This window comes from Hyaena hyaena, unplaced genomic scaffold (assembly GCF_003009895.1).
Source record: "Hyaena hyaena isolate Hyena2069 unplaced genomic scaffold, ASM300989v1 scaffold_171, whole genome shotgun sequence".
NCBI lineage: Eukaryota > Metazoa > Chordata > Mammalia > Carnivora > Hyaenidae > Hyaena > Hyaena hyaena.
Genome location: NW_024080803.1, coordinates 2,473,218 through 2,545,306, shown reverse-complemented (window position 1 = coordinate 2,545,306; position 72,089 = coordinate 2,473,218). Strand labels below are relative to the sequence as shown.

General features: G+C 45.7%; 1 protein-coding gene across 1 annotated transcript; it reads right to left on the bottom strand.

Moving 5' to 3' along the window:
* Positions 1-27,567: 27,567 nt before the first annotated feature.
* On the bottom strand, positions 27,568-54,585 carry ADAMTS15 (ADAM metallopeptidase with thrombospondin type 1 motif 15). Its single transcript, XM_039240269.1, has 8 exons — positions 53,410-54,585; positions 41,363-41,495; positions 40,692-40,859; positions 40,177-40,460; positions 34,487-34,664; positions 33,318-33,499; positions 33,037-33,212; positions 27,568-31,114 (listed from the first exon to the last, which is right to left on the bottom strand). Exons 1-8 carry the CDS (start codon positions 54,364-54,366, stop codon positions 30,340-30,342), a joined length of 2,853 nt encoding a protein of 950 aa, XP_039096200.1. The 5' UTR covers positions 54,367-54,585; the 3' UTR covers positions 27,568-30,339.
* Between the last annotated feature and the right edge of the window lie 17,504 nt (positions 54,586-72,089).

The following is a 72,089-nucleotide window of genomic DNA, read 5'->3' as shown; positions in this document are numbered from 1 at the left end:
GGCTGAGGAACAGGAGGCAAGATAAAAATGAGAGCGGATTTCTCACCAGAGACTATAAATGCCATGAGGAAGCGCCACAATATATTTCAAGTCTGAAAGAAAAGAATTGTCAACCCAGAATTCTCTATCTAGCAAATATACCCTTCTGAAATGAAGAGATATACCATGCTCATGATTAGAAGACTCAACACAGTGAACCTGTCAATTCTCCTCAAACTTACATATAGATTTAACATAATTCTTATCAAAATTCAATCAAGGATTTTTGTAGCTACAGACAAAATTATTTATAAAATTTATATGGAAAAACAAAAGAACTAGAATAGTTAGAAACAACTTTTGCAAAAGAAGAATCAGTAAGTGGATGACATTATAGATACAGCAATAAAGACTTGTATATTGGCAGAGGGGAAAATATATAGATGAGTGGAACAGAACAGAGAACCCAGCTCCACATAAGTATGTCCAACTAATTATTGACAAAGGTGCAAAAACAATTCATGGAGAAAAAGATAACCTTTTCAGCAAAATGGTCCTGGAATAACTGGACACCCAGAGGCAACAAAATGAACTTCAATCCAAGTCTCACACCTTATAAAAATTCACTTAGAATGGATCATAGACTTAAAATATAAAACTATAAACAGCCAAATGTTGCATGGTGACAGGTGGTAACCACATTTATCGTGGTGAGCACTTTATAATGTATAAAATTGCTGAATGTTATGAACATAATATTGATTGCCAGTTAAATATCAATTTAAAAATAAACAAATGAGTGAATGAATGAATATAAGAACTTTTGTTAAATTGAAACCAATTTGCTCAGAATGAATCACGAATTTAAATATTAAAAAAACTATAAAATTTTTTTTTTTAAATAAGAGATGTATCTTTGAGATCTAGGACCAGACAAAGAGTTCCCAAACTTGACTCCAAAATTACAATCCACAAAAGGAAAATAATAAATTAGATTTCATCAAAATTAAAAACATTTGCTCTGCAGAAGACCTTATCAAGAGGTTACAGACTGGGAGAAAATACTTTCAAACCACATATCTGGCAAAGGACTAGTAACTAAAATATAAAAAGAACATTCAAAACTCAATCAAAATATAAACAATCTAATTTTAAAAAGGGCAAAAGATATAAAGAGACATACACAAAGAGGACATAAGGGTGACAAATGAGCACATGAAAAAATGTTCAACATTATTAATCATTATGGAAATGCAAATTAAAACCACATGAGATATCACTATATACCTAGCAAAATGGCTGAAATTTTAAAAAGTGCTGGGAGAAACAAAAGCACTCACACATTACTAGTGAGAATATAAAATGGTACAGCCGCTCTGGATATCAGCTTAGTTGTTTCATAAAAAACTAACTACATAACTACCATGTGATCCAGCAATTGTACTCTTGGGCATTTACCCCAGAGAAATCAAGACATTTTCACACAAAAACCTAAACATGAATTTTCTCGTAGCTTTTTTCATTATAGCCAAAAACTTGAAACAGCCTAGATATTTTTCAATGGATGAATGGTTAAATAAATGTGGCATATCCACCCATGGAATACTATTCAGAAATGAAGAATAACAAACCATGCACACACACAACACCCTAGATGAATCCCCAGGGAATTATACAGCCTGTAAAAAGCCACGCCTGACTTCTGGTTTCCAGCCTGGCATGTAAGGAGCTTAGAAGTCATCGCTGTGTCCTAATAACAAGGAAGAATCAACAACTCTTCTTAGATTCATCAGAGAAATGAGGTCACAGCATACACTGCTGTGTCCAAAATTGGAGGAACAGACAGACAATACTGAGAATTATAACCTGCCAGAGCATAAACCCACAAGCAAAACCTTTGTGGGAACCAGTACTAGGTCAGGAAAATCCAAACTGCAATCGCAAATTTCTAGAAGTTCTGTGTGAACAAGTCTAAGAGCCAACAACTGCAAGACAACTCCCACACTCTTGTGAGTTTTACCCCCCAGGTTCTCACAGTGAATGATAAAGGAAAATCCCTTTGTGCTTCCAGCAGAGGGAGGAGAAAATGAACCATTTTGAAATTCACCAGAGGCCTGTACTCAAGTGAAACTATTTTACTAGAGCCTAAACTACTGATGTTTTTTTCTGAGCCTAACCTACCTGCAGAAAGGAAAATAGTCAACTCCAGATCACTCTAGTCTTCCATGTGGGAAAAGGGAAACACCTAACCCGCGTCCTTTCTAGCTATCTTACCACCTAAGGGAGTGAAAACACAAAACTGAGAAGCATGTGAAAGTTCACATTCCAGAAGCACAGACTCACCAGAAGACTTAAGATCTAATCGTGTGACTATAGAAAGCTTCCCTCCCCTGACACTTTACCACATTAGTAAAGGCCTATTTACTACAGTTCCTTTTACCCAGTACATTATGTTCAGGTATCAAGAAAAATTATAAGGCACACTAAAAGTCAAAAAACACAGTATGAAGAAACAAAACAAGCATCAGAACCGGACTCAAATGTGACAAGGATATTGCAATTATCAGGAATTTAAAACAATCTCCAGTGGTCCCCCTTATCCATGGGGTATACATTCCAAAATCCCCAGTGGATTCCTGAAATCATAGACAGTATTAAATGCTACATACGGTATATTTTTCTTATACATACATACCTATGATAAAGTTTAATTTACAAATTAGGTACAATAAGAGATTAACAGTAACTAATAATAAAATAGAACAATTATAAAAATATACTGTAATAAAAGTTATATGAATGTGCTTTCTCTCTCTCTTAACATATCTTACTGTACTATAACTCATCCTTCTTCTTGTGATAATGTGAGGTGGTAAAATGCCTGTGAAATGACAAGAGGTGAGATCAATGACACTGGCATTATAACATAGTGTTAGGCTACTATTGACCTTCTGACAATGAATCAGAAGGAGAGGCCTCTGTTTCCAGACCACAGTTGACCACAGGTAACTGAAATCACAAAAAGCAAAACCACAGATAAGGTTGGGATAGGGAACTACTGTGTGATTAATATGCTAAGATTGCTAGTGGATAAAGTAGACAGCATGCATGGACAGATAAGCAATGTAAGCGGAGAGACAAAAATTCTAAGGAAGAACAAAAAGTAATGCTAAAAATCAAAAACACTGTAACAGAAATAATTTCTTCAGTGAACTCAGCAGTAGACTAGACTTGGCTAAAGGAAAAAATGTCTGAGCTTGAGAATATCTCAATAGAAACTTCTCAAACTATAAACAAAAAAGAAAAAAAAGACTGAAAAAAAACCCCCCAACAGAACAGAATATCCAAGAACTATAGGACGACTACAAAAGGTGTAACATACATGCTACATGGAAATATCAAAAGAAAAAGAAAAAGAAAGAAAGGAACAGAAGCAACAATGACTCAAAATTTCCCCCCAAATTAATGACACCAAACCATAGCACCATACAGCTCAGAGAGCACCAACCAGGATAATTGCGAAAACAAACAAAAAGACACCTAGGCCCATCTCAAGTGCAGAAGAAGTGCCTGCGTGACTCAGCTGGTTAAGTGTCTGACTCTTGATTTTAGCTCAGATCGCTATCTCATGGTTTTGTGGGATTGAGCCCTGGGTCAGGCTCTGAGCTAATGGCATGGAGCCTGCTTGGGATTCTCTTTCCCTCTCTCTCTGCTCCTCCCCTGCTTGTGTTCTCTCTCTTGCTCTCTTACTCTCCCTCTCAAATAAACTTAAAAAAAAAACAAAGTGCAGAATTTTTTAAAAAAATTAAATAAATAATAAAATTAAATAATAAAAATAAACAAAATTAAAATAAAATAATGATAAAAATGTTGAAAGAAGCCAGTGTTTAAAAATACCTTACCTTTAGGGGAACAAAGATAAGAATTATATCTGACTTCTCCTCAGAAACCATGCAGATGCAGGCAGGAAGAGAATGGAGTGACATATTTAAAGTGTTGAAGGGAAAAAACACCAACCCAGAATTCTGTACCCTTTGAACTTATCCTTCACAAGTGAGGAGGAAATAAAGACTTCCTTAAACAAACAAAAACTGAAGTAATTTGTTGCTTAGAGCTGTCTTAAAAGATTTGTTGAAATAAGGTCTTCAAAGAGAAGCAAAATGATATAGGTCAGAAACTTGGATCCACAAAAGAGGAAGAGCATTGAAGAAGAAATTAGTGAAAGTAAAATTAAAACTTTAATTTTTCTTATATTTACTTGGTCTCACAGATAATAATTTGTTCAAAATAATAATAGCAACCATGAATTTAATTATGTATGCTTATGTGTGTGTGTATATATATGCAGCACATATATATTAATGTATGTTTATCTATAAGTAAAATGAATAGCAGCAATAATATAAGGGACAAGAGAAGAATTAGGATTATTTTCATTATTATAAAGTACTTGCAGTACCCACAAAGTAATATAGTGTTATTTGAAAGTGGACTTGAAATAGTTGTAAATGTATATTGCAAACCATAGGTCGACTACTAAAAGAAGTAAAAAAAAAAAAAATTATCACTGATATGGTAAGAAAGGAGAGAAAACAGAATCATAAAGTACTCAATTAATATTGTGACAGAAAAGGAATGGAAGAAAAAAATAGGAACAAAGTCAAAATCAACATATAGAAAATGTAACAAATATTGTAGATATTAATCCAACTATGTCAATAATCACTTTAAATGTCAATGGTCCAAATATATCAATTAAAAGATTGTTACAATAAATCAAGAAACAAAATCCACCTATTGTTTACAAGAAACCCACTTTAAATATAAAGACACATAAATTTAAAGTAAGCAAATAAAAAAACATGCTAATTAATAAAAAAAAAGTGGGTGTAGCTATATTAATTTCAGACAAGGTAAGTAATCAAGGATTAATATATAGGGCTCACTTCTCCAAGAAGACATAATAATATTTATTTATTTATTTATTTATTTATTTACTTACTATTGGTTAGCTAACATACCATGAAATATTGGTGGATTCTGGATTTTCTACCAAAGGAAAAAATTATATAAATTCTCTGCAATCTCTTCCAAAAGACAGAACCAGAGGTAGTACCTCTTAACTCATTCTATGACACTAGCGATTCCCTTAACACCAAAACCAGACAGACATATAGGAAAACTACAAATCAATATCTCTCATTAACTTAGAAGCAAAAATCCTCAAAAATTGTTAGCAAATATAATCCAATAATGTATAAGAAGACATAGAACCACAATTAAGTAGAATTTATCCCAGATATTCAAGGCTGGTTCAACACTTGAAAATCAAGTAAAATATATCAACAGATATATCTGATAAACGACTAATACACAAAGTATGCAAATAACCCTTAAAACTCAACAATAATAAATTGAACAACCTGATTTAAAAATGTACAAAATGGGGCGCCTGGGTGGCTTAGTCGGTTAAGCATCCGACTTTCGCTTGGGTCATGATCTTGCGGTTTGTCGGTTCGAGCCCCGCGTCGGGCTCTGTGCTGACTGCCAGCTCAGAGCCTGGAGCCTATTTCAGAGTCTGTGTCTCCCTCTGTCTCTGACCCTCCCCTGCTCACGCTGTTTCTCTCTCTCTCTTAGAAATAAATAAAAATATTAAAAATAAATAAATAAATAAAATAAAATAAAATGAAAATGTACAAAAGACTTGAACAGACACCTCACCAAAGGAGATACACAGGTGGAAAACAAACAAATGAAAAGATACTCCACATCACATATCATTAGGGAAATGTAAATTAAACTATGACATAACAAGGCACGTGGGTGTCTCAGTCGGTTAAACTCCTGACTCTTGACCTCAGCTCAGGTCATGATCTCCTGTTTCTCACTGACAACACAGAGTCTGCTTGGGATTCTCTCTCTCTCTCTGCCCTCCACTACTTGTGCACATGCATGTACTCTCAGAATAAATAAATAAGCAGTAAAAAAACAAAAAACAAAACAAAAAAAAACACCACATACCACTACACACCTATTTGAATGACCAAAATCCAAAACACTGACAACATTAAATGCAGGTGAAAATGTGGAGCAACAGGAGCTCTCTCATTCATCGCTGGTGGGAATGCAAAACGTATAGCCACTTTGAAAGACAATTTGGCATTTCTTACAAAACTGAATATACTTTACCATATGAACCAGCATTATACTCCTTGGTATTTACCAAATAAGTTGAAAACCACACAAAAGTTAAGGCCCACACAAAGCTGCACATGGATGTTTATAGCAGCTTTAGCCATATTTGCTGAAGCTTGGGAGCAACTAAGATGTCCTTCAGTAGGTGAATGGATACATAAACTGTGGTACATCCAGACACTGGATATTATTCAGCAACAAAAACAATGAACTATCAAGCCATGAAAACATATAAAGGAAACTTAAGTGCATATTACTAAGTGAAAAAAGCCAATCTGAAAATACTACATATTGTAAGATAATGGAAAAGGCAAAACCTTAGAGACTATAAAAATATCAGTTGTCAGGAGCTAGGGGAAAGGGAGGGAAGGATTGGATTAACAGGTGGAGCCCAGAAGATTTTTAAAGCAGTGAAACTATCCTGTGTGATACTGTTATAATGGTGCATCCATGTCATTATATGTGTGTCAAAACCCATAGAATACACAACACCCTAATGTAAACCATGGATTTTAGAAGAGAATGATGCATCAATTTGGATTCATTGATCGGAACAAAGGTACCCCTCTTGTGTAGACTTTTGATGATGGAGGAGGCTGGTAGAGTCAAGGGTATATGGGAAATCTCTGCACTGTCTACTCAATTTTCCTATAAGCCTAATACTGCTCTTAAAAAAAAGTCTTTTAAAAAAACACATTCTCCAATTTATCATAAATACAACTCTAACGTGTTGCAAAACTATTAATAGCAAAACAAAATTGTTGGTTTGATTTTGTGGGTTTTTTTTTTCCTTTTTAAAGTATATTTATTTTGAGAGAGAGAGAGAGAGAAAGGGAGTGAGCAGGGGAGGGGCAGAGAGAGAGAGGGAACAAGACCCCAAGCAGGCTCCACAGTCTCAGTGCAGAGCCCAATGCAAGGCCCCATCTCACTAACTGCGAGATCATGACCTGAGCCAAAACAACAGAGTCAGACTCTTAACAGAATGAGCCACCTAGACACCCCTGATTTTCTTTTTTTTTCAAATTGAAGTATAGTTGACACACAAAAAGTCTATTTTTAAGTGTATCTAAATATATTTTAAATGCAACTACCAGACAGCTTAGCAGTTACACTTCTTAGCATTTATCCCAGAGAAATAAAGACAGGTCACACAAAAATCTGTACACAAATGTTTATTGCAGTGTTTTTCATTTTAACCAAATACTTGAAACAGCCCAGATGCCCTTTAGCAGATGAAGGTTAAACCACAGCCCAGCCATACCGGGGGACTGCTACTCAGAAAGGAAAAGTAACAAGCTATTGATAGCTTGATATTGATATGCAACAAGGAAACCCAAAACTCTACATATTATGTGATTCCACCTATATACAGAAATGGGAAAGATATTAGTTGCCAGTGGTAAAGGAGGCGGTAGCAGCAAAGGGGAAGTCACTAAAAAGGGGCAACATGGCAAGGTGTCTTGGTGCAGTCAGTTAACCATCTGACTTTCTCTCAGGTCATGGTCTCATGTTTCATGAGCTAGATCCCCACTCTGGGTGAGCTCAGGCCCCACTTCTCTTTCTCTCTCTCTCTGCCCCTCACTCACTTGTGCCCTCTCTCTCTTTAAAAAAAAAGAGGGGGGTGCATAACATGACTCAAAAAGGGCAACATGAAGATAGTGACGACGGAAATGTTCTGTGCTACCATCAGTATCCTGGTTGTGACATTATTCTATAGTTTTGCAACATGTCACCTGAGTAAACCTGAGGAAAGACTATGTGCACACTCTCTGAATGGTTTCTTATAATTACATGTAAATCTATAGTCATTTCAAGTTTCAAACTTTAATTTAAAAAAATAACAAAAGGAGTGGAGGAAGGGGGCAAGATGGCGGAGAAGTAAGGAGCTCCGTACTTGCACTCGCGCCCGTACATCACACAGAAAAGATCTGAAGCCATTGGAAACCTTACAAAACCTGAGAGATTGGGAGAAAAAGGACGCAGAATCCACTGAGAGAGCCTTCTAACGTGAGTGCGAACCGGGGAAGATAAAATCGGGCCGGGATCGGAGACTCCAGGGTGGGAGGCGATCCCCCTCTACCCTCTACGGGGAGTGAGAGGGGAAAAGGAGAGAGTCCGAAACAGAAAAACCTCCGCACGGGGGAGAAAAACCTCCGTTGGAAAGACCGTACTTGCCAAATACCTGCACACCAGGTCCCCTCGCGCCAACTGGTCCTGGAGGGGGCTGAGCACACAAACTGCTTCTTTGTGCTGCTCCTGGAGGCTAGACTTCAGAGTGGTGGCGCGCCTGCCGCCATTGTAGCTCCCGGGCGGCTGGGGCCCCTGGAAGAGCCGCGCAGACACCGGGCGTCCGCGCCCCTGGCTGGCTGGGACTCGAGAGGGAAGGCAAGGAACTAAAAACTGGGAAATTAGCCTGTGAGTTCGTGTTTCGGGTGACGAGCCATAGAGGGACCCGGTTTTCCCCACTCCAGCGGACTCCGGCTCAGAACACCCTGCGGGCAAGCCCCCGCCCATGCGCGCCAGCCCGACCCAGAGAAGGAAGCAGCGATTCTGACTCCGCTCCCAGAGCTCGGCAGGGAGCCTGGAATTGCCCGAGGGGGTTGCCTGGGAAGCTGTGTCTAAGGCAACTTCAGCGGGGCGCGCGGACGGGGATTTGGAGATTGGAACTGCCCTGGGTTGAAGAGTGCAACCAACTTCGGCTGCGCCCCTGGTACGGGGAGTTTACACCCCCAAAAGAGTGAGGAGCAGCGCTTGCTTCGAGAAGGGACTGGAGCACCGTCACTCTCCTCCCCACAACCGCCGAGGCAGAGCTCCCGCCTGAGGCATTGGATCACGCCACGCCCATCCCTGCCTGAGAGGTGCTCTCCTCCCTTTTTTTTTTTTTTTTTCTTCCCTTTTTTTTTTCCTTTTTTTTTCTTTCTTTTTTTTTCTTTTTTTTTTCTTTTTTACTCTTTCTTTTTTTCGTCTTTTTCTCTTTTCTCTCTTTTTTCCCCAGAACACTGACCTGATTAACTCTGGTCGCCAGCTTGCTTAAACGTTCACGAGTCCATTGTGTAAATGTAAATTCTACACCTACTGACATTTTCAGCTATTTCTCTCAGGAGTAATTAGACTATATAGTTTCTCTGGATAATTCCAGCACCCTTCTCTCACCTATCCAACCATATTCTACCCTTTACCTCTTTGAAAAAAGCTTCTTATCCCTTCTGCCTGTTCATTCTATTTCCAATTGTGTCTCATCCCGCCCTGCTTTCTCTCTGTTTCTCTATGCTCCTCAACCAGCACTGCATACACACGGCTATTTAACTGTAGCTGGGAAATCTGGTTATATCCTTTAAACCGTTCTTTGTCCATCGGTTTTCTTCTTTTTTCCTTTTCCTTTCCCCTTTTTGACCCTTTTATGTATTTTATATTCCCTATTATTCGCCCTCCCTCCTCCATCTTTTCTCTTAACTTTTTCGTTTTCCCTCCCGCTTTGCATGTTAGTTGAATTAGCCTGTGCGTTTGTGTGCTCCTGCTCCCTGTGTGTTTGTCTGTCTGTTTTCTTTTCCAGGGCTACCTCAAGAAACAAGCTAGAGTGCACAAGGTGGAGAGTCCCAAATATCACTACGAATAGGAAAATAAAATAACCAAGGTCCCAACAAGAGAGACCAGGGGATACCATTCAAAAAACACTCTCTGAAAGGATAGGCCCTAGAAAGTCAAAGAGCCTTCTTGGATATAGCAGTGCTCATAGAAACAGAGAGCATAACAGGTCTTTAAAACCAACAAGAGCCGGAAAGCTAACTAAAATGACGAAACGAAAGACCTCTCCTCCAAAGAAACTCCAAGAAGAAACGACAGCTAATGAACTGCTCAAAACAGATATCAGCAGCATCACTGAACAAGATTTTAGAATAATAATGGTAAAATTAACAGCTGGGCTTGAAAAAAACATAGGGGACATCAAAGAAACTATGGCTACAGACAGAATGGAAAATAAAAAAATAACAAAAGGAGAGCTGGACAGATCCGGAAATGGAACAAACATACAGCATCCCAAAGTCATGGTGGCAGGGAAATGCAAAATGCCTTGCAGAGGTGTTGACAAGGTCACCTTCCCTCCCCCTTTCCAAAGAACCATGAGAAGCCAGTTCTCTCTCAAGACTGTAGGAAGCTCTGGGGTAGGATGGGCGGTGGGGAGTGGGATGTACATACAATTGCTTTCGAAGGAGGCAGACAAAGAATAAGTTCTACATCAGTTCAGAAGGAGGGCAGACATCTGTGAGCTACAGGCACCTACATGCCAAAGTTTCTAATTCGAAGTCAGCCTTGAAAAATTGGCAACAGCTATGAGGGTGGAGAGAGTGGCAAATGAAGTTGATGCCCTAGTAGAACCACAGACCACAGACACAAAGCATGCCACTGTCTCTGAGCCCCAGTTGCTTCTTCATCCCATCCTTAAATTGTCTGTGATACTTCAGTGGCTTCCCTGAATTCCCACTTTTTACCTGAAGCTAGCTTAAAATAATGTTTTGTCCCTTGCAAATAAAAAAAGTACTGCCCCAAATACCAAGGCTCAGGCTCTGGCATGTGAATACCATTAATTCAATGGTTGTCACCTAAGAACAAATTTAATCCAGACTTCAGTTACCCTTAAGCCACAGGACCAGCTTCAACACAGAGAGGCAGTAGGATGCTTATGACAGTAGTAACATCTGTGTGATGCCAGGAAATCACCTTCCTCTTTCTGAATTGATTTCATTTTCTGTAAAATAGGGGTAGTAGCAAGTATATGGTTCATATATCGGTGCCCATACGTTCTCTCTCCTTCAAGAAGCAACTTGAATGCCCACTACACAGCCTCCTCTCACTTCCTATAGCTTCTCCCTCCCCTCAAGTCCTATAAACTTTATCTAAAACACTCCCAAACTTTTCATTTTGGGTTTTAATTACATGAACATTCTGAGATTCCCCTATTTTGCTGTAAATCCCTAAGGACAATGTTTGTGTTATCTCTGTTTGTCTATCTATGGTGCCTAATATGATACAAATAAAGCCAGTGAGTATTTGTTGAAAGAATAAATCAAGGACGAATTGAGACAATTTGCTCGATATGAGTAAGCCCTTTTAGAAGTACAAACCATAAATTACAAAGTGTAAATGCACTGCACATATATATAAAGTCTTGTTATGCCTCCTTGCCACTTACTGAATGTGTGGCTGGACCTAGTACCTTAACCTCCTGGGGCTTCTCGCAAACAAGGGCTCTACAGAGAAAGCTCAATGGGGAAGGTGCAGTTGCGTTCTGTTTGCTTTTGTTTCTAATTACTACCACTCCTAATTTCAAAGTAACAAAAATGAAATTTGGATACAATAAAACCCCTGTGCCCTAGGCATATAAAGATAAAAGTGTGAAATAGGAAATCATATAGAGGAAATGGAGGGGAGATAAGTTAACTGGAATGACAGGTGACCACAGGTCACTGTAATTAGGGCTAAGCTTCCTGGTAGCCAAGGCAAAAAGCAAAACACAAAAGTGTTCTCTTTTTTTTTTCTTTTTACACTGTCAGGGAAAAAAATTCATACCAGATATCAGGAATGGCAAACCCTTTCCCGGAGGTGCCTTTTGCAAGAGTTATGGTGTAATTCCTTTAAAAACTCTGATGAATAACTTTGTGGGTAACATCTTCAGCTGCCCCCTCCCTGAACCACAAGGCTACAAAGAGAGCCACTAATCCAGAAAGGCCCTGATTCTGGGAGAGGTCCAGAAAGGGCTCCAGTAAAGAGCCAGCCCCCAACTGACCCCCCAGCCCAAAGCAGCTGTGTAAATTGGCCAGTCACATCATTATTTAATGCTGTGTGATTGGGTGTAAGAAAATGCCTGCCTAAAACAACTATTTTCCATTTGGCATGACTGTTCTCTCTGACAGTCTTTTGCCATTGGATTAGCTCTCTAGTAAAACAGATTGTGTCTCCTGAGTGTAAAGCATAAGCCATTGTAATAAACCATGAAAACAGCATCAGTTTCCTGTTTACTGTGGCAAAAAGGCATGTGCCTAATTCACCTAAAAAGTCATCAATTGCTTGCAAGTTAAAGAGAAGTATGTTGCAAAGAGAGAGCTAGTGAAGCAAGAGGCTGAGGACATAACTACACAAAAGTCAGGACTTTTTGAATCTTAGTGATGGGGTACACCCATTTTCTTCTTTAAAAAAAAATTTAAGCTGGGGCACCTGGGTGGCTCAGTTGGTTAAGGGTCCGACTTCAGCTCAGGTCATGATCTCACGGTTCGTGGGTTCGAGCACTGTGTCGGGTTCTGTGCTGACAGCCAGCTCAGAGCCTGGAGCCTGTTTCAGAGTCTGTGTCTCCCTCTCTCTCTGACCCTCCCCTCCTCACGCTCTCTCTCTCTCTCTCTCTCTCAGAAATAAATAAAACATTAAAAAAAATGTAAGCCAAAGAGCACTGTCATTTATACTGCAAGACACTGGCTATGAAAAGTGATTTGAACGGGGTAGTAAAGCAGGACCCAGGGAGTAACAACGATTCACTGCTGCTGCTTTGACTCAACAGCTCTAGGAGGCCCCCGATGGCTTTCTCCAGTTCACACACTGGCCTTGTCCTGATCCTGGCTGAGGGCACTCCAGGGACCCAGTGGACTGTGAGTACTTCTAGAAGCATCTCACACAATGAGCTGTTTGTTCCCATCAGTGGCCGGGCCTTGGAGAGCGAGTCTCAGCTCCCTCAATGCCAGCAACAAGAAACTTTGACCCTCCATGAAGGCTGGGGGAGAAGAGGGGCTCTTTCCTTTCCTGGAGTGGGAGGAGGGAGGATGTGGTACTTGGCCCTAGGGACTGGTGAATGTGAGGTAAGAAGAAGGAAAAGAAAAAGCAGAAACATGAGGAGGGGAGGGATAACATCCTTGTGATGACCTCTCCACCTGCAGATGTATTGAGGCGGCAGTACTACAGAGCCTACAGGAATGGCCCAGCAGTAAGGAGCCCAGAGCAGCAGAGCCCTATATGGAGGGGAGGCTTCAGCAGTGCTGACAGTGAATGGTTGTGACCTGGGAATGAGAAGGTCCATAGAGGTCAGTGAACTTTGGGCAGCTTCCTCGCACAGCCTGATGCAGAACCCTGAGTCTGCGTACCATGATACAAGCTGATGCTTGCAGATTAACCTGAAAAGGGGTAGGCCCGTGACCAGAAGGCAAGAGACTAAGAGGGAAGCTCTGATCTGACCCCTCTGAACTTGGCAACCCCTGCTCCCGAGAGGCAGCCAGCTTTGCTCTTCCTCCCTTTGAAGAAAGCAGAAGAAGAAAGTGCTTTGATTTTCATAAAACAAACACTAAGCGGAGTAAAGAGATAAGCCCAGCCTTGTGCTGGCTTGGGCTCCCCTATGCAAGGGAAGTCACACTTCATATTTCCAACATGAAAGCCCAAAAAGGGCTGGGATTTGTGCAGGCCGAAGGCTGGAGAGGCTGCTGGACATGCTTTTCTCCTTCACAGAGAAACCTATCAAGCCGAGAAGAGGAGTGGGGGGGAGGGGGTCTGCTGTGATCCGGCAATGGTGGTAACTGAGGGCAAATTTCTCTAGCAGCTGGGCCTGAATATCCAGAGCCAGTAAGATCCAACAAGGAAAGAGCCAGATCTGCACAAAAGGGTCCTTGGTGGCTGATGGTCAAGGAGGTGCCACCTCTCAACTCTGGGAAGTTGGAAAAGTGACCTTGTTGGCAAAGGGACATTTTCCACAGAGAATTTGCCTGAATAACACCAGATGGGAGAGGCAGGAATCCGCGTGTGCGACTTGAGGCAGTAGGAGGATTCCCTCTCCTCTCATACGCAATTGCTCCTAACTGCTCTCTGCATTCACATCTCCGTGCCTTCTTGGGGTGATCATAAGAACAGCCAGGCACTCAGGGTTCTAAGTGCTTTTCATGTGTTATCTCACTGAGTCTGCTCAGCAAACCTACCAGGCAGGTACTATTATCATCTCTATTTATAGATAAGCACACCAGAGCACAGGGAGGAGCAACAAATGCCAAGGTCACACATAGTTCATAAGGAGTAGACTGGGGTGTATACGCACATATACGTTACATGCATACTTTGTTTTCAAAATGGAATAATACTCATTATACTGATCTTCAATTTATTATTTTTAACAATACTAGGCACTTTTCCATATGAGTATATGTACTCATTCATGTGTTAAAGCCCTAACCCCCTGGACTTTGGAATGTGACTGCACTTAGAGACAGGAGTGATTAAGTGAAAATGTGGTCACTAGGGTCCCTAATCCACTATGGCAGGTGTCCTTATGAAAAGAAGAGAATAGGACACAGGCATGTACAGAGGGAAGACCCTGAGAAGACACACAGAGAAAACAGCTACAAGCCATGGAGAGATGCCTTGGAAGAAATCAGATCTGATGACTCCTTCGTCTTGAACTTCTGGCTTCCAAAATTGTGAGAAAATTGGTTAAGACACCTAGTTATGGCAGCCCTAATAAACTAATACCTAGTTTTACCACATACAATTCACATACAATTTTATAAATGTACCATAATTAATTTAAATAGTTCCCTTTTTGATAGGAATCTAAGGACAGCCTTCCTTCCTTTCTTCCTTCTTTCCTCCCTCCCTCCTTCTTTATCTTCTTTCCTTTTCAATTATAAACAGTGCTGTAATTAACATTCTTATGTATACTCTTGTACATTTATAAATATGTGTTTCTATAGGTTAGATTCATCAAAGAATTGTTCCCATATCAAGTAAGAAGCATATTTTATAAGTCAGTACATATTGCCTGGAAGCTTTAAGTTTTGCATGCACATAGTTTGTTAAATAATTCATTTTTTTTTTCTGTACCAAACTGGCTTCCTGCTCTCCCTTCTATGCTGCCTGTTTCATTTTTTGAGTTTTTGACCTTTATCATAGAGAGGGAGCTAAAAAAGAAAAGGAAAAAACAGTCACATGCTTAGCTTCAGAAAACGACCAAACCGCTCACCATAACTTATAGAAGTCAAACAGCCCGTTCTGTCTCTAGCTTCTATTTGGGGCTCTTCATCTCTTGAGTTTCCTAAGCAATTCCTTAAACTTACTGAGACCACAGTAAATTATCTGTGCACCACGTGACCCTAACAGCCAATATGGTTGTCCTTGCTAAATCTCTCCAGGAATAGTCGTGAGTGGAGAAAGGCAGCAGTGGTGTTAGAGAATTCTCCAGAGTTGGTTCCTAACGAGTTAAATACATTAACACAGAGACTCATTTCTGGCACAAAGTGCGTGAGTCCTCTTCTGTGCTCTCTTCATTCCTCTTATTTAAAAAAATGTCAATGCCATATGATTTCCGAATGCTCTTCCCCTGTCTAGAAACCAGACACATCATTGCTATGGCTTAGCCCCAAGCCCCAACTTTCTGCGCAGTAATTCATGTCTCCATGGTCTAGTCGTATCTGTTCTTATCTGCCACAGCTTTCCGTCACAGTGCCTCTTCACGTGCCTCCGTCACGAAGCCACAGCTTCGTCACCACTCCGCAGGGACCAGAGCTGTCCCTGCCACTGCCTATACTCGGGTTAATTCTACAGTCTCTCCATTAGTCTGTGAGCCCTCTGAGTGCATATCCTGTCTCGTATTCCATATTCCACTTCATATTCCATATGGATATTCTACATTCAGTACGCCTAGATTCAATTGAGAAATGATGCATATTGAAAAGGGGGGAGGAGGAGAAAAAGAGTAGGAAGGACACAGTGTCTGCCCCAAGGAGACCCCCTTCCAATCCACCCACACTCACCATCTCCCATCTGTCTCCAGCCTGCACATTTGACCTGTACCTTCTTCATCCATCTCACCTCCCCCTCTTCTACAAAACTTTCTGGACTGCTCTGCACTATTTATTTACTTCCTAAATAACTCCCCTGAACTGGCTGGTAGGTCTGTTAATGGTAAAGACTGTTCCTCGGGCTTCTTTCTTATGCTCCACAGCTCCAAGCACACACTGCAATAGAAAGTTGTTGGACAGAACCGAAAACACTGTCTAACAATTAGTTGATTCTCTTTGTATGCTTAGGAGAGCAGCTGAGACAGGAACATAGTTTTTGAGAATTTCTGTGTGATCAGAGGCCCAGGAAGAACCGTTCTCACTGTTTCTAGCCCTAAAACCTACCAAGCTAGTTGTCACTCATCAATGTTGGTTTCCTAATCTGCAAAATGGGAATAATAGTGGATCCTATTTCATCCAGCAGCTCTGAAAACAGACAACATGTAACATATAAATACTTATAACCTATAAACACATATAACATACACAACATATAAGGACTTAACAGTATCAGGGCTGGATGTAGAAAACCCTCCATTATTAGCTGCAGCTGCTTCATTATTACCCTACCTTCCAAAAGGTATTTAGATTTCCTTGCCCAAGGCCTAGTACAAAGAGAATGCAGTGATGAGACCTACCCACTGGGCGGCAGTGCAGAGTTCAAAACGGATTTTGGCGTCTAGGCATGGCAAGAGAAATGCAGAGAAAAAATAGTATTTCGGTATCACTTTCCTGCTCTCTGACACCCAAAACTACTTTAAAAGTCAAGAAGGACTAAGGAAACCACACAGGCAATAGCAAGCCTGTATGCTGAGATTTCTCAAATGTGTATTGTCCTTCTAAGGGCTGCCTACAGATAGAAGAGCAAGTAGGCATGTTTTGGGTGAGAAAAGTCCAAAAGGAGTGAAGCATCATGGAAATTTCCAAATAAGGCCAGAAGATATACTTCCTTTTGTTTCCAAAGAAATGACAGACAAAAGCATTTGAAAATTCCCTTGGATCTGGGTTTTTCTGTTTATGGAATTGATGAGTCTTAAAGCATGAAAGAACCATGTCATTAATGATCAAGTCCAGCACCTCATCTAACAAGTGAAAAACATGGGACACCAAGAGAAGACAAGTCACTTGCAAAAGGTCACTGAGCCCAATGGTAGCAGAGTCAAGACAGAAGTTTGGGTCTCCTGACTCCCAGAGCCATGACTTTCCATGTAATAATAAAGAGGTGCTTTTAGAAGAAATAAGAACAAAGTGACTTACCAAGACAGAATGCCCTGGACTCATGGAATAGGACAGACTTTCCCATTAAGCAATTAGGTATCTATCTAATTGTCTCAAAGGCAATCTATATGTGTCAAATTTTCCCAGGATGGTGAGGAGAAAATAGCAGTGGCCTAACCCAGTGGAATCTCCATTTCAATTAGAGATTGGGTAACAAGGAGATTTACCCAGGTTGCTTTAAGAATGTTTTCATACCCAGATACAGTATATAAACCTTCTCATTCAGAAAAGTCCACATTTTTCTCAGTCTGACTCCAATCCATTTGCCAATCCAAAACAGAGTGTGTTACACATTAAAGCCACGGGATTCTTTATGGGCAACATATGGAGTCATAATATCTCGTAACCCAATGGAATTGTCCCTAGAGTTAACAAAACTCCGTTAACATATGTTTCTGCTATTCGCATCCTGAGATACGTGTATTAAAATATATTATGCACAATGTATGGTTAGTTGAAAGATACAGGGGGTATATTAAAAAATAAAACTGTTTATATGACCTATGCTGCAATACATTTGAAATACCATACAGTTGCTTTCACACTAATGTATGTGGACTCTCTGTCTTTTCCTCTGATCACTCTGTCCTTTTCCTTTCAATCTCTTATAGCTCCTTGTATGTTTTCTTGGTACCAAGCTAACCACAAAATAGTAGGATTAGAGGTAGGGAGATGTGAGTCCAGAAAGTAAGGCAATCAGTATGGAAGTGTGGTAGGAAGTGAGAAGTAATAGGAAAAAGAAAAGTATTAGTCATCCATCCCCTCAAATCTTGGCAGTACTAAATTTTAGAAACATAATCCAGAGAGGAGATCAAGAATATCTAATTTCCTCTCCCTCTGTTCCATGGTCATATCCATGTGTCAAGAGATGGCCTAATTTTATACTTCCTTTTAAAGTGAGGAAATCATGGACAGAGAAAATATTAACCTGCAGTTTCCTTTGACAATTCATTCACTGTCATGCCCTGTACACAGTTAGTTATCAAGACTGGCTCACACTTGACCCTACATATTTCTGGAATTTATGGCATCCTTTCCAATTCATTTTGACACTAGTCCAGCCTATCAAGGACTTAAATCAGTATTATTGCAGGGACGTCTTACTTGGTTTTTCTAATAACAGTCTTTTCCTATCCCAATCCATGCTTACTGCAAACTCACCAGAGTTGTGAGCTATTAAAAGATAATATGATTTAAAAATCTATTTTAAAATCCTTTGATGGCTTCCATTGCCCACCAAACAAAGCACAAACTCCTTACTGTGGCATAGAAGGTCCTTCATGATGAGACCCCAGCCCAACCTTGAAGACTCATCACCGTCATTCTGTCCTTGCATTCTGTAGTTCAGCCATGCCATACCATACAATGTCCGTTCCTAAAGATCCCACCCCTCCAAACATGCTGACCCCACTATGAGGAATGCCTTCCCTCCTGTCTAGTAACAAATTCTATTCATTCTTCAAGACCCAACCCCAACATTATTTCCTCTGTGAGGTCTTCCTAGATCCACTGAAAGGTATTACAGTGATTGCTTCTTCTGTAATCCCATAGATCAATATGCATGCCTCCATTATAGCCTTCCCCACACTCATCAGAATCATTTGCTCATGCCTGCCCCATCCCCAATAAAAAGGTGAGTTTCTTGAGAACTAGGACAGGTGCTTCATTCTCTAATTCATTTGATAAACATGAAGTTTAGAGTCCTGACTCTGTCACTTATAAATTGAGAGAACAAATGCTAGATCTTTAACATCTTTGGCCCTCAGCTTCTTCATACACAGAAGGGTGCCATAATTTAATACAATTCATAATGCTGTTGTGAAGAATAAATACAATGGCACAAGTAAAGTCCCTAACAATACTTGTATATAGTTAATGCTAAGTGATGGCTGTTGTACGTATGCCAAGCACTTATGAAGCACAAGGTCAATTAAATTAAACCTACTCTCAAGGTCCTTAGAGTATAAGCCAAGAGAAAGATAACACTGTGCAATGTCAGAGGGACACAGAGGATGCCAGGAGAGTATGAAATGGGTCATCTACTGTTATGGGTGAAAGTCATTATAGAAGGAAGGATTGAAAAGGGTTGAATCTGGAATGAAAGACAACACGGATAGGCTATTTACTGATGTCCTCCAGGTAAGATATGATACTGGCCTGCAATAAGCTAGCAGCAGTAGAAACAAACATTAGGAAAGGAAGACATTTAGGAAGTGGAATCAAGTAATGGGAGTCAATGAATGATAAGACGGGGGCGGGGGGGAATCCCTGCTAGGGAGTCTGAATGTACACAGGTCCAGGAGAAGTTTGGGTATGCCAGTTTTTTTTTTTTCCAGGAGCCATCAATATGCTTGTTTTAACAGAAGCAATGTGGGAGAGCATGCAGTTCCCCAGGAAAAGTATGTGAAATGAGCCAAATAGAGGGCTGCAAGGAGCACGAGTGTTTAAGGCTAAAGGAGGAAAAGTTGCTCAGGAGGGAGACTGAGAGGGAACAAGCAGAGAGAGACAAGGAAGCACAGAAGCAACCAAGGAAGCAGAGAGAAGAATCTTCTTGTTATTCTCAGTGCCTGATATCTGGTAGATATACAGATATTTGCAGAATACATGAATGAATCACTGAATTTAAATGACCCACTTAAAACTGAAGACATATGAAAGTCCTCTCATAGGAACAGGGATACACCGATTATTTTACCCCCGTAGTCTTAAGGCTATTTAAGATCATGGATAGAGGGACCCTGGCATTCAGTAGAAGAGTAGGGAAACCAACAGCTGGCTGAAATCTATCCCATAAATGAAAGAATAACAGAAAGAAACCACAAATGTCCTCAAGACAATCCAGAAAAGAGTCAGAGAAACCAACTAATCCAACAGCTTCACAACTAGTGAAACAGCTGGCATGATGAGCCTTCAGACGTGCTGCAACAGAGAGCCACACAGGAAACACGGGGGGTAATGGAACAAGTCAAAAGGCACCATGAGGAAACAGAGAACTAAATTCAGTGTGAGAACTTTGACTGGATCCTATAAAAGACGTTTTGGAACAACTGGGGAAATTTGAATATGAACTGGATATCTGGTGCTATCATGGAATTGTTTAATAGGTATGATAATGGTATCATGCTTATGTAAAAGACTGTCTTTATTCTTAGAAAATGCATGCTTAAGTATTTAGGAGTAAAGGGTCATCAACTGCAGCAATTTCTTACTTGACACATCCCCAAAGGTAAGGGGATCAAGAGCAAAAATGAACTACTGGGACCTCATCAAGATAAAAAGCTCCTGCACGGCAAAGGAAACAATCAATAAAACTAACAGGCAACTGACAGAATGGGAAAAGATAGTTGCAAATGACATATCAGATAAAGGGTTAATATCCAAAATCTATAATGAATTCACCAAACTCCACACCCAAAAAACAAACAACCCAGTGAAGAAATGGGCAGAAGACATGAATAGACACTTCTCCAAAGAGGACATCCAGATGGCCAACAGACACATGAAACAATGCTCAGTGTCCCTCATCATCAGGGAAATACAAATCAAAACCACACTGAGATACCACCTCATGCCGGTTAGAGTGGCTAAAATGAGCAAATCAGAGGACTCTGGATGCTGGCGAGGATGTGGAGAAATGGGCACCCTCCTACACTGCCTGTGGGAATGTAACTGGTGCAGCCCCTCTGGAAAACGGTGTGGAGGTTCCTCAAAAAATTAACAATAGAACTCCCCTATGGCCCAGCAATAGCACTGCTAGGAATTTACCGAGGGATACAGCAGTGCTGATGCATTGGGGCACATGTACTCCAATGTTCATAGCAGCACTCTCAACAATAGCCAAATCATGGAAAGAGCCTAAGTGTCCATCCACAGATGAATGGATCAAGAAGATGTGGTTTATCTATACAATGGAATACTACATGGCAATGAGAAAGAATGAAATCTGGCCATTTGTAGCGACATGGATGGAACTTGAGGGTTATGCTGAGTGAAATAAGTCAGGCAGAGGCAAAATACCATATGTTTGCATGTATATGAGGATTAAAAGGAATTTAATGGAGTACCATGGGGGAGAAGAAAGGGAAAAATAGTTGGAAAGAGGGTGGGAGGCAAACCATGAGAGACTCTTGAATGCTGAGAACAAACTGAGGATTGATGGGGGTGGGGGAGAGGGGAAGGGGGTGATGGGCATGGAGGGGGGGCACTTGTATGGATGAGCACTGGGTGTTATATGAAAACCAACTTGACAATAAACTTTTTAAGAAAAAAAAAAAGGAGCGAAGGGTCAGTTGCAACTGAAAATTTAGTCTCTAGAAACTTGAAGAGTCATCTCCCAAAAACTGTTCTGCAATATCCAGGAAGTAGGAACCACATTGACTCCTGAGGAGCTAGCTAAAAGGCAGTACAAAAAACGTACAAAAGGGGGCACCTGGATGGCTCAGTTAGATAACTGTCCAACTCCTGACTCAGCTCAGGTCATGATCTCACGGTTTATGGGATTGAACTCCACATCAGGCTCTGCACTGACACATGAAGCCTGCTTGGGATTCTATCTCTGCCCTCCCTTGCTCGCTCTCTCTCTCTCTCTCAAAATAGATAAACAAACTTTTAAAAAATAAAGTACAAAAAAATAGAGATATTACATGTCCTATTTTTTAAAACATTAAGGAAACAACTATGAGAAGAATAACCTTACCCCACTTATATTTCAACACAGATTGGGAAATAACTATGAAAATTCTTTGAGAATTATTGAGCCAATGTAATTACTCCTGGTTTAGACTATAACTAGCTGGCATTGATTGAGCACTTACTACATAACAACACTGTGGTAAATACATTAGCCCACTGAAGTCACACAATAGCTATAAGAGGTAGGCAGTATTATTCCCCTTTTTATAGATTAAAGGGGTGTCTTCCAGTCAAAAGTCTCAGCTCCTGTCAGGCAGCCCCATCTACATAAACTTCTCTAACTCTGGTCCTCAAAACCATTTCTCCCTTCTCCTTTCGAGGCCACTGTGGAAACTGAGCCCCACAATTACTAGCCTGGAATGCTGCAGCAGCTCTTGGGATTTCCCTACCCCTCTACCTACACTTTTGTAAACTGTTCTTTATTCCATTCTTTCCTCAGATTACCTCACTTTGAGTGTGCCATCTATTTCCTGATGGAATCTCAGCTGATTGTAAGAAAGAAAAACAGAGGGGGGAAAACTAGAGAAATGTGAATGCTACTCAATAGTGAGGTGGACCAGGAAGCAAGCTTCATTGGCGGACAAGTAGCCCCTGGAAAAAGAAAGGCAAATGGGCAAAACTCCAGACATGGTAAAACCCTTTGGGAGAATACTTTGGAAACAGCCCATGATAAAGTTAAAGATACACATACCCCATTGCCCAGAAATTCCACCCCTAAAATTTCTCATATAATACATGCACTGGGAAACATTTACAAGAATTTTCACAGCAAAAGTTTTGTATTAGCAAAATTCTAGAAACAACCTAATGTCCACCATGCACATCCACATAATGAAGTAATATACCAGACTGAAAAACAAGTGAAGAAGGAGAGTTACCTGTATCCATATGAATGACTCCCACAGGCTTAATGTTAAGCAAAGAAAGTAAATTGCAGAAGAACACAGGTGAGGTGCAGGTATATGCAGATGCTATCCTACATATGCAGTCAAAAACCATTCAAAGCATACTACGTTGTTTGGGGTACCAGATATATGTAGTGAAAAAATGACAGAATGGCTGGGGATAATAAACACCAAATTCCAGATAATGATAAACTCTGGCCAAGAAAAGAGGGAGGGGCATGAAGGGGAGGCATCCTCTGGGAACTTCAATTCTCCTGGTGATGTTTTAGCTCTTGCACTGGGTGATTGGCTCCTGGGCTTTATTTTCTCATTCTTTGTTCCTTCTGTGTGTTTTAAATATTTAATTACTATTTTAAGGAAGTGAAAGGAGAAGAAGAAAAACTTCTGGAGGTTTCCAAGGAAAATGAAGAGCCACGTGGATTGCTGGACTCGTTGCCAGTTTTACTCCTCGTCACTCCTTTAAACGCCGGCCCTAAAAACCTCAGAAGAAGCTCTACTGGGAAACATACCAAATAAGCAATGAGGTGAATAGGTTTCCTATTAGGAGATTATGGGGATCAGGGCAAGTTTGGGTTAAGAGGTCCTTGAGAAACCATAAAACCTAGCCTCAAGAACATGTTCCTAGGTCATTTCAAGAAACCTTTCAGGACAAAAGAAACAGTTAATTGTCTCTCTGCCTCAAAAGTGGCTGGAAGCCATCCTAGAGTACAACAGAGTAGTGAAGAGCCTAGTGCTGGAAGGAAACAAACTCAAGCTTGCATCCTGGCTCCCACTCACTAAGCAGGCTTTGCACGAGTTCCTTCGCATTTTGAAAGCCAGGTTTCAGCATCTGTAGGACTGGATTGGTCAACTCTCAGAGAGTGGTTATGAAGGCCAAATTGAAGTTTGTTTGTAGATTAGAACAGTGCCTGCATGGAGAAGTATCCTCATAGTTCCAGATAAGATTATCTCTATCATCATCTCGGGGCCAGATTCCCTAGGCACTGCAGACCCAGTGCAAAAAGGCTCTTGAAAAGGTCATGTCATCCTGCTCTTTAAGCCTCTCAAAGGCGCTTTCCTCAAAATCCTCAACACCAACACCATGGTATGAGTACCTGCTGGATCACCCATGGTGGAGGTGATGGGTCCCCTCTGTGGACACTAGGATCCCAGGCCCACAGCATCCTCTGGGAAGTTGGTCAGAAGCCCCAGGCACAGAGTGGCCTAAGCCGCTGTGGATACAGTCCTAAGATTGTGGCCCAGATGGGGCAGGGGCTGGGGGTGGGTAGAAAGGGATTGTTTCTAACAATTTAGGGGTGCGGCTGAAATCTTTACTTCCAACCATTCACCATGATAATATTTCCACCATTTTCCTGAATCCAACTCTTCATGAGGAGATCCCTCTGTCTTCCTCTCTCTCTTACCCTTTCTGCCAAAATAGCTCTCCTTTGGGAACAAATAGTTCTGTTTCTTCCTTGGAATGCCTCTGGAAGCCAGGAAGTCTTATCTCCCTCAACAACATTCTGGCCCTTGCTCGGAATGTGATTTACATTACTGACCAAGCACAGGAGAACAAAACAAAGGAAGGGCTTCCCAGTAGAGCATGAAGGGGGAGGGGTGGAGAGTGTGGGTGGGAGAGAAAGGGTGAGGACAGAGTTTCTTGAGTAGCATGGGGTCTGACCCACTGCCCTGTCCTTCCACACACAATTGGGAGCAGTGAACATGTCATTGCAATCCTCTCGTGGGCTGAGGGTAATGCAGCGGCGTCCAGAGAGCCTGAAGAGCGACGTTCTGCTCTTCTGGGATTTGTTGCTAAGACTGCAGGCTTCGGGGCTGACTCACACAACAGTGCTGGGTGCAAGCCAAGGAGGCACGGAAAGACTTTCAGGGTCACACAAGCTGCCCTCCGCGTGCCAGCGCAGGCTGCTGGGGACCAGCCAGGGCTCGCTGGGCGAGGGGAGTGAGGCCCAGGGAGTCAAGACCTTTTTGCAATTATTGAGGCTATTACTCCACTGGGGCAAGAAAGCATTCCTCTCATGAGGATGGATTACAAAGCAAATTGTTCCTGCCTCTCTTCAAAGGCCAAGGAAGTTAGGAAACCACTCCTTCCTTCTCCAGAAAGCCTGATAATTCAGGCAGATTTGTCTGCTCCAGATGGCTTCAGTGTGACATGCTACCCCCTTACCCTACCTGGCTCTCCTGAACCGCCTAACTGGCTGCAGGATGGGACCCAGACTTCTTTCTCTTTTATCTGCTGACCTCCTACAACATAGGAAATATACATTTGTCTCTGTGCCAAGTTCCTGACACTAAACTTATAAAGCCCTTTTAATTTCCTGAGTAATAAGGGTACTAGCCGCATCTTTTGTTCTGTTTGGTCTTTGACCCTGGTTCCTGACACGGGGCTCCTAAATCCCTTGGTTTCCTGGGTGACAGAAGCATTTTTTTATTCTAATAAGGTGACTCTGGGCAGGCTTCTGGATAGCTTCAGGATGAGGACTTATCACCAGGAAGACCAAGCCATGATTAGAAGCTGAGACCCTTCAGCTCAACCCCTATTCCCTAGGGACAGGAGAAGGGCTAGAGATACTGGGTTAATAATTGATCATGCCTACATGAGAAAGCCTCCACAAAAATCACAGGGTTTGGAGAGCTTTCGCATTGGTGAGCCACTGGGAGGGTGACACACCCCATTCACAGGGACAGAAACTCCTTCACTCTGGGACCCTTCCAGACCTTGGCCTATGTACTTCTTCAGCTATATCTGTTATCATATCCTATATAATAAACGTGTAAACATAAGTAAATGTTTCCCCGAGTTTTGTGAGCCAACCCAGCAAATTATCAAATGTCCCACAGAGACTGTGGGAACACTCAACCTTGTAGCTAAGTCGGTCAGAAGTGTGGATGCCCTGGGGACCCACTGCTCGTGACTGGTGTCTGAAGGGAGGGCAGCCTCTTGAGACTGAGCCCTAAGCCTGTCAAGTCTGATGCTAATTCCAGCTAGTTAGTGTCAGAAATGACTTAAACTCTAGGACACTCAGTTGGTGTCTGCAGAGTTGGAAAATTGGTTAGTGTGGGAAAAAAATAACCCCACCACACAGTTGGTGTCAGAAACATTGTAAGGAGAGAAACCATTTTCCTTTACCCAGAGACCAGCCCGTGGGAACATTTCCTCAGAAAGGTTTTATTGGCAATTGCTAAATGGAAAACAGAAGAGGCAATAGAAATAACAACCTCAGGGTTATGACAATGCTTTGAGAAAGTTTACAAAAACCTTAAAGTTGCTGACTTCTAGCTTAGACATCAGTCAAACTCCCCTGGTCCCTTCTAGGCCTCCAACTAGTTCGCAGTGTCAAAGTGGGCTCTTCTGGCTAGTTCCTCCTTCCACCAGAACCTTCTATCAAGTGCTGAAGCCCTGACTCCACACCCCTAGCCCTGGGCCCATAGGTCTCCAATTAGCCCCTGAAGAAGCCATTCACTTCCTGGTCTTGCCCTGCACGAAAGGCATGAGAGGGACCCCATTCATGTCTGAACACCAGACTGCCAAATAATCATCTGCCAAAGTATAAAGCATAACTGTGCCTAGAAACCCAGAACTGTTAAAGCTGGAAGCACCTTAAGGAATTAAATCTACCTTTCTCACTCTGCAGTTGAAAAATGGGGTCCCGTGGGGCGCCTGGGTGCCTTAGTCGGTTAAGCGTCGGACTTTCGCTTAGGTCATGATCTCGCGGTTCGTGGGTTCGAGCCCCGCGTCGGGCTCTGTGCTGACTGCCTGCTCAGAGCCTGGAGCCTGTTTCAGTCTGTGACTCCCTCTCTCTCTGACCCTCCCCTGCTCATGCTGTCTCTCTCTCTCTCTCCTAGAAATAAATAAAACATTAAAAAAAAATTAAAAAAAAAAAAAAGAAAAGAAAAATGGGGTCCCAAAAGAGGACTTAGATCTAAGACCAACCCAAGTTTCTGGACTCCTTCTTGGATGTTTGTTGAAAGGGGCCACACCAGGCTCCTGCCTGTATATTTGTTAACATTTTCAGACCAAAACTGAACAAGGAAGAAGGAAACAGTCTTCAAACAGAATGAAACTTTCTCTTGGGAGACTTGGGAGGATCCTCAAGGGCCTGGGAGACCCCACATGGGGGACCCTCCAGTCCCCCCTTATGGCTTGCCGCAACACAGTCCGGCCCCAGAGGCCTTCTCTCAGACCCTCCTACATAGCCACTCCTCTTCTGGTTGCCAGAAGAAGATGTCCCAGCATGCCGCTCATCTCTGAAAGGCTCCCATCCCCCTCTCCAAAAGACTGTGCATTTCAATGTATTTGCAACCTTATTAATACTATTAATATTTGAGATCCCAGGTTTGGCATGTATTCTAAGTGAGGGTCTATTCAATAGAGACAGACTGAATGCTGTCTGACCCTGAGATGCCATCCTCTGCCAGGCTTTCCCTGGTCACTCTACCCCACACACCACACACACATATACCCAGATGCAATTTCTCTTTCTTAGCATCAGTTCATCTCTTCCTCACACCTACCTCATCTGTCATGATTCTGGATCTTTGCTTCCCACTGTTCACTCTGTCTCCCCAGCTAGCCTGGGGAGTGTGCGGGACAGAGACTGCCCGTCCTGGTCGCTGTTCTATCTATTGTAGCCCCACGGCTGGCACATCGTGTGTGTTCAGCAGATACAGGGGGATGTATGCATGGATGAGATGAAGTCACAGAAGCAGGACACTGATTTAAATACTTACAACTTTATTAGGAGCAGGCTGTCGTCCCCGCAGCAGCCAGCTCCCATGTATACACAGTATACACAGCCCAGCCAGTACCCACGTCCTTCCATCCTTCTGCAGCACGTGGAATGCAAAAGAACCAAACGCAAAGGGGGCTCTGTAAGTGACAGTGTCTAGTGCCTTTGGGAGCCAACTCCCAGGCTGGGAACAACCAAGCCCCTTGGCTCACCCCAGCCCCCTACTCCAGCACGGCAAGGTTCACAAGGTTGGACTCCTCCAATCAGTGCACACAAAGGGCAGAGGAGGCAGGGGGCTCCAGAGCCCAGATCCTTACTGATCCACACCCCATGGAGGAAGTTTCTGGAGCCCCCAGAATCTTCCTCCTCTTCCACAGACATGAGATACCACCTTAATTTTTTTTATCCCATCACCAGAAACCTGTACCTTGAGGCTTGTCTCTGCTCAGCCCTGGAGAGCATGGTTGGATTGGCAAAATGGTCAAGGATAAGACAAACCTCCCAAGTTGTCTTGGTCATACCTCTTTTAAAAAGGAAAAAAAAAAAAAAAAAGGAAAAAGAAAGACATCATGACAGAAAAGATCACTGAGACCCAGCTTGCGTCAGGAACAAGATAGGTTGTCCCTCCTTGAAGTAATTTGTAAAGCCGCCCTGCTAGGGGGGTCAGTCACCCCCCACTGATGGCAGCTCCCTTCCCTCCCACCCCATTCCCCTGCCTATTCTGCACACCCCCTGTGCCACAACCTCCTCGCTGAGGATGGGTGCACCAAGCACAGGGTGCAGTGCTATCGTCGGCTAGCGGGGGTCCACATCTGCCCTGGTGCCCTGGGTCCCCTTTGATGCTGAAGCCCCACAGTGTTTACCCATTCAGGGGGGGAAGATTCCTCCTCACTTCAGTCTTCGGAAGTGACTGCAGCCCTGCCTCAGAGATCTGCAGGCCCTCTGCCCCACTGGGGGAGCCTTGTTCAAGGGCTCAGCTCGGGGTTAGGCTGGAATTTGTAAAATCATCACAGAGGCTTGCCTGAATGGCTGGTTTGTGGGTTTGGGCTATTAGGGGAAGCCAAATAAAAGGATTGAACCCCTTTCCCAGGGAAGACACTTGCTCTGCTGTTACCTCGCTAAAAGCCAGGACATATTACCTGACTCAGAAGCAGAACCTCCCATCCCATGTACGTGCTGTATTTCCTCAAGAAATACCCTGCTTGACCAAAGACTCGCTAACCCCAGAACATCTTCCCACTTAGAGCTATAGGAAACACCCTGGTGTCTATATCCCCAACATGTCTCCAGGATACACAAGAGTTCCCATTGTGGCTGCCAAGGGCCTCTGGGTCAGGTCATTGATTCTTGGGGTCTCCTGAAACCTGTTCCCAAGGCACCTGAAGAGAGAGATCCTGTCTTCATATTTGGAGCCCCAGGGCATGACTGGCTGGGCTATGGGGAGCAGGACACCACGTACCACACAATCATTTTTGTGTCTGGGCAGCTCAGTCTACAGAGGACAACAGCCAGGTCTGCTGGAAGCACCAGGGTCACCACTGCCCCAGAGAGGGGCAAGCGTGGGTTCCCACAGAGCATAGCCTGAGGTAGCAAACGGTGAGCCCCGTTATCCAACTGCAATGCCACGTGATGTGCCCAAAGCCAGACCACATGTAGCTGTCTAGGTGAAAACCAACCTGCAGGCATGTGGATGTTCAGCACCCAGCCCTCTTGTGCACCCCCCATGCCCTTCTTAGTGGGGATAAGACCGTGGCCACCCTGAAGCTTCTCTGAGGCAATGCAGAGCCTAAGGCAGCAGCCCTATTTATACCTGCCTCTCTGAAGGAAGAAGCCATCAGAACTGGGGCCTCCTCTTCCCCATCCCAGGGTAACATTCCCCCAAAGCTCAAGCCCAGCCCCAGTGACACAGAACCCCCTAAGTCACTCTTCAAACTCCATGCCTTACCACAGAATCCATCATCCCTTGTATCTTGTTTTAATGGTCAGATCCCTCCTGAGGAAGGCAATAGGCTCCCTACTGACACTTTGTATCTATTTGCAATGCACCAGAGGGCATGTACTTGGAAGCCCTCCCACCAGCATGATACCCTAGACACGAGGAGAAGAGGTGGCTCTTGAGGGAGGGCCAGGAGTAGAAAGACAATGAGAAACCTCCGGACTCTCCCTACTTATATACCTCTTTTCAAACGGGGTGGCCCAGGCTCCAGTTATACCTAATCCCACTCTCCCCCCAGTTTTTGCCCACCCCAGCCATTTTTTATTATTCAGTCCTTGTCAGTCAGAAAGAAAAGGTGGGCTGACAGCACCATAAAAACCTGCCTTGTTCAGAAACGGCTTAGAGCCCCCGGGGCCACCTGAGGGTGCCAAGCTGCTGGGCCATGGCTCTTCCAGCAGCCTGTGGCCTCCCTGACGGGGGCCAAGGTCCCTGAAGTTCTTCCTGGGAGGTGCCCATCCTCCAGGTCCCTTGAAAACCGGGCCCGGCACCTCTGCCCAGAGCCCGCACCTCTCAGCCTCTCCCAGAGACTGGGCCCTGGAGGAGCCCAGCATGAGGTAGACTGTGCGTTAGTCACTTGGCTTCCCCCACCCAGGCCAGGGAAGAGGAGGAGACCTCTCACTCCCACCCCTGGTCCTTGTCCCTGGAAGCGGGTGACGTCATGACATGGACCCCCGACCACTGCCCTTTGCCCGTGGCTCCAGCTGGCCAGAACACTGGCAGCACCAACGCGGGGGAGAGTGAGGAGGAGAAAAGCATGGTCCTATTCAGCACGGCCTCAAGATGCAGAAGTCTAGCTCCTGGGGCTTCCGGCGCAGGTTGCACTGGTCCCGGGCCAGCAGCCGCCCTCCGGGGCCCAAACACTTGAGTGGACGCCTCTTAAATCCCCGGCCGCAACTCTTGGAGCAAGGCGACCAGGCCCCGACCTCCCAGGTCGGGCAGGGCTCCCCACAGGCTCTGGTTTCCACTGGCCGGTGGGCTGCATCACAGGCAGATGCCACACGCAGCCCCGGGGGACCGCGACAGTCGACCGCCCGCTTCTGCAGGCCGCTGCCACAGCTTGCAGAGCAAGGCCCCCAGCTGCCTGCCACCCAGCGTGCAGGGGGCCTGTCGCCCTGCTGCTCCACCTGATTGGAGAGGCTGAGGACGCTGTTGTGGAGCACAGAGGGGCCCCGGGGGTCCTTGGGGTGGGAGGCCTTGTCTTCCCGAGGCTCCTTGGGCAGATAGAAAGAGTAGCGGACCCGGGGCGGCGTCATCTTGCCCACAGAGAGGACCTCCACGGTAAGGGGCTCCAGGATGGGCCGGGAGGCCTGCAGGCTCTCCACCGCGGTCCCGGTGCCGCTGTAGCGCAGGAGGCTGCCCTTCACCACCAGGTCCCGCTCCACTGCCGACACTACGAAGTGCCCGTTGAGCAGGTACTTGCCTTGGCTATTCTTCAGGGCCAGGTAGTTGTCATCTCCAATCAGCCCCTTGTAGCCACGCTGGCGGATGTCGATGCTCGAGGCACCCGCAGGGATGGCCACCACGAAATTGTAGCCATGCCTGTGGTGAGAAAGGGGATCATGTGTCAGACACCTGCCTGGACATAATGCCCTCGTTCCCCCTCTAAGGTCATAGCGAATTCCCCTTTCACAACCCCTGCAGGAGGTCACCAAGACGGCAGAGACTGCTCAACCACAACGCGGGAGGTCAGGGGGGCACACGAACTGAAAAGGCAGTACCTGAGATTGTCACCACGTCATCTAAAGCGACATACACTAGCCAGTGTAGGGGCGGAGAGAGAATCCCAAGCAGCCTCCAAACTGTCAGCGCAAAGCCCAACGTGGGCTTGAACTCACAAACTGTGAGATCATGACCTGAGCCAAGATCAAGAGTCAGATGCTTCACTGACTGAGCCACCCAGACACTCCTACATGGTGGTAGATTCTAAGGCAGTTTAGAGTAAAGCACAAGTTTTGGAGCCAGACCCATCCCTACCACTGGCTTAGCTGTTGGCCTTGGATGAGTCACTTAGCCTCAGTTGCCTCACCTGTGAAATGGAGATCATAATCACACATACCTCGTTAAAGCACATAAAGCCTGTGGCATAGTCCCACCCAGTAAGCACTCTCTGTATATTAACTGAGAATGAGGAGGAGGTAGGGGAGGGGCAGAAGACAAGGCTTCAGTCTCTGCGCCCAAGGCTGGAGCTAGACGCAGTGAGACACACTGGCCTTGGAGTCAGGCACCCACTTGAAGCCCTGGCACGGACACCATATCCCTGGTGGCTCAGGCAAATCATTCTCTCTGGGTTCTAGTGTCCTCACCTATACAGCGAGGGGGTCAAGCTAGGTAATATCTAAGGCTCCTTCTAGCTCCACTAGTCTATGAAAGGAGCACCTGCCATTTAGCCAGCGAAGCAAGTCTGGGGGTGATTACCTTTAATTTTTGACTTGGCACCCCCTGCAGATCCCTGTGAACGCCACCCAACTGCAGTGCCCCCATTCCCAGAAAAGTTGTCCACCTACAGGCCCAGCAGAGGGCACTGTGTCCAGAAGCAGCAGTTGAGACTCCTGGACAGCCATCTAGGCATTTCTATCACAGCACCTTGTCTCCCACATTTTCAGAGCCAACCATAGCCCTGCTCAACTGAGACCTCAGGGACTCTGCTTGCCCCAGCTCCTTCTGGAGCCTGGAGCAGGACTTCCCAAGGAGCACGTTCCCCCTGAAAATAAAAGGGAATGGCCCAGACCTCAGAAAGCTGGACTCCGGAGATGGGAATAGGAGAGGCATAGAAACATTTCTTCACCTGACCCTGCACACATCTCCCAGGAAGGGAGAATCCCTCAGTCCTAGCCACTCACTCTACCATTTATTGACATTCTTACCTCAATTTCATCCCTGAGGCCAGGGCCTCAGGCTTTAGGGAGACTGGCTCTCACATTTTGTCTCCAGGCTTGTTTTGTGTTTTGTGATCATCATCATGAACATTTAGTGAGCATTTATTATGCACCAAGTACTACACTAAGCATTTTACTTAGATTGACACCTTAATCTTCACAACAGCACAACAGGAAATATATTCATGTCATGCCCACTATACAAATGAAGAAATCCAGAATTCCAGAGATTTTGTCACATGCTCAAGGTCATCCAGAAAATGGGTAATTGAGATTTCAACACCGGTCAATCTTACTCTAGAACTCCAGATAGACCATAATGATTCTCTGCCATCTCCCTACCATCTCCTGTTCAGTGGTGGACTCCTCAAGCCTTCATCTCTGTTGACTGGTTGGATGGATGGATGGATGATGGATGGATGGATGGATGGATGGATAGATGGATGAATATCATACTCGCAGAAGAGTCTGAGTGGCCTCTACAGCAAGGGCACTGCCCATTTACCCCAGTCTAACCCAAGCTTCCACCACCTGGGGGCAGCTCCACTCAGCCCTCTTCCCTCTGCTCCAGGACCCAGAACTCACATGGGCTTGGTGAAGAGGCCTGTCACCTTCTTACAGCTCTTGTTGTCACCCCCACACACTCCACACTTGTCAAATTTCTTCTTGGAGCCCAGGTTCCCGTCGCAGCCAGCCTTGATGCACTTGCCTTGGACACAGACTGAGGTGGAATCAGGAGTGCATGGTGTACCATCCACCACCTGCAGTGCCCCCAGGATGGGGAGAAAAGGAGAGAAGTGTGGCTCAGCCGGATGCATCCCAAAGACTTTGTCTCTGCTTTGGTCTCCTGCCCCAGGCTCACTCACCTTGGGTGCCAGCACGTAGAAGTAGCCGGTGCCATTGGCTCGGCAGATGAGCTTGCACTTGTCCCGAGGAGAAACACCTGAGTACTTGGGCACCCACGCCACGGCAAGGGTGAGCCGGTTGGTGCTGTGGTTGTAGCCATTGAAAGCCTCACATTGCTCCTCCCGGAAGCTCTTGCCTGAAGCTGAGGAGGGAGGAAGCACATGCAGGAAGCTAAAGGGAGGGGCGATGGGGGAGAAGGAGGCCCCTCCCCAGGGTGCTCAGTGCCTGTGGTCTTCAACACGTCTTACCCTCATGTGAGTTATCCTCATCACTGACACCACCCCTTCTCAAAGAACTAAAGCAGGTTAGGACCAAAGGATGCTGGTCACAGCTGATCATGCTTCCCCCAACCAATGGGCCGCCTTCAACTCCCTCCATAACAGGTATCCTAAACAGTCTGGAGCTATAAAACCCTTCAGCGGTCTTTGAAACTATTTTCAGAATGTTGTTAAAAGAATAAAATAAATTACATCAATGACAAACAATACCAATTATATTGATATACAACTATCAATATACATTGAAACATATTTGTGATATGTGTGCTTCCTTGTTAGCCCATTACACAACAAGATTCAATAATGAATCTAATAACCACTGTCATTTTCAAGTAGTGATGAGAAGAAATTCCATTCTGAGAAATGGCAATAACTGAAATGTCACATGAAGATACCCAAGATTCCTACTGGAGACCAAGTTGCGGGTAGTGCTACTAGTATTGTACTTTGCTGTCTAAAAGAAATAACAATTTTAGATAGAAAGATTAGTAAAAACTATACTAAACTTCTAATTGAAGGAAATGATAAATTTTAAATTTAAAAAGGCTGGTGAAAACAGAGATGACCCCTTAATTAACTAAGGGGACATCTCTGTGTGCCATTCCCTTGGGCCACTTAGCCCAGCAGCCTAAGCACGGGGAACAAAACATCCCTGCCCAAGGGGAGTGGGTGAAGAAATGATCCCAAGAGGAATCTGCTCCCCGGCACTTCCAGACCTTGCCCTAGGGGATAGAATCTTGACTGCAGTCAACCTGCAGCCATCAAGTATCCAGAGTGTGGGGGATGAGGGAGGCATGCCCCCCAGTGTCAACTTCCCCAGGAGCAGGCCACCCCTGCCCTCTCCTCCTCACCTGAACTGGGGCAGGGCTCCAGGTTGCAGGATCGGTATTTCACCCTCACCCCCTCGCAGTACTTGCCCCCGTTGGCAGGGGTGGGGTTGCTGCACTGCCTCCGGGCCAGCTGCACGCCTCCCCCGCAGGTGCGCGAGCAGGGGCCGTAGGGCTCCCATTTGGCCCAGGAGCCATCCACCTATGAGAAAGAGTCCGTCATAGTCCTGCAGGGGTGGGGTGCACACCCACACCACGAGCCTGCAAAAGGGCTACACGGGTACAGCCCCCACCATCCCATCCCGTCCCACCAGAATGAAGTCCCCCATGGATCATGAGGGGAAAATGACAAGCAAATGGTCAGCGTCCACACAGCACCTGCACAGCACTCTAACCCGGTCATTAGCAAACGCCAACTGCACCCAGTTATGAATGAGGCCACTCAGAAGAAAAGCCACTTTGGGCTATGGGGTCAGGTAGCCAAGTTCTGTCATCACCTCTGCCCTCACCACATGGGTGGTCTTGAGCAAGGGGCGAAACCTGCTTAAATTCCAGGTGCTTCATCTGCAAAAATGGGGCCAATAATCCTCAGGTGTGAGATCAGACAGATTTAAATGATGCAACATGTATGAAAATTCCTAGCACTGTGCTTGCCGCTGAGCAAGAGTTCAAAGTTTCTCCTTACCTATTGTTAGTGTAATGACAAGAATCTCTAAATCTAAGACAGGGCAGGCCTCCAGCCTTGCCAGGAAGCCTTGTTGCCATAGATATTTGAATATATTTTTTTTTGTAAACGATGCATAATCCAGACTCCTCTCCAAACTAGACTTAAGCAGATCTTAAGCTCAATCAGGCTACATTTGAGAAAGTTTCACTCCAAGAGGTTTTAACGTTTATACTCAGAGGAAATGAAGATAGGAGTCTACAAAGCAATCCTAAAACTCTGTTTGGCTTCGGGGTGAATTAGGCAGTGTTGTTTCATTTTTCAAGAGGGTGGAGAGGGGAGAGAAACTGTATAGTCTTCATTATTGTTTTTCTTAGGATGCCAGTAATGCGAGTTTTCATCCCCTGAACACACATCAGTTGGGCAACAGAGGAAGCGGCCTCGTTGTACAAGCCTGGGATTAAAATGCTCTCATACATCATCCAAAGTGATTAATCCGCATGGAGCTAATCAGGAACTGGCTGCATGTAATCTAAATACTTTAACTTAGGCATACATGCAGCAGTTATTCTCTCGGCCCTTCTGTCGGCTAGCTTTTGCTTCACTGAGTCAACACGTCTCTCATCCAGTGGAGGAAACACTTACTGTTAGTCTTGCTTCTTCCTCCAACTAGCACCCCACCTCCTTCTGGCTTTTCACTTCCTAAGAGTCTCTACATTCGCTCCTTCCACCTCCTCCCTCCTCAGTGCCCTGCAATATAGGTTTTGTCCCCATCACACCTGGGAAGCTGCTCTCTCAAAGGTCTGACATGACCACTAATAAACTGAAGAGTCAGTGCCTAGACCTCATTTTCTCCCGTTTCCCTTCAGCACTTAACGTTGTCTCTGCAGCTTCTGAGATGCTGCTGCTGTGGTTTTTAACCCGGCATCACTTCTTCCACCCGCCTCCTACAGAAAACATTCATCCCACAAGAAACGCTCCTGCTGTGCGCCATTCATTCACCAAATAGCTGTTGAATTCTTACTCCATGTCAACACCACGTGCATCAAATCCCTGCCCTCAAAATGACTGCATCCCAGCAGGGAAAGATAGACAATAAAAATAAGCCTGGGCGTATAGTGTCAGAAGGGGTTAAATGCAGGCAGGGGGGAGAGAGTGGTGGGGAGGGCCTTGGTGAGGTGGGCCGCTCTCCATTACAGGGGGGTCATGGAGTCTTCACTGCAAATGTGACAGTGGTGCAGAGGAGGATATATAGGAGGACAAGAATATTCTAGGCAGAGGGAGCAACGCAAAGTTCCTGAGGAGGGATGGGCCTGGAGTACTCCAGCATCACATGAGCAGAAGAAGCAGAAGCTGAAGGCAGAGATACAGCTCACTCATTCTGAGCACTTAGAGTGAAGCCCCTGAAGGGTTCTGAGCATGTGGCATGACCTGACTTACATTTTAAAGGATCCCCTGGCTGCTATGTTGGGAACAGTCTGTGAGGAGTAAGACCAGCGGCAAGGAGATCAGCTAGCGTGCCAAGAGCAAGAATCCAAGGGAGAGTTGACGGTAGCTTGGCATAAGGTAATAGAAGATAAGGTGGGAAAAAAATGGTTCAATTCTGGATCTATTTCGAAGATAGAGTCAACAGCCATTGCTGAAATATTAGATGGACGGATGTGAGAGAACAGAGGGTTGGCACGAGCAATGGGAAGATGGAGTTGCCAAAGCAGGTTCAGGACAGATGATCAGGAGCTTGGTTTTACAGATGTTATGTTTAGGATGCTTATCGGAATGGAGAAATCAAGATTCAGCGAGGCATGCAAGTCTGTAGTTCAGGACACAGGTCTGAGCTGGAGATACACATCTGGGACTCTTCAATGTATCAGTGTAAATGATACTTAAAGCCACTGCTCTAAACGAATCACCTAAGAAGTCAGTGTGGATAGCGACAAGGGCTAAGGACGGAGAGCTGGAATGCCCAACACTGTAAAAACAAGAGTATGAGGAAGAGCCAGTGAAGGGGACCAGAAGGGGCAGCCAGTAGGGAGAAGGGAAACCAAGACACAGTGGAGCCTGTGTTCCCAGGAGAGAGAGTAATCAGCTGTGTCAAATGCTGCTAACAGGTCAGACAATATGAGGAATGGTAATCAATCACTGCCTTCAGCAGCGTAGAGGCCATTTGGCGACCTTAGATAGAGTTATTTTTAGAGGAATAGTGAGACTGAAAGCCAGATTGGAATGGGTTCCAGAGAAAAATGGCAAGACAGGAACTGGAGAGAGAAATTTCATACCACTCTTTCCAGGAACGTTGTGGTAAAAGGAGTCAGAGAGATAGATTGTGATTTATGGAGAGGAAGTAGGATCAGGAGAAGTTTTATTTAAGATGGGAGGAATTATTGCAAGTTTGTATCCTGATAGGAAGCATTCAACTCAAGAGAGGGGAAACCTGACACTGCTGGAGAGAGAGGGAAGAATTTATGGAGCATTTTCCTTGAATAGAGGAGATACTCTCCTAAGCACAAAGCGCTACACTGGGCCCCATATGAGAGTAGGAGCAGCTCATCCATTACAAAGGAGGAAAGATAGAGATTACAGGCACAGAAGCAGGACAGACGGTGGATGTGGTGGTGGGAGTTGGTGGAAGTTCCCTTCTGATTACCTGATTGCTTCTTTTTCCTTAATGAGATAGGAAGAAAGGTCACGGGCAAAAGGGGAAATGAAAAGAAAGCGTTGGTAATGGCGGAGAGATGCGAAGGTGTTACATAATCATGCAGGACGTTGGGAGGCCGAGTGCAGTAAAGGAAATAAAATATGATATGACTCCTGAGCAACATTACAGGCCCACCTAAGTTGTTGGGTCATTATTTTAAGTTGAAACCACTTAGCACAGTTCCATGTCTTTCTCCAGCCCTACTCACCTCCACCAGCACATTTGAGTAGGTGAGAGTTGGATTCCACCAGGACAGTGGCATATCTTTGTGAGTACAATGGAGAGAAGCAGGGGCATGGGAGCCATGAGTATATATGAAAGAGTGATTTTAACAATGGACTATGGAATTGCAGCTCAAGAAGAAGGTTAGTGAGGGCACAAGAAGAGCAGGTGGGACTGAAGAATTGCTGGAGTCCAAAACTAGAGAGCTGGACAACAGAGCCTTGGGGGTCAGAGTGTGATTCTTGCAAATGAGATCGGGGTGGGGGGTGGGGGAGGACCAGGGCTGTGTGATCAGTAAGATAAGCTTTGTGCTTTGACCTTGGCTGATTAGGGCAGCGTCCTCTATGAAGGGCCAACAAAGAGACTGAGGATATGGTGGATGTTGCTGCTCATGGACTGAGAATTCCAGAAAGACTGTGGAAAGACTGTGGTTCGCAGATCCCATTTCCTATATCCAGTATCCTCTTGGGCAACGTCTTGATCCTCCAGATTCCTCTTCCCAAGAGAAGGAACTGGCAGTGGCTGGCCTGTCCTCAGGACCTTCTGGTGGTCAAAGTAACCCCAGACTAGCCCCAAACTATGCCCCCAAAGATGTTTCCCATAGAGCTCTGGCCTGTCCACTCCTTCGGCTTGCCCTACCTCCCTGACTTTGCTCCATCTCTGCCTGTTGAGACCCTCCCCATTCCTCAAGGCTCTCTCCAAATCTGACCTCCTCATCAAAGTTTTTCCAGACCCCCCCAATCATCATTAATCTCTCATTCCTTATTCCCCCATGACATGTTTTCATTCTATCTTAAACAGAATACACACCTCTCTGGGTCTTGGATAACAGTGACATTTCTAGCTTCCCTACTAGCCTGTGAGCCTACTGAGACACAACCCATGTTTTATTTCTTTTACTGACCATGACACAGTATCCCACACTGTTCTCCGAATACAGTGGGGGTGATGCCTAATAAATGGCCAAAGGCTTAATTAAATATATGTTCCCAAAACATAGAATAAGATTTTACATGATTGTGTACCAAACCCAGCTCAGGGAAACTGACAAAGTACTGGCAAATGCTTTTGTATTATATTCCCCCCCCCCCCCCGCCATACATAAAACCCCAAGGCAAAGCCCTCTGCAGCCGAGACAAGGATGGAGAAGGGACCATCATCCCCAGGATTCAGAAAGAGTATGGACTGCTTATTCCTGTCGGACAAAGTCCTAATCCCTTTGGGACCCCACCCCCAGACCGGAAGAATATACAGTTTTTATTACATTCAGAGAATATGTGGGGTTTTAAATTTGTTCTTATTCAACTGTTATTCCTTTTTACCAGGAAAAACACTTTTGCTCAGTTATGTTTCAGCTTCAAAAAACAACCACGACAGAAACTTGGTTTGGGATGTAGCAAATTACTGAAGCTTGCCCAAAGGTCTGTGTCCTTTCAGTTCTGAGCCTGGTTCACTTCTGGCCCAGAGCTCCCTGGAAACAGAACACACTCAGAAATAGGTAATACGAGCACCTGGGTGGCTCAGTCAATTGAGTGTCAGACTTCGGCTCAGGTCATGATCTCGCGGCTCACGGGTTCGAGCCCCATGTTGGGCTGTGTACTGACAGCTCAGAGCCTGGAGCCTGCTTTGGATTCTGTGTCTCCCTCTCTCTCTTCCCCTCTCCCACCCATGGTTTGTCTGTCTGTCTCTCTCTCAAAAATAAAATAAACATTAAAAAATTTTAAATAAAGAATTTAGAGTGAGTGCTCAATAAATTTAGTCATCACTATCATAAAAAAAAAAAAAGAAAAGAAAAAGAAATAGCTGATAAGAGGAGGCTGGAAGGAGCCAACAAGTAAGGAATGCCTGATATCCAGTGTTTGGCTTAGGGTTCAGGGCTCCTCCCCAGGTAGAATGAGGCACAGAACTCAGGGCTGGGCCCCCTTACTCCACATGAAAGACTCCTCACATGTCTGAGGCTTCACCAAGTTCTCTGACCTACCATATCAGAGTCAAGAAGGTGATAGGACCACAGAAAGGTAAACGGAGGCACAGTGCAGTGATGTGATACAAATACGGCCACACAGCAAACTTGTTCCCGCTGGAGGCCTCCGAGTCCACCCTCTCCCTCCCGCGCAGCTCCAGCACACTCACCTTGTACTTACTGAGGTTGTGTCTCTCCACACAGGTCCCTTTGAGGCAGAACTTGCCCTCACCGCAGCTGGTGCCATCTGCCCACGGGAAGTGGCGGGTCTGGCACACCATTTGCCCCTTTGCTTTGCCGGTGCACCACAGTTTGGTGCAGTACTGCATGTAGGGACAGGGCTTTGAGCCCACACCAAAGGCAAGCTCACACTGTTGGCTTAGGCTGTAGCTGGCACCTGGCGGGTCCTCAGGCAGGGCGACGGGCTTGCTAGGTTGATCCAGGAGGCAGTCACCTGCAGGGAGACCAGGACATTCATCAGAGATGAGTTGAGAAAGGTGGAGCTCAGCCGGCCATGAGTCTGGATGATAGGGAGACACTGAAGCAAGAGTCCGTGGAATGGCCCCCCTGAGAGCCCAGATCCGTGGGGCCACGCACATCTTAGGTAACAGGACAGGTGCAGAGAGGTAGCGAGCACTCACTCCAGTGACAGCACCAAAGCCCCCCCTCTGTTGCACCCGCTTACCATGCCCACTGTCCAGGAAGTCGGTGATGATGGCAGCGCTGCAGGCCGACCAGGGGCTGGCGCGGTCAATCTGGATGAGTGTTGGCGACATCATGTGGTTGGCTCGGAGTTTCCCAAACACCTCCTCACACACCTTCACGTTGTCATGGGGCATGTTGAACACGTGGCCTGTGGGGTGAGGCGAGAGGACTCAGAGGGCAGAAGGATGTGGGCTATGCCGTTTGAACAGGAGGGGGAGGGCAGTTCGGCTGAGGAAGCTAGAGAGCCCATGTCAGCAGTCTTCAGGCTGGCCATTTCTACCTAGTGACAGACTCACTGCTTCGCCAATGGTAAGATGGTGTTCGTGTGTTCTCTGTCCTGTCCGTCAGGCTATGGGCTCAGTGGGAGCAGCAATGTATCTAATATATTCTCCCCTTAGTGCCTCATTGATGAGATACTCTGATTGCTGAGTCAGACAATATCGCTGGCCAACTAGGCTGGAGCAATTGGAAAAAATAAAACCAAGTGATGGCTAAGACAGACTCTGACCCTAAGAAAGGATTCCTAGGGCTTCAGGACATGAGTAAACAAAGACAGATGTCTACCCCATGCCCAAACCACTCAGGCCAAACCCGGAAGGACCCCGGAGGGGTGCTCTCCTCCCTCTACCCAAGAGTACCCTACAGCCTTACCCAGCTCATGGGCAGTGGTGAAGGCTGATGGAAGCCCATCATCCTCGATCACAGAACAACTCCTCTTGGGGTCGCACATAGTGCCCACATCAGCCATGCCCAGCGTGTCACAAGTGGTGGCCCCACACAGGTCCTGTCGGGGTGTGGGAGAAGCAAGAAGCCAGGCAGAAATTAGGAGGGGGTACATAAGGGGCCTGGAGGAAAGAAAAGGCATCCTGGGATGTTCCAGCTCATCCCCACTCCCAGACTAACCAAGCCCAGCACCTTCCTAGCCAGGTCCTTTCTCCCAGGGGGTTGCAGGGCTATGCACAGAATCAACATGGTCTAAGGGAGGAGGCATCGGGAAGAAAGCTCTGTGGCTCACTGGGAAGATTCTATCCAAATCCTACTCACAGAGATCCTGCGGGAAGAAATTAGGAAGTACAAACTTAAACTACAAGGTCATTGCTTTATGAGACAGACTTCCAAACCAGAAAATGGTGACTCCCACAGCAGGGTGAGGTTCCGGTCATGGCTAACTGAGGCAGGTGGGGGTGGAAGGCAAGGGTGTTCCTCATCCAGAGTCAGCTCTGAGTAGTCTCGGTCCTTGCTGAGGGACCGGACAACCATGAATTAAGCTCAGATTCTCAGCCAAAGGGTCATGGGCCAAGGACCCACCCAAGCCAGAGATTTGGGAAGAGGCAGAGTGAGGCGGATACAGTCTCCTATCCAGACATAGCTCAACTGGCTACGGAAGTTCAAGGGGACCACTGGCTCAGTGGCTGCTAGGAAGAAAAAAATAAATTAAACGAATTGCCACCTAAGACAGTCCCTCTTTTTCTGTACTAAAACTTGCAGCAGAAACTAGGACTTCCTGCAACGACCCTGATGGGAAGCACTTCCGAGATGGATATCTTAATAAACTTGAGCATTGTGGGCCAGCAATGCACCTACATAACTTAAGAGCCCAGGAGTTGGAAACCGGATAAGATACTTAATCACAATAGAGAAGACACTGTTGAATCAGTGATACTGGTATCCTCTTCATTACATCTTTGTCTTCATTCACAGTTTACAAGAAACTATTACCTGTATCATCTCATTTTAATCCCCAAGACAGTGTTAGGAGGCAGATACATTATTATTACCTATTTGTCAAAGGTGAAAACTGAGGCTCGTGCTCACAGTTGGTCTCGGCAATGATTTACTAAATGCTGACATCGTGTGTGCACTTAACATGCATGACCTTACTTAATCCTCACAACATCCCACTGGAAGAATGACTGCTATTATCACCTTCCCCAAACAAGGAAGCAGAAGCTCAGAGAGGCCCCAGTTGCAGAGCAGAAATGCACACTGGGGTCTGTATGACTGATTATCAGCACTCTTCGCACCACATCACAGCTGACTGCTCAGCAGCAACTAAGTGAACTCTCAGGAAAGAAAGAGTTGTGTGTGTTCTCCGTGGGAGCCCAGGTGTTCGCATAAACACACCCAGAGCTGTTCTCAATTTTATTTTTCTTTAGGGCTGTATGCACGTGCGTGTGCATGCACATGCTGACGGTGGGGAACAGGTGGGCAACAGAGTTGGTGGGGCTAGGGGGCATAAGAGGAAAAGTGGTCATAGTACAGAAAATCAGCAAAATTTAATCCAGAGCATTCCAAAGTTTACCACCTGAGCAGTCAAACTTGGCTTCCCACGGTCAGGTGATAGTCACACTCCCTAATGAGTGTTAACTCTGGCCAAAGAACTGAGAGGGTGATCAGACTCCAGAGTACATGGGTCAGCCATTAGTGGTGCACGCCTGGCCTTGATCTGCTGTTCTGGGCTCACAGGTGGCACGTCTGCCATTTCTGGGAACCCCTCAGGATGAACCTCAAATTCCCTCTCTTCCGAGTGCTCTTCCCTTTCCAAAGGCTCACCCTTCCAGAAAGTTCTCCTTCCCCCAGAGTTCTGAGACCTAGAAGAGAACTTCTATCAAAATCTGGAAGGGGAAGTTCACCTGACAAGCTGTTTAGGGAACACAATCACTGACGAACAGGACGCGGTCACACAGATCAGCTTGTGAACACAGGCAGGAGGAGGTAGGGGACAAAGAAGGAAAGAATGGCATGGGAGGGGGAGGGAACTGGGCCCATTCATCCTCAGACACTACAGTACAGCATCCCCACTAAGGCAGGAGTCTCTGAAAATTCTCATCTAGTGGTCACAGCCCATAGGGGGAGCCTGTAGGACAAACGTGACACCACCTGGGGCCACCATGCACATTCACCACTGGCTTTGTATAAGAGAAAGGGCATGGGAACAAGAACAGAGACTCTGGTCCTGGCCCCACCACTAAGTAGATGTGTGTCTTGGGGCAAGTCATGTCTCTCCTTGGGCCTCAGTTTCCTCCTCTGGGGAAGGACCAGTTCTCAACTAGAAGCTAGCCTGGACCAGTGCCTTAAGCCTCTACTCCCTTCCGGACCCCAGGGTGCAGAGTCCCTTCTGGCCCTCTAGGTTATGAAAGGAACACACACAATGATAGACTTCTAGAATGGAAAGAACCCTAAGGATGATCTTGTCTACTAATCTATGAAATGAACTCCCAGAAAAGTGAAGGTCACCCACGTGGACATTCAGAATCCCATCCCCTGCTCTGCTCAGTAGAAATGGTGAGGCTGACATCTCAGACTGGGGTCTAGGCGGCCACTGAAACGCCACTGCCCAGCAGCCCGCCTCTGCTGCTGGAAGGTCCTTAAAGCCAAAAGCCTCTGTTCCTCTTTGGGAGGGTGGATTCTCTCTGGAGCGAAGACATGCACATGCAGCTGCAGGCCCTTCCTGGCCAGGAGCAACCTGTTCTTTCCATCAAGAAATCCCAGTTTCCCTGGATCAAACAAGAGGAACAAGGAAGGAGCCGGCAGATTTCCTGAGGGTCAGGGTGTAGCTGAGAGCAGCAGGCTTGCAGTAACCAGTGTCTTCATTGTGGGAAGATGCAGCTGTTTGGGGTCAGGGGCTCTGCCTTTCCCTCTTCCCACAGCCAGGGACTCCAATGAAGAATCGCTGGATCTTAGTTCTTTGAACGCCTACAGGCGGGTGTGCAGGGCTCAGTAGTGCCTCATTTGTGGCACTGAATGTCTCCACCCTTCTCGAATGAACTCAGTTGCACTCAGGTTGCTTTAACCTCTTCAGCTCAGGCACTTGTCTCCAGAAATGGAAACTGTTCTGGTTCCTTCTGCTTGAAGGGTGGAGGCGCTTCCCACCCAGCCCCGACCTGCCTTACTATTTCTGATAATTTGCCATTTCTCCTTGAAGCTGCGGCTGCTTTTCCAGATGACCCAAGAATCATCTTTGCCCAGAACCTGGTCTTCTCAGGTTATTGTTTTCTAACTGTACCTTTTCATAAAATAATTTAGGGTTGGAGCCACAACTTGAAAGCAGGAACCTTGCAGTGGCCCAATCCACACTTACCATGCTTGCCCCCTCCACACCTCACCAGGCCTCCCCGTGGCCCTCCCTCCAACCTCCTCTCATTTCTCTTGCCACATACTGAAATGCTCATATTTTCCAGCAGTACGGGTGGACGACCCACAAAAATCAAGTGCATTAGCTTTTTTTTTTTTTTTAATGTAGCAGGAGATATGTGTTCTCATGTAGCCAACTTCCTACTCATAATGAACTCCTAAGCATGTGGGCCAGTGTTCATCTGCATGGCCACAACACAGCATCCAAGTATTATACTCACACAACTTGAGAGCCAACCTCTTGCTCTGTAGACGAGGAAACTGAAGCGTGTGAACTAAGATTACTCACTCAAGGCCACACAGCTATTAACTAAAGAATGAGCTACTGAACCCGTGCCTTTTGACACCAATGCCAGCAGGGGTCTTGGGTCTGAACCACAGCACACTAGTTAGGATAGCATAATTACTGTTAGGGAAAATTCACCCTGAGCTAGTATTAATACTGTGCCTTTAGCTTTTTTCCCATCTGAATCTCTGGCATGCATCACTGTACTTCCTCATCCAACCCTAATTCTACCTCTGTTTGTAATCCCTAAGCATGGGAGGGCCTTGTTTTGCTAGAAGAAGAAAAAAATCTAGCAATTCTGGGTGTCCGGGCAATCGGACTAGGGATGCCTGCTGAAGAAGAGAACCCACTCTGGAAACATCTATCAGCAGAGTGGATTTCGCTAGAATATCAATTCCTCAAGATGTACAAAATGGTATTACAATGGGAGATCAAGGTAACTAAGACCAGAATTACCTCAATGTGGAAGAAGAGAAATCGAAAGCTCGCAGGAAGACCAAGCTTTTTCTGGAAATTATCAGTCCAGGAGAGGATACTTCTCGAATACAAAGTTAATAGCTAACACTTACTGCATTGCTACTGTGTGCCAGACACCTTTCTAAGAGCTGTCCTGTATTAGCTTATTGAACCTGTCCAACAGCTTTATAAGGGAGATGCCATTGTTAGGCCCCATTTTACATTTTACATATGAGGCTCAGAGAAGGTAAGTTACTAGCCCAGGGTCAGTGAACCCAAGGTCAGACAGGAAGGGAGGGGCAAAGTGATGGCTGAAATCCAGAAGTGCCGCCTCAAAGCTGAATGCTTTCCCTGCATCAGTACTGCCTCCAGAGAATGAAGGGGCTGAGGAATCTCAAGATGGCAAGACGGCCCAGCCCATACCCTCAGCCCCCAAAGCACAGGTTGGCCACTGAATAGGGAGAGGCCTGGGAGAGGCCCGGGGAGAGGGGAATGGCAGGATTAAGTGCCAAGAGTACTATTAAAGCGGCGTCTGCACCCCTTTCCTGGTTGAGCAAGCTCCTGGCTCCTTGCCCCACACCTGCACTGACACACTGACCCCGTCCCTCCTGTGCACCCTGTCTGCTGGCTCCTTGCTGGGGCCTCTTCTTTCTCCAGGGCAAAAGCTGATGGCAAAAAGCCAAGAAGAAATGCCAAAGAACCTGACTCCTCCCAAGCCTGCAGCCTGACAGCTGAAAATGCTGGATTAATGATCCCCAGGAAGGGAGGTGAACTACCTAAGCTACACGCAGTCCATTCTAATATCAGTATCTTCCTCCCATGAACACATACTGAACAACGGCAGCATGCATGGCCCACTGGAGGGGCTACAAAGATACAAAAAAGTCTTTCTTGGCGGGTTCACTTATTATTTTTTTAAACAATTCATTGTCAAGTTAGCTAACATACAGTGTATACAGCGTAGTCTTGGCTTTGGAAGTAGATTCCCATGATTCATCGCTTACATACAACACTCAGGGCTCATCCCAGCCAGAGCCCTCCTCAATGCCCATCTCCCATTTGCCCTACCCCCATCAACCCCCAGTTTGTTCTCTGTATTTAAGAGTCTCTTTGGTTTGCCTCCCTCTCTATTTGTAACTTATTTTTCCTTCCCTTTCCCTCTGGTCTTCTGTTCAGTTTCTCAAATTCCACATATGAGTGAAAACATATGATATCTGTCTTTTTAAAAAAATTTTAATGTTTATTTTTGAGAGAGAGGGAGACAGAGCACAAGCAGTGGAGGGGCAGAGAGAGGGAGACACAGAATCTGAGGCAGGCCCCAGGCGCTGAGCTGTCAGCACAGAGCACAACATGGGGCTTGAACTCAGAAACTGCAAGATCATGACCTGAGCCGAAGTTGGCTGGTTAACCGGCTGAGCCACCCAGGTGCCCCTGATATGTGTCTTTTTCTGACTGACTTATTTCACTTAACCTAATACCCTCTAGTTCCATCCTCATCTGTTGCAAATGGCGAGATTTCAATTCTTTTTCATCACTGAGTAGTATTCCATTGTGTATACCTACCGCATCCTTATCCATTCAACAGTTGATGGACATTTGGGCTTTTCCCATAATTTGGCTATTGTTGATAGCACTGCTATCAACATTGGGGTTCATATGCCCCTAAAAATCAGCACTCCTTGCTTAAAGGAGTTTACAAGTCAGTGGGAATGGCAAATGCCAAGTCCATGGTTTCCACACAAAAACAGACATGTGTTAACTGTACTTGCAAGTGCAATGAGACAGAATGCTTTAATACAGGGCTATCCCAAATGTAGGTTCTGACAAAGGACCCGTAGGTATTTATTCAACAACAACAAACATACTGAGGGATCATGAAAGTAGTGACGACAATAGCTGCCATTAACTGGGTGCCTATTCTGGAACACTCAGTAATGTATCCTTGATAATGCCTATATGTTCAGTACCACTGTCATCATCATTATCCTTCTATGGATAAGGAAAGTGAAGTTCAAGTGGCTGACTCGTTCAATAACCGTTGCTAAAAGTCATGTGGCAGGACTGAGACTCAACTCTGCCTGACTCCAAGTCCATGTTCTTTCCATTGTGCCATATAACCAAGACCAGGCATCAAGGCAAGGCATGGGTAAGCACCATGAGTGACACAAACAGCTACCAAGAAGTTCAAAGGTAGGATGAGAGCAAGACCAAGGAAGGAGAAAACCTCATCTGCCTTCCTGTCTAAACCAGTGTTCAAGAGAAAGAAAGAAAAAGACTCTGGTGCACATTCCTCCTGATGTTTATAGCAGCATTGTCTACAAACCCAAATTATGGATACAGTTCAACTGCCCAGCGACTGATGAATGGATAAAGAAGACATGGTGTATACATACAATGGAATATTACTAAGCCATCAAAAAGAATGAAATCTTGGCATTTATAGTGACATGGTTGGAGCTAGAGAATATTATGCTAAGTGAAATAAGTCAAAGAAAGACAAATACCATATCACTTCATTCATATGTGGAATTTAAGAAACAAAACGAACAATCAGAGAGAGATAAAGACTCTTAATTATAGAGAACAAATTGATGGCTACCAGAGGGGAGAGGTGTGGGTGGATGGGTTAAATAAGTGACAGTGATTACTGAGTGCACTTGTGATGAGCACCAAGAGTTGTATGGAAGTGTTGAATCACTAAATCATACACATGAAACTAATATTACACTCTCTGTGAACTAAGTGGAATTTAAATTAAAAAAAAATATATTCTGGTGCACATTCCTTCCTCCAAACGTCCTTCCCCATCCTCCACTGTTAATATCGGCTTCCTTTTTGGTATAAGTAAAAGAAGGAGGGAGAAGAGCCATCACTTCCAAGTCTGAGAGCAACCATATTCCACTCCTTCCTCTCCCTTCCCTTCCTCCCTCCTCCCTCCCAGAAGTAGTGTTCAGTTTCCATTCAGTGATAAAGATTTACAGACTCTTAAAAACCAAAACTACAGATGCCTCTCTTTGCTAACATCTTCCAAGGCCCGACTTCCAAAAAGATTCTGACAAAATTAGGACTCTCTTTATTGTATTAAGAGATACGTGTAAAATACATATTATCATATTATCAACTTTTTAATTGAACACTAAATTTCACTGCCATATGGCAAGTCATTTATTATAGAAACTACTAGCCTCTATCTCAAATGAGGCTCCATAGTGCTGTTCCACTCTACACAGTATAGAATACATGTACATCCCTCCCACAAAACACAGTACTACTCAAGGCCAAAACAAGAAGGTAAGCACCAAGCTGCAGACTAAGAGGCAGAAAGGTGAGGACATGAATGAAGGAAACAGAAGAGAAGAGAAAGAAGGCAAGCAGCCTGCCCTGGAGAATCTCAAAGGAAGAGAAACAAGAGTGCAGAAAAAATGGTGAGGGGATGAGAGGGGGAGGGAATGGCATACAGTCATACTAAGTGCAACAGAATAGGGGCACCCAGGTGGCTCAGTTGGTTGAGTGTCCGACTTCCACTCAGGTCATTATCTCATGGTTCATGACCTCCAGCCCCACATGGGGCTCCGAGCTGACAGTGTGGAGCCTGCTTGGGATTTTCTCTCTCTCTCTCTCTCTTTCTCTGCCTGTCCTCTGCTCATGCACTCTCACTCTCGAAATAAATAAATTTGAAAAATAATAATAAAAATAAGTGCAACAGAATAAAGTAAATGAAGGAATAAGCAGGCAGAAAACCCACAAATTCCAAATCCTAAAAAAAAAAAACAGTCTGTTCAAAGGAGAAAATGTTACAAATAGCAAAACAGATGGTGGAATGGAGGAGAGGGCCTCCTGCAACACAGGAAACACGCTTCCTTTCCCATCACCACCAGCTCCCAAGCCCAGTACCTTCTTGCCACCTGTCCCTCGTCCCCTTCCCTCAGAGGGCCTCCCTGTCTCCAGTCACGAGAAGAATGACCCCCCACTGAACTTCCAACATAGTACCCATGCCTCCCCCACGGCACTTAACACACCCTAGTGTAATGAGCTGTTTCCCTGTCAGGCTCCCAGATACGCAGTGAACTCCTGAGAGCCAGAGACCACATCTTAATATCTGTACCCCACACCCCAGGACAGTACCTGGAAATAACAGCTGCTCAATAAGCATTTTAAAAATGTAGAATAAATTAATGAGAGCTAGTCTGACACAAAATTACCCAAATTGCAGAGGCATCGGAGGTTAAGGGAGAGAAGACCGAGGGAAACGCAGTCCTACTGAGCCCCAGCACCAAATACCTCATTCCTGCTGCCCAAAGCAACAAGAAGCCACTGAAACTTGTCTTCTGATGGAAATGAATGTCCACCCAGAAAGGCTGGCTCTCATTCTCCGCAGATCCTGGTTCCCATCCCGTGCTGACCTCGCCCTGCTGTTACGAGTCTGGAGATGGATTGCTTTGCAGAATCAGATGGACACTTCTTCTCTAGGAGCAAGGGCTGACTCTGAATCTTTAAGTAAACTCCTCAAATGGTCAACATACTTGTTGTATGATCAATTCTTTTCTTTCTCCTTTGAGCACAGCAAAGGCTCCTCCCTGGGTCATGTCTTTCCAGTGTTTTGATTTCAACACCCCACACCCCTCCCTCTGCCCGCTCAGAGGACAGCAGCTCTCCCCACAGCCTGGCTCAGACTTGTTTGCATGCACAGCAACTCTGACGCGGGTCAGCGCGGATGCTCTGGTGCCTGGCAGTCCCAATGCTCCCACTGTTCCCCTTTCAGTTACCTGGCACCTGGAGCTCTACAGGAGCTGTTCTCGCCTTTTCCTCACAAGAGGAAGTACAGTCGGACCGAGCCTAACCCTTCCCTGCTCCCTCCCTGTGTACTATCAGTCAGAGTCACTAGCCATTTTTCAGAATTTTCTGGGGGAACCAAGGAATAGGTGACTCTAAAAATGTCTGACAGTTCAGGATCCATCATAGACCAAAGGTGATTAACAAAATAAGCACATTTCTAAAAACTTATTATCCAAACAAACTATATAGAGTTGACCCTTGCCCGATATGAGGGTTAGGGGCCCTGACCCCCATTGCAGTCAAAAATCCACACATAACTTCTGGCTCCCTAAAAACTTAACTACGAATACCCTACCATTGACCAAAACTTACCAGGAACAGTCAATTAACACATATTTTGTATGCTATATGTATTATACTCTATTATATGTGTACTATATGTACTCTACTGTACTCTTACAGTAGAGTAATCTAGAGAAAAGAAAATGTTATTAAGAAAGTCATAAGACAAAATCCATTTAGGGTCCTGTACTGTATTGGAAAAAGTCCACCTGTAAGTGAACTCATGCAGCTCAAATCCGTGTTCAAGGGTCAACTGTATATATTTATCTTCATGGAAGTAAATATATATATGTATGTATGTATGTATGTATCCTCATTTTAGTTTGAATAAGCATTGCTCACACCAACATTACAATAATCAGGGAAGCTCATATCCGACTTAGAGGATTACTACTAACCCTTACAAAGTAAAACACAAGATTCTCTTGCATTGGAGTGCAGGAGGAGACTCCCCCAGGTTCCCAGAGACTGCATCTGCCTTCATCTACAAAGAGCAGCTGCACGCTCATGTTCTCACCACATACTGTACCTTCCCCAGGGGAGTTCAGGAATGAGCAGTTCCTAAGACCCCAAGAATGCGGCAGGCCCTGAAGTCTGCTGGCAAGGAGGCAACAGAGAGATGTTTATTTGAAAGCATTGAGCACATACCTGGATGTTAGTCCTGCCAACACAACCTCCCCACTTTCTGGCTTCGCCGTCTAGACGCCTAAGAGAAAGACAGCTTCCAAAATTCACATCTTGCATATCATTGCTTCTGACCCAAGTGGCCATGCGTCTTATACCCATTATGCATGGTTAGCATAGCCCCTGGGTCTAGACACACCAGTGACAAACAGAAGCTGTCATGCTGCTTGATTGCTTCCTCTTTAAAAGACGAATCCTTCTGATGGTGTAGCTCATACTCCCAACAGGAGTCCTCTTTCTAGGGCTGGCCTCAAAAGTCAACCTTAGCCACTAAGTGGCATAGACTGAGATCTGTTACGTTAGAAGCAGTGAGTGACCTCCACAGGGGCATCCCAGGTAGCAGATGGGCCAACAGCTGCTTTGCCCATTAAGATATCCTGTTCTTGGCCTTTGCTTTTCCCCCCCAGCAATCTGACTGCCGAGTTGGTCTGTGTGCAGAGGTTGAAGCCACCTCCTCTGCAATTTCCCCATGACTCAGACAGTGTGTGCAGGGGCCGGGCAGTGGCAGCTCTACAGACCTCAACTGGAAGAATGAGTGCAAGGAAACAGACTCAGGCCAAAGACCTCCCTAGAGGAACCAGGTGGTGGGAGGAGAAGGCTGGGAAAGGAGGAAGTTCAATTCCAGGAGGGGACAAGTGGTGCCAAATGGGTTAGTGTGGAAGACTTTAGCTCCAGCCTGGTGTGTGCCAGTGCAGCTCTGAGTGGCCTTTGGAAACAGTGGAGAGTGAGAGCCCCATGGGTAACCAAGGATTCTGGGCCATTCCCAGAATGATGTGCTCATGACAATATCAAAACAAGAGCATGGCACCGATTCAAGTTGCAACCCCCAAAATCAGAGGAAGCAGGTCACTTGGATGCCCCTCATCCTCCCAGTCCCATGTATCTGAGAAATTTCAAGAATCCAAGTCTTCACGGTACCCAGGCACCACAATACCTATGAATGCAAACTTTCATAAAGCCATAGCAAAAAACAGAGGTGCTTCTGTGATCTGACCATCTTTCCATTCCCAGCACCTTTCCAGTCCTGCACCTGGGGTCTCCAGATGCTCTTTACTAAGCTTACACCACTTGCATACTGCCAGGGGCAGAAGCTGGACCCCTACAGTCAAGTGCAGTCATCAGAAGTTTCAGTGAATCAGTGTCATAAGCAACCCCGGCTGCTCTGCTCCGTAACAGACATCAGGGCAAATGGGTCACCCTTGGCCAACAAGGAAATGGGAAAATTGAGAGATTTTTCCCAGCTCAGCTCCAAGTGAAACTCCACTTGAAACTCCAGGCTCCAAACAGGTGCTCGATCTAGATGGCCTGCTCTGAATGGACTGGAATCCCCTCACACAGAAGGCAGGCCCAGCACAGAAGAGTATAGGGAGAAGCAGCAATGGAGGAGGGAAGGCTCCCAGTACTTGAGTCTGTCCTTTTCATTTCAACCCACAAAATACCCCAATTGATTCCTTTCATCCCAGTCCAAGTTTTCCAGGCTCAGGACACAGGATAACTGAACATGTTACCCAGAAGAAATGTAGCCAGGCTCCGAACTGGAACGCTTGCATCACCTTCCAGTTTTACAAGAAGAGAAAAGAAGCCTCAGAAGAACTGTCTGAAGGGATTTAGATGCCCTGGTTGAACAGGGGCGGACCTTTCCCCGACCCCTCCAACACCATCCTCAGAGCGCCTCCTATCTGCCTTGCAGACACACTGCGGGTCCGGGGCGGCAACTTCCTGGGTTCCGGCCCCTCGGCGCCTGATCTAGGAGGCGCTGATTGGCCGCGCCAGACCAACACCTTCTGAAGCAGCGGGCGCTCCTCCGACAGCCCACGTGCATCCAGATGCACGTGAGCCGAAGCTCCACGGAGCTTAGGAGCGGACTGTCCCTGTTAGATCCAAAGTGGGAAGCGGGAGAGATCAACAAAATTTTAACCCGGGGTCACCTGCTCGGCACAAAGGGCATTTGGAGAGCTAAGGACGGTGGCCCTAAGAAAATGGAGCTGTCTGGGTCCAAAGAGGTGACAGATCAACTCACCTGCCTGGTGAAAAGGATGGCTGTGTCCCAGTACTCGGGGTGTTTGTCACTCACTTTATTCAGCTTCTTCTGCCAGGCGCAAAAGTTGCGCAGCGTCAAGGCCGCGTTGCCCGTGACCTTGGGCCCAGCGTCGCGGTCTCCGAGAAGTAGCACCTTGACTACAACAATGCTGATGGGGTTGAGGATGCTGGGATGGCGGTAGAGTCGCGCCGCCGTGGCCAGCAGCGTCAGCAGGTAATGCTCCAAGTCTGCGCCGTGGAACTTGACCATTGACTCGTCTGCCACCACCAGTGTCTCCACGTACCGCGGGATAGACACGAAGCGCTTGGAGCGCCCGGACCTGCGCCGACCGCGACTCTCTCCTAAGCTGGTCCCCCGCGGCTTATAAGGGTCCAGCGCCCGCAGGATGGCGGGGTTCCAGCCTGAGGCCACCCCGCAGCGAGAGGTGGGATCTCCGGCAGGCCCACCGGGGGCGCCTCGGCGCTGGAGGAGGTGTGCGCCCTGGCTGTTGCGCTGCACTGCCTGCGCGCTGGCGTTGGGCAGTGGACTAATGACATACTCGGCGCCTCGGTAGCCAAAAGCACCGCGTAGACCCCCGCACAGGCTCACAGCGGCGAAGGAGTCTGGTTCAGCGTTCACGTCCCCAGAGTAGAAGCAACGTCTCAAGTGTGGAGAGCTCCCGGTGAGTCCCGGGAAGGGGACGCCCAGATGCTCAGTGGCGAAGGCGGGCGCCAGGAACTGAGCATCTGGAGTCAAGTGTAGGTAAAAGTCCTCCTGAAATGCTGTGATCTGAAAAATGAGTCCCTGGTGCCCGGAGTCCTCGGGACCCCTCCGGTAGTAGTGGCGGCCGTTGATGTCCGGGTCCAGTCGGATGGGAACCACCACCTCCTGCTCTGGCTCTGCTGCACCAGTGGGTCCCCCGGCGAGAGCCAGGGTTAAGATGCCCAGCAGAAGCATGGCGCCGGGCAGCGCACGGCCGCACTCTCAGAAGGGCTCGGCCCGGCTCCCGGCTCCCAGCCGCCGGCGAGTCTCCCTGCAGCCGGCACTCGGCAACCACCAACGCTCCGGGGCAGTCCGCAGCTCCCAGAAAGCCGAGCAAAGGGAGAGAGACTCCTCCCAGAGCAGTGAGCGTGCACTCAACAGCCCGCGCCTCCTACCTGTGCCTTTCCAAGCAAAGCGCGCCCTGGGAGCTTAAGTACAATCGCTGTCAAGTGCAAGGACGGAGATTTGCAGCCGAGAACTAGAGGGAGGTGCCGGGCCGCTTCCTCGAACCGCAGCCACTCGCGGCGCTGAGAGCCAGGCGCTGGGCGAGCCTATTAAAGGCCCCCTCCTCTTTGGACTGCCCAGTCAGCGCCCCTCCCTCTCTCCCCTCCCAGCCTCCCAAAGCTTGCAGCCCCGAGCCTCCAGGGGCCACCGGAGAACTCGGTCCCGCCTCCAAAGCGGAGAGCCACTTGGCGGGGAGGGAGTGGCGTTGAGCTGAGACAGGAGGCGTGGGCTGGCTGGAGAAACCAGCGCTTACCGTCTCCGTTTGCATTTTGCCCTCGTATTATGCCCCAGTGCCCCTCAAGCATCAGTTACATCTGTCCCGATCGACATCTGTCTGCTCCCTGGGTCTAAGCCTTTATCTCGAGGCAGTAGGGTCAGGAGTTAGGAATGAAGACTCACCTTTGACCCCTCCCCCCCAGCCTAGGCCCGCCTCATCCCTCCCGTTGCAACATCTCTGCTGTTTCTTCATCACAGTGTCCCCTAAAAGACCCAGAACCAAGAATTGTCGCTGTAAATGTCTTATCGTCAGAAGGGCAACTTCCCAGGAACACGGAGAACCCTTCTCGAACCCATGTGGACCCACAGTCTGCCCTGAGGTGGTGGTGTGCTGGGTGGGCTGGTGCAGAGCGTTAAATTTTCAGGGATTTGGCCAGGCAGCTGTTAAACACCACCGTTACTAAAAATTAAACTATATATAAACTTACAATTATAAGCTGTTTAATAACAAACCCTGCCACTGCCTAATTATTTGACTATAATCTATGCCCTTGAGGAACCAGAGCCATCAACCCTCCTGGACAGCCCAGAGCTCCCAGAAAAGATAACGGCCCACGGAGGTGAAAGTATAATGGAAATATTAAATGCTACCCCATTCGGGGACATCACAAGAGGAGCTGGAAACAGGCCCCAGGGGGAGTGCTTACACCACCAAATGGGCAACTGCTATCTCTCAGGGCTTGGGGAAGGGAAGAGAAAGACTGGGCCAGCACCAGTGCCTGGGGCGGATGTGGAGAAAGGGCTGGTCTTCCTGCCAGGGAGGGGCCGAGGGACTGGTGGGCAATAGGAAAATCTGCCAGTTCTTCCTCCAAGCTTCTCTCCTTATGTCCTTGACCAGTTACAACGTAGGGCCCTGGAAGGGAAGGCCGAGAGTAGCTTGGTGGGGACAAGACCATCAAGCCATGAGTTCCCGTCTAGTTCTGAGATAGTCTGGGAAGCCCTGTTTCAGACACTCTGTACCTCTCCAAAAAATCCCCTTCTTCCTTCTGACAAGGAAAAAAAAAAAAGCAAGTAGAGGAAAGAAGGTCTTCGTAGTTTCTCCGAGCACCTAGGACACCTTGCCAGAACCAAAACGCTCCAAGTTGAGTTTCTAAGAGAAGAGGACAGGATGGGGGAGGATGTAGTGATTTGAAGCATGAAGTGGGTTGGTGCAGAAGAATTTTGGAATTTTCTTAGAGACATGGCTGCTCAAGTGAACAACTCTACTGTTGAAGGAAAAAGAATGCCGGGACCAGCCCATCAGTTAAGAGCACATTTTGCCCATTAACCTTCTCCCCGCGAAGGACTCAGTCTTCCTTCCAAGAGCCCCCTGGTGCCTTGGAGCAGGAAGCCTGCTCAGATACCCATAATTCTCCTAGGCTCCTCCTCAATTGAGATGCACGGGGCTGAAATTCATTATGTGAATGTGTAAGAGAAGGGTGTTTATGCTCTGTAAATGCAAGGGAGCGTGTGCATATGGGAGGAATTACGTGAGAGCAAGGAAATTCAAATTTACAAAGCGCTTGTGTGTTTGAGTGTTTCGAGAGGGCCTATAATTAAAGGAAAACTCAGACAGATCAAGGGCAATTGTAAGCCACTTATTTGGGGCAAGCAATTGTTTTCCTACACCCTGGGGTTTTAATGATGGGTTATGAGGTTTCCAAAGACATTTTACTTTCACTGTAGTGGATGGGGTTTGGTAAGGGCTGTGGCATGTCGATCAAGAAGGCAGGCTCAGGGAGAGGAAGCCCTTCCCCACCTGTGTGTCTTGCTTCCTCTTCCCCAACCATGGCCCAGCTGTTCTTTTTTTTTTTTTTAATGTTTTATTTATTTCTAGGAGAGAGAGAGAGACAGCGTGAGCAGGGGAGGGTCAGAGAGAGAGGGAGTCACAGACTGAAACAAGCTCCAGGCTCTCAGCTGGCAGTCAGCACAGAGCCCGAAGCGGGGCTCGAACCCACGAACCGCGAGATCATGACCTAAGCGAACGTCGGACGCCCAACCGACTAAGCCACCCAGGCGCCCCAACTGCCCAGCTGTTCTTACCACTGGGCACAGAAACCAGCCATATGGACTTTCTCAAAGGCACTGGCATGCCTTGAGCACTCACTCTGTGCTGAGCACCACACCAAGAATCTCATGTGCGTTATCTTATTTAATGCTTGTCTCTACCTTCTTGGAGGCTGTAGTTCTGTACAGTCACTTCTGCCAGGGGCTCCTAACCAGGATCTGGGTATCTACGGATATGCTGAAGTAGATTACAAACAGCATTCGCACAGAAGGCAGAACTCAGCATCAACCCTCCATTTCTGTCACTAATTTGATATTCTGACTCTTAATATTCTCATCTGTCAAAAGAGGAGGGATTACCTTAGATCAGAGGTCTTCTCTCAGAGGACTGAGTTAGAAATTTCTGGTCTATATGCTACTATCTAAGATCACTTCCAGATCAAATATTACATGACTATTCGATGCCTATGGGAGGCAACATCGCATAATGATTGAGAGTCTCAGCTCGGAGGACCCAGATGTGCATCCTTGCTCCACCCACCTCAGTTGTGCAATTTCCATTACGTGACTGTGTGACTGGACTTCCAGAAGCCTCAGCTTCTTCATTATTAAAATTAGGGTAATAATACTACCCATCTCTATTGTTACTATGAAGATAAATAAGTTAATGCTTAAAAAGTGCTCAGATGTGCTTGGTACCTAAAGAATGGTTCTTAAATGTTATTTAATAGTTAATATTCTCATTAGCTATTATTAGTATTATCATTATTATCAAGTCTTACTTGGCCTTCTAAGATAACTGCCTCATTACCTCCTGAAGTCTCTCCTGATATTCCTAACAGGGAAGGGATGGAAGCTAATGGGAACAATCTCTCCCAGGTTTGCCCAGAAACTTCCCGTGTCACTTCAACCACCCCACCTCCACAAGGACTCTGCTGTTGCCACCCTCTTGCTTCTGCTTGTCCTCCACCATCTCTCTCTCTTTTTTTAATCTTTGTTTATTTTTGAAAGACAGATTACAAGCTAGTGGGTGAGGGGCAGAGAGGGAGAGAGAGGATCCCAAGCAGACTCCAAGCTGTCAGTGTGAAGCCTGATGTGGGGCTTGAACCCACAAACTGTGAGATCATGACCTGAGGTGAAACCAAGAGTCAGATGCTTAACCAACTGAGCCATCCAAGAGTCCCCCTCCACCATCTTAAGGTCTTTGAGAAATAAAAAGAAAAAAAAAAACAACTCTGTCCCCCAAAGAAAACCTGGGGGTGTAGTCCATGGTATCAAATCTAAATACTTCAGCGTGGCCAGTTATGCCTTTTGCCAACTAGGCTGACCTCTTCCTGCCCTTCAGGTCTCCAGCCAGGTGCCACCTCCTGAGAGGGGACTTCCTAGGCCACCTGACCTAAGAAGCCCCAAATCATGACCATGATTCCATGTTTTATTTTCACCATGGAATTTAATTCTATTTAAACCTGTTTTATTCACTTGGCTCTTAACTTTTTTATTGACTCCCCCACATCCCAACTAGAATGAGAGTGGGACCTTGTCTGTTTCATTCCCTATTATATCCACCAGGGCTTGGCACAGTGCTTGACAAATAGAATTGACTTGATTCTAATCCCAGCTTGGTCACTAATTGTCTATGAAACTCTGGGCAAGATACTTTATCTCTGGGGGCACCTGGGTGGCTCAGTTGGTTGAGCGTCTGACTCTTGACTTCGGCTCAGGCTGTGTCTCATGGTTTGTGGATTCAAACCCCACATCGGGCAGTGCAGAGCCTGCTTGGGATTCTTTCTCTCTCATTCTCTCTCTCTCCCCCTCCTCTTCCTTCTCTCTTTCTCTCTCTCTCTCTCAAAATAATAATAACTTCTAATAAACTTTTAAAAAGATATCTCATCTCTAAAATGAAGATAAAACTATCTTTTAGGAGAGTTTGGAGTGCCTGACACACTGCTCCCATAATTATTAACTCTCTTCACCTCTCTGATGGAAAGCTCAGCCCAGTAGCCTAGTCACCTAGCCCACTCATTACCTGTTTGAGGCAGCTGGAGTCCAGAGGGATGGTTACTTGTCTAAGGCTCCCCGGCCAGCTGCTTTGCTCATGTCATCTACTCACTTCTCTCTACCCTTTACATGAAAACCTGGCTCTAGCTTGGCTTCTTCTGCCCAGAAGTTATTCTTCCAAGATGCATGGCTTTGTGTAAACCATTTCTTCCATATAGGATGCTCCCTCAGCCTCCTCTATGCCTGTGGATTTAACTCGCACCTCCTATATGAAAACACTTCATTTAACTCACACAGCACAGCTTTGCTCCTTGTTTCTCAATCCCTTCAGTGTATGCCTATTCCACTTCTAGCATAAGAATATTCCATTTGGGGGCACCTGGGTGGCTCAGTCAGTTAAGCGTCTGACTTCGGCTCAGGCCACGGTCTCACAGCTTATGAACTCGAGCCCCGTATCAGGCTCTGTGCTAACAGCTTAGAGCCTGGACCCTGCTTCATATCCTGTGTCTTCGCCTCTCTCTGCCCCTCTCCTGCTCATTCTCTCTCCCTCTATCTCTCTCTCAAAAACAAACATTAAAAAAAATTTAAAGAATATTCTGTTTGAACTTGCCTTTTCTAATGAAATATTAAACCCTTTTCCCGAACTGGGCTACAGCCACACCAGACTAGACTAGAAACTCACCAAAACCAGGGCTTCCTTTTCTCTCATGTCAACTTCCATGACAGTGCCCAGACAAGGTATTGACTGCTGGGCTGAGCCAGGTGGGTGCAGGAAGCTCCAGGTAGGAAATCGGCCCTAAAGGAGGATGCACAGATGATAGAAGGAGGCAGCCACAGAGATTCAGTCTGGAGTCTTAGACTTCACTTCTCTCAGATTGTGACTTTTTTCAACATGAGAACCAAGAATGACTTCTTTCTACCTGCAAAATCAAGCATCCTGGAGGATCTCCCCAAAGTTGATAAAAAGATTAAGGAGAAAAGAGAGTGGGTAGGTGAAAAAATAAGAAATGAGCACTTCTATGGTCTAGGCAATATTTTAATGGGGAGGGAAGTGACTGACAAAAGTCTCCCCATTGCTCAAATCAGATAGTACTCATTCATTGGTCTACCATGTTAGGACTTAAATTAGGCTTTCACAGAAAATAGATTTAAGACCTTACCATTTTTTGTGCTTTATGTCGTCACCATTCTTTGTCAAAGATCTCTAAAACCCCCAGATGTGTTCAATGTGCTCTTCGTGGAAACTACACCACAGAGATGGGCAAAGCACACAACATCTAGAAAAGCCGCGGGTTTGAGGAAGCTTCTTGGAAGACTCAGGGAGTGTTAAGCCACTGAGCTGCATCATCCATTGGCTTCCACCAGTGCTGGATTCCTTGGCCACTCTGCTCCCAGATGTGGAGACAGCTGAAGCAGCTGGAGATTCATCTGAGGCTCCGTGAATTATAACCCTGGGCCTGGGTCCATTCTTCTTTGCTCAGAGGAAACACTTAACTCTATTTTTTCCCCTCTCAGCCACCCACTCCGTTGGGTTCTCTGGGGCGAAGTATTTCATAGAAGTCCCTCTGGTACTTAAGTCCTGTATTTGTTCTCTTGCATGCTAGGAGGTGAAAACAAAGGGTCCTGACTTGGCTTGAGGAAATTCATCAAACCATAGTCCCCGGCTGCCTCCTGCTTATACCCTGAATCTCCCCCTTACACAATTTGAAATAACAGCTGCTACCCTTGGATCTCAGGCTTCCCAATTTAATAATTCATTTTATAAATTTACACACATACATACACACACACACACCCCCATGTAAATTACTTTGGAGCTCTGGGCTGTTCAAGATATGGGGCTAACATTCAGGCTGGTGGAGGAGAAATAACTAGAAGGGAGAAATGAATATTAAATCCTCCACTCCTGTCTAGGGATTTAGAAAGAAGTTTTTTCTGCCAAACCATCTTCTATCCCTCTACTCCTCCCAGTGCACCCTTTTCCCGTCACCATCAGCACCCAGAATAGTAGCTACAAAATGGGAACTTGAACTTGAGCCTCAGGCTACTGGCCACCATCAGCAGGAAAGCACCACCCCTGCACTTCAGTAGACAAGGACCCAAAATACAGTGCATCATTCCTCACAGGTGGCTATGTTTTCTTCCCTCAGCACATCTTCCTTCTTAATAAAAAACACTTGACCTACACAAAAGAGTGTGTGATTTGTAAAACGAGTTCCTACATAAGATCGGACTTTATCTTCACAGAAACACTCGGCGAGGGAAAATGGTAGGGCAGGAATTACTGGCATCTCCACTTTGGGTAAATTAAACTAAGACTTAAAGAGGTTAAGGGGATAGACAAAGGTCATCTGGTTAGTGAGTAGCAAGAGGAAGACTGGAACACTCACCTGGTATTAAGTCCCAGCCCAGACTGTTTCCTCTGTGCTTCACTCAGCTGCCTTTCTTCTGGCAAGACCGCGCCATTTTCCTCACTCCCAATGTGAGCACACCCCTTCTGGCCTGTCGTATACCCCCACCATGCAGTTCTTTCCTCATCTTCCTTTCATACTCACACCCCTCACACCCCTTGAATGCTTGCTCACAAGCTAGTTTAAATAGTATTTATAAGAACACAGCGACTGCCTGGAAGCCAAGTCCTACTCTGAACCAACACCTAACTTGATGGTCGCAGTGTGGCTGGTGTACTGTCTTTGGAGCTTTTACAAAAAGCCACAGAGAACCCTCGTCACAGGGGAGTATTATTTAATTTGTATTAAGAGAGCATTTTTTTCTTCTATTGTGTTCATTTTCACTTCCTCCCCTCCATACTATGGCACTAAGGGGACTCGACTCACTGCAAGTCAGCAAAGATCACAGCTTGCTCTAATGTAGTGATTCTTCACCATTTGGAGGCTATGGAGATGTCATAAACACTGTGAAACCTCATCCTTAGAAAAGTACCCAGGAATGTACACACACTTGAAACCTGGCCCATAACTTTGGCAGATTTGTACTCTCAGAAGCCATTCCTTAGCTCCTGAACTATACCAAGCAAGTCCTGTCCATGCCCAAACAGGAAGAAGCTTCTTCTCACACATGTTGTTAAAATACTTGAAAATCAGATATGGCTGCTCCAGAACCTGAGCCTAAAACACCAGCCCTTATATGACTGAGAGATCAGGAGCATGGAACAGTCAAGCTGACTGCCCAAAATTGCAGGCCTTCAAGCCAGGGCTCAGCCCCAGCTCTGTTTGATGTTGGGTTATTTGAGGATGTTAGTTAAATGGCCCAGTCTCCAGCAACTTTGAACTCTTACTCATGAAAAAGGAAGAATGTTCTTATTATCATCAGTAAGGACACAATGAGCCCACAGAGTAAATAACTTTATGCAGGAGTCTAGTAATTAGAAAGTATGATATAGGTCTTACATCTGGAGTTTGCAATTTCTTTGATTTGTTCTGCCAAAAAAAAAAAAAAACACAAAAAAACAAAAAAACAAAAAGCCTAAGGTGAGCTGTAGGCTCTTGCTCTCTTCATGTAGGTAAAATTAGGGGGTGGGTACATAGACTGTGGAAACCCAGGGCAGCCAACCCTTCCCGTCTGCACCGTGGTCCTATACTCTTGTCTCCTCCAAGCATTCTAGCCCCTTCTCCTCCACCTGCTACATTCCCTGACTCCCCCACCCCACCCAGCCCCTGCTCTGCTTTCTGCCTTGTCTCTAATTCTCCTCATACATCTTCACTTCCTTTCCTCAAAATTGGCTGCTGCCTGTGTCTTAATTTACACTCAGGTGAAAACAACTGATAACAGTTTCAAAATGCTTCCCATTCACGTATATTTACACCTTTAAAGTACCAAAGTCTTTTTCAAAAGGCAGTTGTGATGGTGGAATTTCAGACAGGACCAGCAAGGGAGGTTCTTGAAGAGGGGAGGAGGGAGAAAGGGGTCTCACAAAGACCTTCCCAGGCAAGGTCACCGCTAAGGTTGAACCAACCACCTGCACAGCAGCAGATTCCATCTGTCCACCCTGCTCTCATCCACTACACCTCTTACTGGACCCAACAGGTTGGGAGGGTTCTTACTAAATCTCCCAGGATGGGAGGATTTCCACCTAGTAAGCTACTGCCCTCAAATTTTCATCTGGCTTCTCATTGACAAGAGCATGTGGAATGCCTACCTCATCTCTCCCTATCTCTTACTAACTCGGTCGATGTGCATTGCCTCATGTCGGGTTTCGTGCCTCTGTTTCGCTCTGAAAGTGAAGTGGGTGGGCATCGGGAGATGAGCAACAGATATCATCATGGACAAGGTGAGAGCAATGAGGCCAGAGTGGAAGAGAAGATTTCCAATGGAGTGTCCACAGCCTAATACCCATGAGGCATATAGGTGTGAGTTCTCTCTGATCCTCAAGAACATCAGAAATTAGAGGGCAGACAACTGTGGCATTTAACTACAAGAAGAACATCAAACTAGACCTTGACCCAGACCAGTGGTAGAAGAAAAGCTGCTTCTGGCTCTCCTGGCCCAGATCCACCTCCCACCTGAGTGTGGGTCCCAGGCAGAGCCCAAGGCATCGAGCAGCCCCCAATCTTCTCTCACCTTGGGGTCCAGTGCTCTGCTGAGAAGACAGATATTCTCTCCTTCATAAAGGCTTGACGTGACTCCCCTGCCCTTGTTGCCCCTCCCTACAGCTCGGTGCAGCCTCCCTTGTCACCACTGAGAGCTGAGAGGTGATGGGATACAGTAACATCACTTCTTAGCCGACCTAGCCGGAGCAGCCCCACAGCTTGTCCAATAATTTCAAGCTGTGGTTGATGAGACTCCAAACATCAAATTACCCCCAGTAAAGATTTCTCCCTTTCTCCTCTCTGTCTCTACATGTTGCCCAGGAATCTCCTCCTTCCCATCAGGACATCCCACCCTGCCGGGGCGAATCAGCCAACAGACCAACTGGAAGACACTTGTAGACCACAGAGCTCCACTGGATAGAAATCACTGCATTTCATAAAGGAAAGCCAAAGGTGCCTATTGCTTCTGGAAGGGTCCTGGAGGTGGGAAGAGAAGAGACAGTGAGAGCAGTTGATTGGACCAACAGATCTCACCTGTGTTCTCAAAAGTGTGAAAAGAGAAAAGTGGAGAAACAGGGAAACTGGAAAGATGAGTAGAAATTTAAAAGAAAACCCCAAATTTTACATATATTTGTCCAGCAGAGTATATTCTTACAGCTCCAACTACCCATCTCAACATTTGGCTGCGAATTCTGCCTTCCCAGTCCCTGTGACTGCTGAGCTTCAAGCAACGTCCCAGAGAGTCCTGAACAGGCCTAAAACCAAACTTACTAGTCCCTCTTTTGCACACACCCTCCACACACACGCACACACCTTCTTCTTCCTGTTTCCCCAACTTGGCCAGTGGCATCTCTGTTCACCTCCGCCCTCAACTAGTCAGCCTTACCTTCTCCCCACCTGGCCCTCTACCCATCACCCCACAGGCCCAGCGTACTCCTTTCCATCATCACCACCACATCCTTAGCCCAGGGCCCTCACCATCTCTGGAAAGTTTGTCCTCACAGGTCTCCCTTTTTCTAACCCCGCCTTTCACGTGGTCCTCAGTCTACATAATTGCTAGAGCTGTCCTTCTAAAAGACAAACGCCATCAGTTACTTCCCTGCTTAAGTCTTTAATCGCCCTCCAAAAGAAAGCTCTTCAGCACCCAGGGCAACAAACGCATGCCCTCACATACCAGCCCAGCTAACTGCTCCAGCTTCATCGTCTGCCACTCCTGGGCAACACCTTACACTCCAAACCTGCAAGATTCACTTTCCCAAATGCAAAGATTCCTGTATGTGTCTGTGTGTCTAAGAAAGAGAAAGCATGGCTTGAAGCTTGGCTGCCATCATAAACCACACAGTAACTATCCGGACCAGGAAGTTCACGGCCAACTGACTACTTCACAACAGAAACAAATGGTCTTTGATGTCTGTCACCCCCGAAAGATAACAGTACCTAAGACAGAAATCCAGGAAACACAACCCAAAATGTACAAGACCACACCAGATGTCACCTTTGTATTTGAACTCAGAACCCATTGTAGTGATGGCAAGACAACGGGCTTTGGTGTGAACTAAGATTCCTTGGAGTCTGCAAAGAAAAATGAACCCAAACACAGACTTGCAAGACACGGTCCGTATGAGAAGAAAAAGACTTGGGGTGCCTGGGTGGCTCAATTGGTTAAGTATCTGACTTCAGCTCGGGTCACAATCTCATGGTTCCTAAGTTTGAGCCCCGTGTTGGGCTCTGTGCTGACAGCTCAATGGAGCCTGGAGCCTGCTTCAGATTCTGTGTCTCCCTCTCTCTCTGCCCCTTCCCTGCTCATACTCTATCTCTCAAAAATCAATAAATATTAAAAGAATTTTTTTTAAATCCAAGAAGACATCAAAAGGAACGCAAGAACAAAATGACAAAAATGAGGGGCCTGCAAAAGTCAGTGTTGGCCCTGGCAAAAACTGAACTGGAGATTGGACAGAAGGAGTAAAGATTCTGTGGTGACTTTCTCCATGGTGATTGTGCAGATTTTTTCATAAGAGGATTAATAAACTAAGAACTTTAAAAAGAGAGAGAGCGTGGGTGTAAGTGGGTGACGTGTCACACAAATCCTGAGTTCTGCTGCAGAGCAGCAGAGGGGGACAGTGGGATTCGATGTGACATGGAATGATGCAGGGCTGGGGATCCACATTCTAGCCCTAAATCTCCTGTCAACCTGGGTGTGACTCTGGGAAAATGTCCTCCTTGCAGGTCTCAATTTCCCCATTTGTAAAGTGAGAAGTTAGAAAAAGAATCCCCACCTCTAATGTCTGTATCCCTCTTCAAAATTTTGTAGTGCCAATGAATTTGATGAGACTCCAGGCAGAGAAGACTACAAAAATGAACGTATTAAAAAAAAAAAAAAAAAAAAGGAAGGAAGGAAGAGGGGCGCCTGGGTGGCTCAGTCAGTTAAATATCTGATTCTTGATTTCAGCTCAGGTCACAGTCTCCTGGTTTGTGTGTTCAAGCCCCGTGTCGAGCTCTGTGCTGACAGCATGGAGCCTTCTTGGGATTCTCTCTCCCTCTCTCTTTCTGCCTCTCCCTCCATTTCTCTCTCTTTCTCTCTCTTAAAACAAATAAATAATTTTTTTAAATAAAGTTTTTATTTAAAAAAAGGAAAGAAACGAGTCCTGTAACCTCAGGAAGCATCATCAGTGGACAGCTGCACACTTTGCTCTAGACCTAGATGTCTAAGAGAAAAAAACTGGGTTTTTTAAAATCCAGAATCAAAAGAATGCTCACTTCCTCCAGGAATACTTGAAAAATAGAATGGATGAGGCCTTAAAGACCTCCTCTCCTATCCAATTCAAGAATCCTCTTTCCGACTCCTTCAAGTGCCCCCTGTTGTGCTTGAACCCTTCTAGTAATGAGAAAGCTCCACTTCTGCAAAGTCCTGCAAAGATGCAGGCAGGAAGAGGTAACACGGTTCTTACTTGGAGCTCTGGCATGTGTCCCTGACCCCTGATTTCTCCCTCATGCTGGAACCATGGTGTCTGAAACTCTACCATTAATTGTTTATTTCTGTTGGTCTCTTAAAATCCAAACACTCTTGGTAGTACTCGCTATCAAACCAAAGTGTTCATGACTTAGTGAATCCCCTTCTGTCCATGAGAGCAGAAGTTCGGGTGAGCACCCTGGGCAATTCTAAAAGAAGGGAGGATGAGGGGAATGATGCCAAGATGAACTCTAGATGACTTTAAGATTATTCTGCCAGGCCCAGTGGGAATACATGATGATGATGATGATGATGATGATGATGATGATGATGGCGGCGATGACGACGATAGAAACAAACACTAGTGTGTGCTTACTATGGGGTGAGCACTCTTCTTAGTGCTTCAAATTCCAACTCATTGTGAACCTATTTCCACACAGTGGATAGTGTTTACATCAAGTCCCTTGAAATATAGACAGTGAACAAGCATCTTATCTGCTCTGAGAAATCACTCTGCATTGGAAGATCCTGGCTCCTTTCCTTCTCTCTTTCCTTCCCTCTAAAACAGAGAGAAAGGGCACATCACTGCAAGTGTGTGTGTGTGTGTGTGTGTGTGTGTGTGTTATCAGATGGGATTAATTAAGACCCATTGTTTAGAGAGATTTTAGACTCTCTTGGAGCAGCTATAAAAGGTACATGTGACAAGACTCCCATCTAGTGGTTGGAATCAATCAATGAATATTTGGGGAGAACTGTTTGCATTAATAATTAACCAGATGTACAGGAACCCAACGACCCTCACAATTAAAGTGGTCCCAGGCCCTGGATATGTCTCAACTTAGCCAGCTCTCCCGGACTGCCTGATGATTCGAGTTGAGAGACCCTCGGCTGATGAAGACCAGGAATCAAGGGGAGAAAAGAGCCGAAGGAAGGAGAGAAGCAGGCATTATGTTAAACAAGACAACCACACAACACCTCCTCCAACCTTCCCCACTGACTGCTCGTAAGAAATGTAGTAAACACTCAGATTCTTATTTGTCCACTTTTGAAGAATTGCTGTCTCAGACTTCTATGACATGATAGAGATTTCTAATGTTTCAATAAGTTGCTCTGAAAGTTGTAAAAGAGGATAAATATTCAGTTCCAACAGTGTCACCTGCTGGCCATAATGTGGTAAAGCAAGCATGATCTAATCCTCTGTGATCATCAGGGTGTCCATTGTTACGGCGTATGAGACTCGGAATGCACAAGTTACACTAGTAATCACAGACTATAAGCACAGACGCACCGCACACGAAACCTTGGGCAACCTTATATTTTGGATGCCCAACAGTGAACCCAATAACACGGCAGTTAAGTCACTGAAAATAGAAACAGCAGAAACAGAAACAAAAAAGATCTATTTGTTTACTTCTTGGTGTATTAAAATCCATTCAAATCTGGCCAGCAAGCAAGCCAGTGTCAATATCACACTAAAGTCTGTACTAGATCTGGTTCTCAGAGATAGAGATAACAGAATTGAGAGCTTGTCCATTGAACCTGTCTGTCAACACCAGAACAAGCAGATGAAGGTAGGTTAAGCATTCAAAGTAGCTAGCACTTTACAGAAGTTAGGAAATTGCACTTAAAGTGGCTTCAAGAATATGAATCAGTGGTTTCCCAAATACTGGGTGAAGTTCCAAACGTTCTGAAAGAACATTTAGAACTAAGAAAGAATTAGACAAATAAAAATACAAAGGAATATTTGTGTACATACAGGTAGCAGACACAAAACCTTGCACGTCAAAGGGAATATAAGGTGAATGTCAGCACCTAAGTGATGTCAAAAGTCAAACATAATATTCCTGGGATGGATGTTCAGGAGTGTGATAGATAAAGACCAGGAAACTCTCTCTCTGTTATAGGCAATGCAGGGTCGTGGCAATTACAAAATAGCCAAAAATTACAGAAAACAAACATAAATTGTGGCAAAAGGAGCATCATTTTGTTTAGAATGAAAGAACTTTGTTTATGTTTAAGTGCTACAACCAGGCTTTTGGGAAAAGCTGTTTATTCCCTTCTGTGGGATCTTTAAAGATGAACCCTAGAATCCCTTCCAGCTCTGTAATGCCATGATTTAATCCTCGGTTCTAAACAAAGGAACACTAATTCAGTGCAGGACATTATCACTAGAAAATAATATATTTAATTGGTAGCTTATGAATGTGACCTTAGTTAAAAACACTGTCTCCACTACTTAATTTTTTTAGGCTTATTTATTTGGGGGGGAGGGAAGTGCACAAGTGGGGGAGAAAGGAGAGAGAGAATCCCAAGCAGGTTCCACACTGTTAGTGCAGAGCCCAACTCGGTGCTCAAACTCACAAACTGAGTTCACGGCCTGAGCTGAAGTCAGATGCTCAACTGATTGAGCCACCCAGGCGCCCCAACACTATATCCGCTACTTATTAACCCAACGACCCTAACCAAGCTACCTCACCCCTCCCAACCTACTTCCTTATTTGTAGGATGCCTTTTTCAGAGGGCTGTCATAATCATAAAGTAGAATAATGTTTGTGAGCTGTTCAACAGAGCGCCTAGCCCATAGCCAGCATTCTCAAAAGATGGAAGCTTTCGTTTACTGAAGAGTAAATGAAAATTAAACTAAAATGAGCCTCTAGAACACTGCCTGACCCAGAACAAGCACTAAATTTTAATGAAAAGGACGAATTTCCAATGAAACTTAAAAGAAATATAACTTTTTTATCTTCATACAGGGGGTTATAATATTTTGGGAAAAATTTCACCACTAAGTATGTGTCTTTGGGCAAATCACTAAAACCTCTGCATTTCTGTTTCTTCTCTACAAAATGGGAATGTTAGTAGATTAGATGACCATTTATGTCTCCTCCAATCTGGTTCTAGAAGGAGGTCCCAGAGAATGCCAGAGCTTAGTCTAGACAATAAATTTATAATATACACTCTATAAAATTCCAGTTATGAACTAATAACCAGTGACCAACAGTAGAAGTTAATTAAAAACTTAAAAGTACCAATAGACGTACAATATAAAATACCATAAACATAAAGGTCCTTTAATTATTTAAGGACTGGTTAAATAATAAGTGCTAGATACAGAATTAAGGACAAACACAGATATTTGAATTTCAATTTTTATATAAGCTCCATTATAGTCACACCAAGAAATTATTTTGAGCTTCTCATTCTGTAAAAATCACGAGTTTAAATAATCCCATATTCCAAATTTTGAGGACTCCAAGCTAATGTTTTACTGTAAATCAGGAGTCAGCAAATGTTTCCTGCAAAGGACCAAATAGTAAATATATTTCAGGCTCACTCAACCCTGCCCTTATAGCACAAGAATGGCCAATGTGTAAATAAATGGCTGCGACTGCATTCAAAAAAAAACCAAAAACAAAACAGTATTTGTGGACACTGAAGTTTGAACTTCATACTGTTTTCAAGCGTCATGAATTTTTTTCATTTTTTCTATCATTTAAAACATGTTAAAACCGTGCTTAGCTTGTGGACTATACAAAAACAGGCAGCGCAGGATTTAGCCAAGGGGCTGGAGTGTGCCATCCCCTGCTGTAATTACGTATTTGGGGAAAGAACATGATAATGCAGGGAATCCAGAACTGGCAAAATACCCCTCTGGGATTTTCGCTGGTTGGTTGGTTGGTGTTTGGTTGGTTGGACTGTTTTCACCTACCGTTCTCCTTAAGGCTTTCACCACAAACCAGGGACCCTTTCTTAGTCCCAGAGACTAGGGCACTCACTGGGTTTAAGCACAACTAAGGCAAGCCTGACACCTTGAGGTCGCTCGGCAAGTGGCAGGTGCCACCCTGGAAATTAGCTAGCAAGGCACATCTCCGGATAAGTGTGAATCCAGGAGGGGGCAGCCATGCAGACTCAACCCAGCAGTGAGCCAGCCAGCAGCTGTTGTTATTGTTGAAACGGGGCAGGATAAAGTCCGCAGATCACCGTCTGACTTCTCTCTCCAAAGGGCTGTCTTTAGGGGCATTTCGTTCTATTAAAAAAAAATAACTTCCAGAGCCTTCCCAAATGAGACCAGAGGGCTCCAAGGACATTCAAGACTTTCCCTGGTCTGGTTAAATCTCCTGCCTGCAGCTATTAATACATTCCAGAAGAGAGGACGGAGAATGGAGCCCAACGGCCCCATCCTTCTCCTTTCAGATGCTTACAAAGGAAAAAGAAGGAAAACATATAGGGACATAACTGCTATGGAAAATCAGCACTTTTACTCTGGGAAATAGTGAATAAGGGACTTTAAGAAGCAAAGACCAATGACGGAAATGTTACAAGAAGCTTGAAGTAGAGAGGATTATTCATTGCCTGCCCAGGTCAGACTCTCCCAGGGCTATTACCCCCATTGCGCTGGGATGTAGCATTTTGCTCATTTTTGGAAAAGGATTGAAGAGGCCATTCTTTCCGTACCCCTTTCTCCAGAAATGTCTCCCTGAAACATCCAAGACACGAGCTATTCCTAGCTTGTAAATGATCTGGGAAAGACAATCCTACAGCTTGCTAGTGCATCCTTTCTTCTCATTCAAAGCCATTCTTCCGTGTTTCTGAGAAGTAGACAGAGGAGACACTTGGAAGGAATTTGGAGGAAACCAGGGTTTACCCCAGGTTATGTAATCACAAAAGTACTTTTGTATTTGTGAAAACCTCCTCTTCGGAGGTAACAAGCCCAGAGGGTCTCATATGCATGTTGAAGGTCCATAGCTACCAGCTCAATTGGGCTACAAAGAAGCAGAGAGGGCCTCAACTGTCAGTGCATCCAACACAGGCAGAGAACTGGGTTAGCTGGGTATAGGTGAGCTGACAAAGGACTGTAAAGGTCCTGATCCCTGTGAATCTCCCACAGTGACAACTCGGAGCAAAAGCAGAGAGGAGCCACTCTAGAGCCTATACTTAGAGAACAGGACCCTGAATCCAATCCAGAGCTGTGTCATTAAGACTGGGGTGTCATTAAGTGCTTCGTTTTGTGGTCCTCAGTGAAGACTGTAGATCATGCCACTTCTCTCTCTCTCTCTCTCTCTGGTTTGCAGTCCCCTCTCATCCCTGGGGTAGATGGCAGTGTGGGAAAGGATCACCTCTCATACACATTTGTACCCACAGCTGTAGGTAGTGCCATGAGAGAGGGCTTGCCACCTTTTATCAAGGCCCCCAGACAACTGAGCAGTAGTCAAATCAAGTTTTCAGGGCCCAACCTGCAGTTCCTGAAGACCTGCAGCCTTCCTAGGGAAATGCTCACCTTCCCTCTGGGGTGATTCCACTTTGCTGCCAACCTCACCTCTGGTTTACCACTGTGCTGGGCTCTGCCCTGCAGCCCCTGGACAAGGCAAGTAACCGAGTCCTCGGTTGTGTTAACCAGGTGGTATATTTCCCTCGATGCCCAGCTTGGGGTGCAAATGTGGTTTTTAGTGGGGAGCATGATTTTAGTACGACCTTTCCTACCTCCCTGTTTTGCCTCACAGTGAAATCTCTGGAACCTGCTCTGGGGACATCTCTTCTACACATTGGATCTCCAGCGCCGGATCTACAACAGTCCGGATCCCCACAGTGACTTTGCAGGGATGGCAACACTGTCTCTGGGGCCAGTGCAGGAGCCTCTTGGAGGCTGTGCCCTG

Excerpts from the sequence above, each read along its gene's own strand:
- ADAMTS15 (XM_039240269.1), bottom strand. The coding sequence starts at position 54,366 with ATGCTTCTGCTGGGCATCTTAACCCTGGCTCTCGCCGGGGGACCCACT. Across the intron at positions 33,500-34,486 it reads GGAGCCCTGCCCCAGTTCAG|CTTCAGGCAAGAGCTTCCGG; the intron begins GTGAGGAGGAGA and ends CTCCCTCCTCAG. Across the intron at positions 33,213-33,317 it reads TCTACGTGCTGGCACCCAAG|GTGGTGGATGGTACACCATG; the intron begins GTGAGTGAGCCT and ends GGGGCACTGCAG.